This window comes from Schistocerca cancellata, chromosome 5 (assembly GCF_023864275.1).
Source record: "Schistocerca cancellata isolate TAMUIC-IGC-003103 chromosome 5, iqSchCanc2.1, whole genome shotgun sequence".
Taxonomy (NCBI): Eukaryota; Metazoa; Arthropoda; class Insecta; order Orthoptera; family Acrididae; genus Schistocerca; species Schistocerca cancellata.
The window spans coordinates 45518668-45590756 of NC_064630.1; the positions used below are offsets into that span (position 1 = coordinate 45518668).

At 43.5% G+C, this 72089-nt stretch overlaps 2 non-coding genes across 2 annotated transcripts; one reads left to right on the forward strand and one right to left on the reverse strand.

The window, feature by feature from the left end:
- Positions 1 to 23698: 23698 nt before the first annotated feature.
- Positions 23699 to 23773, reverse strand: Trnai-uau (transfer RNA isoleucine (anticodon UAU)). The gene has a single exon. It is a non-coding gene; the product is annotated as a tRNA-Ile (tRNA).
- Positions 23774 to 24157: 384 nt separating this feature from the next.
- Trnat-ugu (transfer RNA threonine (anticodon UGU)) lies at positions 24158 to 24232 on the forward strand. The gene has a single exon. It is a non-coding gene; the product is annotated as a tRNA-Thr (tRNA).
- Positions 24233 to 72089: the final 47857 nt, after the last annotated feature.

Here is a 72089-nt window from a genome sequence, read left to right on the forward strand (position 1 = left end):
CAATAGTGCGAGATGACACAAAATATTTTAGGGGCTCCATTACTTGCTCTCGGCCGGCAGGTGCAGAAGTGTTGCGGTTTACAATGCGTTTGGTGCACCATATGGCGATCCGTGCCTCCCTTCACTCTCCCCTGCAGTCCAACATCGAACCACCGTCACATACCAGTGTTCCACAGATCTAGATATGGGATGATTCGACCGCCTGACTAAGTGGAGTCTGTATAGAGCCCCTTTCAAATTCCGTCAATAGCTCATAACGCTGTCTCGCAATCGTACACGGCACCTCTCTCTCCTTCACAATGATTAGTCCGCATCCGACGCTGTTAACGCTTCGTATGTACCCAACTAGCTCTGGTAACAACAGCAAACACGAACAACACGAGCCGCGCGCTGTCGCCGTGTGGTCTGAGGCGCATTCCCGCGGTTCGCGCGCTCCCCCTGTCAGAGGTTCGAGTACTTGTAACCTCCCCCTCACTTATCGACCTTAATGACAGTGAAAAATTAAACCGCGTGTACCTAATGGAAATTTGGGAGAAGCAATCGTCACCGAAGTTAATCTGTCGGTAAAGAGGGAGGAAAGGGTTAAATCTAAATGAAAGGAAAAATGCCAACGTTAACAATTAACTAGCGGTAATTAGATATTTGAGATTTGGGGGAAATTACGGTCGCCAGTCCTATGGACAATTACTATAGTAACTGAAAAGGAAAGGTTATTACACATATAATCAGCACTAGAAGCGTGGCAACTGAAGGTTGGCACGTGTAGTGTGAAAACTGAATGTCAGAAGTACTAAATTTCGCTACACTCTGACTTAATTTAGCAAAAGAATTAATAAAACCGGAAAATTGAAAGTTAATTTAGTGACTGAAGTTAATAGTCAGCTTTCTTTCTGAAGAACATCGAAATTCAGTAAAATACGGTTAGTCTTGGACTACCTCAACAAATCTTTTCAAAAGCTACTTAAATCTACGCAATTTGGAAATAAGAGATTTAACTTTGAACTTGAATTAAATGATTCTGAACAATTACAATAGTATAATTTAGTACGTACCAAGCTGATCTGCAGTCACAGGTAAGCTAAAATATGGTAACAAAACTCGCACTCTTAATTTGTGCTTGTGTAATCTAAATATTGTAGCCAGCTATGAATACCTTAACCGAACTGTGAAATTAAAGCAGTGATATTGAATGACGCTGGCGTTTGAATTTCAACGACACTCGGTTTCGTTCCGGAAAAGGAAGGGACCCTGCTTGGTAATGCAATTGGAACAATGAGCAACAAGGGTTCATGCTACGTTGCTGTAATTTTGTGATTTGAACAGTTTCAAAGCTGAAGTCTGCCATACAGTTCTAAAACTTTACGTGCTTCCTGTCTTCCTTGTTGACCGATTGAAGGTTTGAAGCCGTCGATCGAGGAGGTGGCGACAGTCACTCATTGTCGGCTGTCGCTGTTGCAGAAGCTGGATGTTGGCGCGCCTTCTTCTCGACACGGTCACCAGACGAAACGGGCTCTTGATGTGCGCCAGCTAATGATTCCCGTCCGCGACACCATGTCAGAAACTATCATCGCAAGTCGAGCGCAATTACATGCTGCCAAACCCCGAAAGCGCGGCAACTCGCGGGAGCGTCACACAACAGAACTGCTCCACTCGCTACTCCAGCCAGACTCCCCTCTCCCCGTGCTCCACGCGACAGCGTTAAAACTACCAAAGATCCTAAACACTTTGGTTCTCCACACGACCTATCGATGTATTCGTTCGATAGCATAGTTTTCCCTAGGCCAGACGCAGCGTAAAAATACAAATAATATTTACAAAACAAACCAATTATACATCGACATAAATGCTTAAATATATACAAATAGTAAAACAGTTACAATATACAAAGACACAGAAATGTTATATCTTCAGATAACAAAATAAGGAAAAAAATTTGCAGTGCAATAGATGTAAATAGGAGGATATGCATTTCCGGCGTTACATACTCCCTCGGGCATCGGTGTGTGTGTGTGTGACGTCCTTAGCCTAAGTAAGGTTAAGTAGTGTGTAAGTCTAGGGATTGATGACCTCCGAAGATTGCTCCCATAGAACTTACAACGAATTTCCAGTTGACAAACAACACTAACGCACTATCTCGGAGAATTGAAACTCTACCATTTATATACCTGCCAATTGTGTGTACATATCAGAAGCTGTATTTACATCCCAGCATGTCGTCTGTGTACCTCACTACTTGCGTCACGCAAGGTGATAAAGTTTTCGTTCCGCTCGCAGCCGATGTGTGTCGTCACGATCAGGTTAAGAGTCAGAATACAGTCTCGTATTCGTTGTGGCATGGAAGGGAACTGCCTGACAGTCACTTCTTGAGGAACTTCTTCCCATGCCTGAGGCACATGTTGTCAGATCATGAATGTTGTTGGCTACAAGCTGATGTCCCAGATACCCTCTATGAGTGGAAAATGAGGGGGATGGGGAGGTCAGTCAAGGATCCATCCATTGCTTGAGGCATCTCTGATGTGAAATGCAAGATAGGGCCTGGCATTATCTTGTTGAAATATGCTATTTGTTATCCTGGTCATGAAGTGTTCGATTTTACATTTTTGGCCAAATAATGGTGAGCAGTCAGACCCCTTTCAACCACTACCATATCAATTCCGATGCCACATCCCATTGCTCTCCATGTTATGAGTGCAGAAGTTTGTAGCGCTATGGGTCTCTAGGATCACTGCTCCTTGTGAACTTCCACCAGATCATTTACTTACATGCTGGCGTCCATCAGACCGCCATAAACAGAAGTAAAGACTGATTTCTGAATACCACAGAATTTACCTCAGTGCCCCAATTGACTCCGTCTCTATGCCATATAAGTCTCTGTTGTTTTTGGTATGATGTCAGTGGTAAACGACGCTTGGAAAGTCAGTATCTCAACCAGACACTCTGTGGTACAGGCCAGCGGTAACCACTGCCCGTATCTCACCTGTTGTCGTTCCTCCATCCCTCACAGCCAGTCGAACAATCCTACAATATTCTCGCGATGTTGTCCTTCTGGAAGCCCCTATGACTTCTCTCCTCGCCATACTTTTGTCCTGAGTCCGTCTACACCAGTCATTGTGCAACCATTGCATTACAATCAGCTAATTGTCTCTACGATGTATTGGTATGACGCTCCAAACTCGTCCATGCCAAGTATTCGACCTTTCTCACAAAGCCCAAAAGATGAATATGAGCTGGAAGTAGACCTACACTTTGTCTGGCTATGTTGTGTTGCATTCACCACAAGGTGATAGGTTTTAGTAACGTTAGCCACAATGTATTCACGTAATTGTTTATCTAAAGGAGTGGCTATTTTCTGTACTAAAAATACTGATTGTAGACTCGCATTATGGTTAAATTTTTATCCTCATACCTCACAACGAAGAAAATAGTGAAGTATCGGTTTGGCGGCCTTCACTCAGGTGTTCGTGCTGCCACATATTCATTTTCCGTCAGTGTATATAGAATCTTGACATTCACTTCAAAGTGTGCATTTTGGAAACTGCTGCCTCAGTCCCTACATGCATATCGTGAAGACAATTCATCGTTTCTGGTGGTTTCTTTAGCAGTTAACGTTTAGGAGTGTGGTGCTGATGTACGAGATGGAAATAGTCCAAGATATTGGAAATTTCATCATGGGAAAATAGACAGTGGCTCTTACTTAGAAAGAAAAATAAAAATAAGGCACTGGAGCACTACGTACAGAAATTTACAATGGTGCAGACGTCAGATTCGTGAGGGGTTGCTAAGACTTACAAGAATAATTTGCCTCCAGTGCTTAAAATGGTACAAAGCTGGAGCGCAGCGAAAATTTTCTGGTGGTGGATTTTCGGGCTCCGATCCTTTCTTGAAGCAATTTAATATAAAAATTTTCATAACTTATAATGTTTTTGTGTGTGTCAAAGAGATTAGAAATGGAAAGAAGGAGATAAGTAACTACAATGTACTGCTGTCTTCTGAATTTATGGGAATGACGTCGAAACTCAGAATACTGAATTATGTATAAAACGATTTAGCAGGTTACTTGTAACATCCCTCTCAGACACCCGACTTTTAAAGAATTGAACAACCGCGGGAAAATCAGATAATTCTTCACGCTTCTTATTATTCAGGAAGTTAGTTTTCTGGAATATGTGACGCAAAAAAATTTTTGGAAATATGTGGTAAGGTCTTATGGGACGAAACAGCAGAGGTCATCGGCCACTAAGCCTACACACTATTTAATCTAACTTTAACTTATACTGTGGACAACACACACACACACGCAGTCTTTGGTTAGCCTTCCCCACAACATTTTCTATGTGTTCCTTCCGGCTTGGGTGGCCGAGCGGTTCTACGCGCTACAGTCTGAAGCCGAGCGTCCGCTACGGTCACAGGTTCGAATCCTGCCTCGGGCACGGATGTGTGTGATGTCCTTAGGTTAGTTAGGTTTAATTAGTTCTAAGTTATAGGCGACTGATCACCTCAAAAGTTAAGTCGCATAGTGCTCAGAGCCATTTGAACCATTTGTAAAACGTGTTGCGAATAGAGTTAGTACTGAAGAAGTAATAAATTAAAACGTTTTATACGGTACTGAAGATTTACAACACGAACAGCGCAAGTGTATCAAACAATAAATATTTTCCCATTCATTGTCTTGTGGGTATGTCAGAGAGAAAAAGTTTCCAAAAAATTTGAAGTTATGTGTAATCTACGTTGGAAGACGCCAAGGGCTCTCATTCCCAAATACTGGATGAATGCTGTCTGGGTGTTCTGCACTCGGAGGGATGCACTGCCTCGAAACTTTAATATGACTGACGTACTTGAAACCTGGTAGTCAAGGGAAGGCAGGATTCGGTTATGATTGGGGACGAGGCCATTATCAGTTACTATTTCTTGCATTTTACAGCTGTACACAATTTATTTTAATACAGTAACTCCAGACTCCACAGTAAATAAAAATACCACACGTTATTAATGAAGGAATAAACGACTGTGTAAATATTAGTGTTTTCAGTGAGTTACAATTTAGCAAATCACCGTCAAATAGAGATACAGCAGATAATGTTTTAAATGCAAACCACTGTGATCTGGGAAGAAGGCCTTACACGCCAGGAATGGCAATAAATTAAGAATTGTTTAAAACTCGCTGCAACTAACAAATATCAGGTATTGAAAGTCACCACAAACACAGCAGAAGGCATCAGACACCAGGAAGGTCAGTAAATAAGGTTTTAAGGCTTACTGCTAAAATACAAATACCAAATTAGAATTTTAAGGCAGCCGGCCGCGCTGGACTAGCGGTTCTAGGCGCGCAGTCCGGAACCGCGCGACTGCTACGGTCGCAGGTTCGAATCCTGCCTCGGGCATGGATGTGTGTGATGTCCTTCGGTTAGTTAGGTTTAAGCAGTTCTAAGTTCTAGGTGACTGATGACCTCAGATGTTAAGTCCCATAGTGCTCAGAGCCATTTGAACCAATTTTAAGGCAAATGACCACAATCACGGCTGAAGGCCTTACACACCAGGAACGGCAACAATATTAAAAAATTAGAAACCTGCTGTAAAACTGCAAATACAATAGCAAAGATTAATTTAAAAAAGGCAACTGATCACCAAACGGGTGAAATAAGATAATGGTAAACTTTGTAACACAACCCTTAACATGCAGTGAACACTACACTACTAGATTTATTCCAGAAGGCGACCATAACTATTAACTACACACATATAACATCTAATGTAAGGATTGCAAGGTATTGTAATAAATAATACATTATTGAAACACTAGGACCAGTACATAAGTTCCTTAAAGGGTACTGAGGCAAATTATAAGAGCAGTATGCGTGGACTGAAGGAGCATTGCACTGAACTACTGTCCATCCGGCCTCCTTTTAGAACACACGTGTCTTACAAGAACCAAGGGTATACTTGAAAAAAGAGACAGCATTGGTCGTATATTTTTTACTATCGCAAAATCGATTTTCTGTCACTGAGTGACCATCTTCAGTGCTATATTGTATAACTTAAATTACGATGCACTGTTCACTAAGCTTACGGCAATCACATAGACTGAGGTCGCTCAATCTATGTGATTGCCGTAAGCTTAGTGAACAGTGCATCGTAATTTAAGTTATACAATATAGCACTGAAGATGGTCACTCAGTGACAGAAAATCGATTTTGCGATAGTAAAAAATATACGACCAATGCTGTCTCTTTTTTCAAGTATACCTGTTATCTGGGCGTGGTGCACAAGACAACATGGAGTCGCCAATCAAGAACCAAGGGGACACAGACGGTGCACCAGGAATCGACCTCTGAGAAGGTCCGGCAACAAACAGTTTCGCGAGCGATGAGATAGGCAGCCAAGAGCTGCATTCACTTCACAAGATGGTAACTTATAATAGTGGCAGTCTAACGAGTGACTAATGATAATCTTGCGGAAGCTACCTGACGTCCGATAAACCAAACGCAACGATGGAACAATACACCAAAGCCAGAACCGGTGGTCTGCACTACTTCCGCAGAATACTTTGCTTGGAGCGCCTGGAACGAGAAAGGAATCACTACCTCCAGAGTAGAAGAATCACCAGCCGGCCCCCAGGGCAGATAACTGGGGCGTTAGCGGCCACCAGGTAAGAAAAATTATCGCTGGTTGAATTTAACAAACTGTAACAAGTTGAACGCAGTAAATAGTAATAAGAAGTCGAGGAAAGCTAATCAGATCCGCCTTCCACAAGCAATCCACTCGCTGCTCTTCGCCTCAGCGACACAACGAGCAGCAACAAAAACCCAAGTCACTGGAGAATCGCGAGATATCACAATGGTGGAGGTCTCTCTACTTGGATTGAAATGCACTCATCTTAAAACTTGGTCGTGCACTCTCGTGACCACAGCCCTTCCACAAGGCTGTCCATGAATGCCGCCAACGGTCCCGGCGTGTTCTGGCACTGCGCGGACCTGGCTCCTCCTGAGTCCCCAACCGAACTTGCCCACTCACACGATCCGGAAAAACAACGACGTCACCCTTATAAGATAGGGCAACAGCTATTACATATCGATAACCACCGCTGCTGCCACAAGCGGACAGACAACGCTTGCGAAACAGAGTGGCGCCATTCAACACGAGAAGAAGACAAACAAACGCAACCCTGCCAACTAAACGACACCGTGTGGCCTCCAACAGAGGGCGGAAACCTACAAACGGCACCAACGCGAGTCGCAGCATGGCTCATTACTGTATTAGAGCTTTAGAGTAATATTATACCACTTAACGGGTAGATTACGACAGAATTTACAATTTTTAAAAGTCGATCAATAATTATTATATGGAATACTGAAAATCTACGTCCTGTTTCCACACTCTGCCTCGTGATGACTGGGGTGTTGCGTGCTGTCCTTAGGTTAGTTAGGTTTAAGTAGTTCTAACTTCTATGGGACTGATTACCATAGATGTTAAGTCCCATAGTGCTCAGAGCCATTTGAACCATTTGAATCCTGTTTTCACTGGATGCCAACAACTGTGTGTGATGACTGCTGTAGCAGTTAAAATAAGCAGACCCTGTTTAAAAAATGCGGAAGCCTTTGAAGACCCCACCGAGAAACGTGGCCCAGAGGTGAGACACTGGACACGAACTTCGAAGCGCGGCATCAAATCATCTTCTGGACATCCACATCTAGTTTTACCATTATTTTCTTAAATAAATTAAGGCGATGGTTACTTTGAGGGGCCACAACCGTCTCCTCGCACATTCTTCCAAATTCGAGTTTCTGTCCATCTCTGACTAGCTCCTCGTGAACGGGACTCTCTTTCGAAGATCGCGACTGCTAGGTCTGTCATGTAAAGAAGGGAAATAAATGAGAAACAATAAAATGTTTTCCTACATAACAAGGAAATAGTTGACCATCGATAATTGAATTAAGAGGAAATGTTTTATTAGCTCCGAATTTGGAATGATTCTTAAATAATCGACATTTCAACACTAACAGAATTTTTTTCCGCTTTTTCAAAAAAACTCACGCAATCTTCGTTCAGACAAAACACTTAAAACTGCTATCAGTCCCCGCCAGGAGTCAAAGAAGAGATACGTAACTGTACAAAGCATAATGGCACTTGAGGATCGAATTTTAGACTTATGTTCCTGATCTACCACTTGATTACGGTTTTTTCATTAAAACTTACTTTACGAAATTATAAACCGTAATACAAATGTATCACGACTGCGAAAAAAAATCCGTTCGTAACACACATTACTTTGTGTGTTGGTCACTCCTGTTCCTGCTGAGTGTTCATTCAAGAGTGTAAGCCCAGTTTCTGCCCTGAAATATATCCATAGCCACTGAATGTCACTCATTAAAACTTCAAACTGAAATCAAAGCCTAATTTCGGATAGGGCAAAAGTTACGCAAAGCGTAATAAAAAATCGTTGGTAAGGGGGGGGGGGGTTCTGCATCGGGCTCTTCCGAGACAACAGAATTTAGTTCTGAACTCCAATACTGATTGCAAACCTGATACTACACTGCCCCAAAATGTATTAAAAAACAATCACTGAAGACACGATTTGTGAAAGACAAACGTGTTTATAATCAATTTTTTACGCTATCTAATAACCTGCCTTTCCTGTTTGCGAAGATATACCGCTCCGACTTCCCCGCCCCCCCCCCCCCCCCCCACGCCATACCCTCCACCCCTCACGCCTCGACAGGAGTGCCTGATAACTGATTGTCCGTGAGTCGACAAGTGACTTACGCATAGTGCGTGGCTGCGCGATGTAAGAAATGACCGCCCTTTCGTTTCCGATTCCAGTGTGGAACTCTGCGCAGCCGAGCCATCCCTTGTCGGCATGATTAACAGCAATTTATTTTCTGCTTATAGACTCAACAGTGTTCTCAGAGAAATACTTCTGTATTTGGCTCATGAAGTCTACCTAAATACGCATTGTGGAAAGTACACTACTGGCCATTAAAATTGTTACACCACGAAGATGACGTGCAACAGACGCGAAAATTTAACCGACAGGAAGAAGATGCTGTGATATGCAAATGATTAGCTTTTCAGAGCATTCACACTAGGTTGGCGCCGGTGGCGACACCTAAACGTGCTGACATGAGGAAAGTTTCCAACCAATTTCTCATACACAAACAGCAGTTGACCGGCGTTTTCTGGTGAAACGTTGTTGTGATGCCTCGTGTAAGGAGGAGAAATGCGTACCATCATGTTTCCGACTTTGATAAAGGTCGGATTGTGGCCTATCGCGTTGGTCGAGATCCAATGACTGTTAGCAGAATATGGAATCGGCTGGTTCTGGAGGGTAATATGGAACGCCTTGCTGGATCCCAAAGGCCTCGAATCACTAGCAGTCGAAATGACACACATCTATATCACATGACTGTAACGGATCGTGCAGCCACGTCTCGATCCCTGAGTCAACAGATGGGGACGTTTGCAAGACAACAACCATCTGCACGACCAGTTCGACGACGTTCGCAGCAGCATCGACTATCAGCTCAGAGACCATGACTGCGGTTGCAAATTCTATTTACCCACTAGTTAACGAAATTCGTTGACCACGTCTATATAAAACTTTTGTTAAGACAAGATAATGTTTCAGAGCGTCTTCTGGAATACAGATAACCTATAAAGTTAAAATTTTAATAATTTGAGCAGTTAGTGCCTTTTTCCTTAGTTATGCATGTTCAGTGAAATCATCAAAAGTAAAGAAAGAAATAGGAGGTCTTCTATGACAGTCTGTGAATTCGACTTGCGGCTATTTGAAGCGTAAGCCAACACTAAGCAATGCTCTGAATCGAACTCCGCGTACGCAGCGCCAAATTGGAAATTTCACTTCAGTTGGTCCGACGCATTCCGAGCTGCAGCGTTGCGTAAGTTTACGGCTAGAGGTACGCAGCGGGGGCTGCATTTTGCAAATTGGTTGATCAGTCATGGAAGAATCTGTGTTACACAACACGTGGTTTCCTGATAAGGACGACTGTCGTGTGGCTGGTATTGTAAACAGTTTCTCCAGTCTGGACGAGGGAACATGCGCGAATAGCACGCAAGCAGGAAAGATATTTCTCTTTGAGGACTAAGGTATCAGAAATTCATATTACAAGCACAAAAATTAAATTGCCTCATAATCTATAATTAAATAATGAATCAAAATTAGCATAAAACAAGATTTTACACAACCAATAACGCAAAGTTTACATATTGAGTTCTATTGTTCAAATGGTTCAAATGGCTCTGAACACTATGGGACTCAACTTCTGAGGTCATCAGTCCCCTAGAACTTAGACCTACTTAAACCTAACTAACCTACGGACATTACACACATCCATGCCCGAGGCAGGATTCGAACCTGCGACCGTAGCGGTCGCGCGGGTCCAGACTGTAGCGCCTAGAACCGCTCGGCTAATACGGCCGGCTCTATTGTTCTGTACTCTCTTTTTTATCTTAGTTCTTGATATCGAATGCTACAAAACAGTTAAATTTCCCTCTGGAGTCACTTGTAGAGACGGTTGCCGCAGCTAGGAGTGGATCAGTTAATAGCTCTACAGCAACATTTACTGCAGTGAGTACTTAAAATAGTGTATGTCTGCAGAATATATTATGTTATGAACAATTCGAAATGAATGAAATTTATATTTGATAACCTAAAAAAATGGGTAAATTTTCGGCTCTATACCGCTATATCACGGCTCACGCAAAGAATGTGTGCGTGCGTAATGGGCCTTATAGCTGAATTTTCAACAATACTGTGTCATTTGAAATTTGAATTTCTTATGCCGACTGCCTGATATGAAAGAAGCAACACAGGCTCGACAGTCTATCGCCGTTATGTCAGCCGGACAAGAAAAAAATGGTTCAAATGGCTCTGAGCCCTATGGGACTCAACATCTTAGGTCATAAGTCCCCTAGAACTTAGAACTACTTAAAACTAACTAACCTAAGGACATCACACACACCCATGCCCGAGGCAGGATTCGAACCTGCGATCGTAGCAGCCTCGCTGTTCCGGACTGCAGCGCCAGAACCGCACGGCCACCGCGGCCAGCGTCGGACAAGAACTGGTAAGTAAATGTACTACTGCCATTTAGATAAAACATATAGTTTTGTATCTGCAATATTTCGAAAGACCAGTGGAATGTTACTGAGAATTTCCGAATGAGATGTGAACACTTTTTGCCCTAACATGGTCCCGTATCTTACCAAAGTTACCGCTGAGTTAGACATGCACACTGGTGAGCCAAAAGATAATGATCATCTCCTTAAAAACGTTTTAGTCTACTTTTGGAACACTATACTGAAGGAGTTCTTCGTGGCATGAATTCGGTAAGTGTCTGTTAGGTTTCCGGAGATACTTGGCAACACGTACCTACGGACAGCCACGTAATTATCGTAAATCGCAACCCAGTGGTTTGTGAGGGCGGAGCTGGTGCCTGCGGGCTTCCTAATAGAATGATGTGATGAAATGGCCCTCAACCACGTTCCCTCCGACTCAGTTGGAATACTAAAAGTTTTGGCTGGTTTCGTTGTCTAGGGGCTGGGATACGTAGTCCCCGCATTACAGGCCAAATACTGCTGAGTCTACAGTATACAATATGAATATACAAATGAATCGAATGGTCGATTGCAGCAATGGCAGCAATTGCGAATTTAGAACGTAACAAAGACGTTTACAAATGAAAGACTGCAATTAAATAAAATCTGCCAGTACTTTCTTAACAACTTTAAATGATGAGTACGATATTAGTACTTTTGAGAATGCGGTATATTTCTGCAAAACAATTATTGATGTCGATGGTCAAGCAATTAAATAAAATACGAGTTGAATAACAGGGAAACAATAGATTCCTACTGCACGTAATTAGTTATGAACAACAGCATAGCTCGCAAGATATTCACTTCTCAACGCACACTACGTCTTCACTGTAGAAAACTCGGAAATCTCACAAGTGCACAAGTCGGCACTCCGAAGTATTTGTATCTCTCGCGACCACGCGCAAACCGCTACACACTCCAAGTCTCTCTTGCGACCGTGCGTCCCTCGCGGCGTACCGTCCCGGCACTTTCCTATCCAGTGCCGTCCTCACCAGAACTCCTCAGCCGAACTCCCTTCCATTCAGTCTCCCTATTCACGAGCGCTGTGAATGGCTAGAGCGCTGGCGCCATGTCTTAATGCCAACGCACCCACACAAACATAATGAAACACATTCGAAGTACTGGATTTACATTTAAATAACTTGAAATTATAAAAATATTCCTACGGCTGTACCATAAACACGCTCTAACACACATTGTTACAGGGTGTTTCAAAAATGACCGGTATATTTGAAACGGCAATAAAAACTAAACGAGCAGCTATAGAAATACACCGTTTGTTGCAATATGCTTGGGACAACAGTACATTTTCAGGCAGACAAACTTTCGAAATTACAGTAGTTACAATTTTCAACAACAGATGGCGCTGCGGTCTGGGAAACTCTATAGTACGATATTTTCCACATATCCACCGTGCGTAGCAATAATATGGCGTAGTCTCTGAATGAAATTATCCGAAACCTTTGACAACGTGTCTGGCGGAATGGCTTCACATGCAATTGAGATGTACTGCTTCAGCTGTTTCTGGATTCTGGCGGTACACCTGGTCTTTCAAGTGTCCCCACAGAAAGAAGTCACAGGGGTTCATGTCTGGCGAATAGGGACGCCAATCCACGCCGCCTCCTGTATGTTTCGGATAGCCCAAAGCAATCACACGATCATCGAAATATTCATTCAGGAAATTAAAGACGTCGGCCGTGCGATGTGGCCGGGCACCACGAGGTGTTCACAGTGTCGTCTAAGGCAGTTTGTACCGCCACAAATTCACGAAGAATGTCCAGATAGCGTGATGCAGTAATCGTTTCGGATCTGAAAAATGGGCCAATGATTCCTTTGGAAGAAATGGCGGCCCAGACCGGTACTTTTTGAGGATGCAGGGACGATGGGACTGCAACATGGCGCTTTTCGGTTCCCCATATGCGCCAGTCTGTTGATTGACGAAGCCGTCCAGGTAAAAATAAGCTTCGGCAGTAAACCAAATGCTGCCCACATGCATATCGCCGTCATCAATCCTGTGCACTATATCGTTAGCGAATGTCTCTCATGCAGCAATCGTAGCGGCGCTGAGGGGTTGCCGCGTTTGAATTTTGTATGGATAGAGGTGTAAACTCTGGCGCATGAGACGATACGTGGACGTTGGCGTCATTTGGACCGCAGCTGCAACACGGTGAACGGAAACCCGAGGCCGCTGTTGGATCATCTGCTGCACTAGCTGCGCGTTGCCCTCTGTGGTTGCCGTACGCGGTCGCCCTACCTTTCCAGCACGTTCATCCGTCAAGTTCCCAGTCGGTTGAAATTTTTCAAACAGATCCTTTATTGTATCGCTTTTCGGTCCTTTGGTTACATTAAACCTCCGTTGAAAACTTCGTCTTGTTGCAACAACACTGTGTTCTAGGCGGTGGAATTCCAACACCAGAAAAATCCTCTGTTCTAAGGAATAAACCATGTTGTCTACAGCACACTTGCACGTTGTGAACAGCACATGCTTACAGCAGAAAGACGACGTACAGAATGGCGCACCCACAGTCTGCGTTGTCTTCTATATCTTTCACATCACTTGCAGCGCCATCTGTTGTTGAAAATTGTAACTACTGTAATTTCTAAAGTTTGTCCGCCTGAAAATGTACTGTTATCCCAAGCATATTGCAACAAACGGTGTATTTCTATCGCTGCTCGTTTAGTTTTTATTGCCGTTTCAAATATACCGGTCATTTTTGAAACACCCTGTAGATACATAAAAAAATAAAATAAACATTCATCAAAGAAAGAGAACAAAAGGTAGGCCAGTAGCTTAATGTTTCTGCGCTTTCTATAACGCAGTAACGCAGGGCTTAACAACTGGCCGGTTTTGAGCGCGAGTACTCGCGTCTGCTCAGGCACGTGCTCGCGAGCAGGTGCAAGGTCGCGGAGTAGGGAGGGAGGGGACGGAGGGGAAATGCGCGCGCACTTATCAATAGGACCGCAGGGTGCCTATTGAATTCGCGCCGACTGTGTAACGTTACATGTACTACGATCAGCTCTAACAGTCCCTTTGCTGGTTAAGAATCACGTCAAGTCGCCGTTGTGTAACCCCAACCATGCTTTCGCAGTTCAACCCCCATTGGGAGGAATTGTATGTGTTTACAGAAAAAGATGGTGTTGCAAAATGTTTAGTATGTCACAAAACGCTGAATTCTTTTAGGAAATTTAATTTGCAGCGACATTATATGTCGTACCACGCGAAAGACTACGGAAGTGGAAAATGTGATGGACCAGATCGTGCACAGGAAGTTACTAAACTTAAAAGGAAGCTATCCGAAGAAGATCTGGATGACGAAGAAAAATCAACTGAGGCAGCTCTCACAGTGAGCTACAAAATTGCTTTGTTTTTAGCAAAATCCCTGCGCCCCTTAACTGATGGCGATTTAATAAAAGATGTTTGGTAGTTGCAGCGGAACATTTGTGTTCATCTCAAGTTGAACAGTTTCGGATTGTGGCATTATCTGACATGACCATTATGCGTCGCATACAGGACATGGCAGACGACCTCCAGAGCCAGCTTGCAAATATCTGTAAAGATTTTATGGCGTATTCGCTATCTCTGGACGAAAGTGTTGATATCATTGGAACAGCGCAGCTTGCCATATTTATTAGAGGTGTTAATAGAGATCTTCAGGTGAGGAAGGAGCTCCTCGATGTAGTAGCCATGAACAACACTAGAACCGTAAGTGATATTTTAAGTAGTGTTCAAGAAAGTGTTGAAAATATAGGATTGTCGTGGAATTCTTTAGTTTCAGTGTCTACAGATGGTGCACCAGCTATGACAGGGAAAAAATTAGGTTTCGTTGTGCTGTTGAAGGAGAAAATGCAAAAACTGACCGTTCCGAATGAAATAAGGGACGTTCACTGTGTGATCCACCAGGAAAACTTATGCGCAAAGAGTATCACTCTAAAAAATGTGATGAGTGTTGTTGTTCGTACAACCAATTATATAAGGAAGCATGGGCTACAACACAGGTAATTTAAAACTTTCTTGAGGATGTAGAAAGCCAGTATGGTAGCCTGCCTTATTACAGCGAGGTCCGCTGGCTTAGTCGTGGCGAATTATTAAATCGAATTTTTGCCTATTACATGAGATAAATAAGTTCATGGAAATAAATAACATGTGTGTTCCTGAATTGAAAGAGCCTTCAGGGAAATGTGATCTCGCGTTCTTAGCAGATTTAACTAGCCATCTGAATGCTTTGAACATTTCACTACAAGGTAAAGATCTGCTAATTACTCATTTCATAGATCGAATACGAGATTTTAAAATGAAATTGATACTTTGGGTGAGTCAGCTGGAAACAGGAAATCTAGCTCATTTTCCTAAATTATCATCCATGCAAGATGTTCACAAAGACTTTGAACGTTATTCACATAGTTTAGTTGCCCTTAAGGAAGAATTTGATCAACGCTTTCAAGATCTGACAGCACTAGACAGTGATTCTGATCTGTTCTCCTCTCCATATTCAGCGAATATTGAAGAGATTCGTCCTGAGCTGCAACTAGAAATTATTGACCTGCAGTGTGACAGAGAATACAGAGACAAATTTCAGAACAAGAAAAACATTTTGGAATTTTACAGACACTTCCCTCAAGATAGATTTCCCCATTTGCACAAACTGGTGGCTACAATAATATCAATGTTCGGTTCCATGTATGTTTGTGAATAACTGTTCTCTGCAAGACGCGCCTGAGAAACGCATTGTCTGATCGAAATTTAAACTGCACGCTGCGCCTACGATGCACAAGAACAATTACTCCGAACATAGACGCAATTGTAAAGGGCAAAAAGTACAAGAAAACAGAGAATCCCACACTTCAGTGACACCTTTTATTGTGTAACAGTTCACAAATTAATACGAATGTAGAGGCATACACTAAGCTAATAAAATTATGTGGCACGTGTACATTCTCCTTTATTTGTTTCATTTGTCACAGTAATAATTCGTGAGTGATATCCCTGCAGGTGGCCGCGGATTTACATTGACTGGCGGCAGCTGTTGTGTGCCCCACGTGACTCTCCCCACTCTCCGCTCTGGTCCGGTAGTGGGGGTAGCGTGCTCGCGCTGCTCCGTGTTCGCGCCTTGCTGCTCGCTCACAGCTTGCTCCACAAGCACGTATGTTGTGAAGCCCTGCAGTAACGGATATAAACTAAGACATAGATGAATAAATATATTTATAAACATGCTGATTCCGTTTTTTCGTGTAACTGTGGATTACTTACGGCCTGACGCGATCGATAGTAATTGGCCACTTTGACCTCCAATAACTCAGGTACTATTCAAGTTACATGCCTGTAATTTATACCAATTTAGGTTTACACTAATAGCTTTCTAAAGCCACGTCGATCAGCGAAAGTGGATGAAGCGTTTAAGTTTTGGAAATTTGTTGCTGGGTGTTACTTGTATAATTTACAGTCGGATACTAAACTTTAAACTGACAAAGATATTGAAAATCTGATTACTCCCTCAGGATTGTCATACAAATAATGGCAATGTACATGTTTCTTTTTGAGGTCTCATGATTTCTCTGGCTATTATTAGTTTCTACATGAACTGAAATGTCTGCCATTATGGAGTCACAAAGTCCGCCATCTAAAGCACTCCGAGCATACAAATCTCCTTCATCGACACAAAGCACCGTCCTCATGACAGTGTCAACAGGGAATTCCCAGCCACACGGCTGCTGCACCCCTCTTGCTTTGGCCAACATCTGGCACCACGTGGCCGGCCTGCCGAGCGGCCTGTGCGGCCGCCCCAACTCCGAACATATAATACGAGGTGCATTCAAGTTCTAAGGCCTCCGATTTTTTTTCTCTGGACTGGAAACAGATAGAAACGTGTGCATTGTTTCAAAATGAGGCCGCATTCATTGTCAATACGTCCCAGATATGGGAGCACCATACGGCAGATGGAATTTTACCGCCAGTGGCGAGAATGAGAACTGTTTTAAATACTTAAAATGGCGATGTTTTCCTTACTTGACCAGCGTGCAATCATTCGTTTTCTGAATTTGCATGGTGTGAAACCAATTGAAATTCATCGATAGTTGAAGGAGACATGTGGTGATGGAGTTATGGATGTGTCGAAAGTGCGTTCGTGGGTGGGACAATTTAATGAAGGCAGAACATCATGTGACAACAAACCGAAACAACCTCGGGCTCGCACAAGCCGGTCTGACGACATGATCGAGAAAGTGGAGAGAATTGTTTTGCGGGATCGCCGAATGACTGTTGAACAGATCGCCTCCAGAGTTGGCATTTCTGTGGGTTCTGTGCACACAATCCTGCATGATGAGCTGAAAATGCGAAAAGTGTCATCCAAGTGGGTGCCACGAATGCTGACGGATGACCACATGGCTGCCCGTGTGGCATGTTGCCAAGCTATGTTGACGTGCAACGACAGCACGAATGGGACTTTCTTTTCGTCGGTTGTGACAATGGATGAGAGGTGGATGCCATTTTTCAATCCAGAAACAAAGCTCAATGGAAGCACACAGATTCACCGCCACCAAATAAATTTCGGGTAACCGCCAGTGCTGAAATAATGATGGTGTCCATGTTCTGGGACAGCGAGGGCGTAATCCTTACCCATTGCGTTCCAAAGGGCACTACGGTAACAGGTGCATCCTACGAAAATGTTTTGAAGAACAAATTCCTTCCTGCACTGCAACAAAAACGTCCGGGAAGGGCTGCGCGTGTGCTGTTTCACCAAGACAACGCACCCGCACATCGAGCTAATGTTACGCAGCAGTTTCTTCGTGACAACAACTTTGAAGTGATTCCTCATGCTCCCTACTCACCTGACCTGGCTCCTAGTGACTTTTGGCTTTTTCCTACACTGAACTACACTCTCTGTGGCCGCACATTCACCAGCCGTGCTGCTATTGCCTCAGCGATTTTCCAGTGGTCAAAACAGACTCCTAAAGAAGCCTTCGCCACTGCCATGGAATAATGGCGTCAGCGTTGTTAAAAATGTGTACGTCTGCATGGCGATTACGTCGAGAAGTAACGCCAGTTTCATCGATTTCTGGTGAGTAGTAAATTAGAAAAAAAATCGGAGGCCTTAGAACTTGAATGCACCTCGTATTTCCAGGTCGCCACAAGTCGCCTGTTAGCTCAAATGCCTGATTGCGTCCCAGATGTGTTCCATATGGATCAGATCAGGCGAACTTTTTGGCCAAGTCTTTTCACTATCACGTTCACGATTATGGCCTTGTTAAATTTATAGATACCCTTGTGGAACATATTTCGGCTTCTGTGAAGACAATATGCATGAAGCGATGCACAGGATCCGCAGTAATTTTAATTTAACCCAAGCTATCATGGTAACTTTCATTCCAATCATAGGCTCGTGGAAGCCCGGTTGAGTGTACCCTTCATCCAACCAGTTTCCCGTTGATCCACAGATCATTCTCTATGATACTGTGCCCGATGTAGTCGCAACTGAATGCCTCGTTTGGTCAACAAGGGAACAAGTGCTAATCGGATGCAGTGGAGTAGTACGTTCAACCATGTGTGCCGTATCGAGATGATAGCTCCTAATCGCCGGACTACAGCATTCCGGCCTGCGTCAAAGTCGCTTATGATAACCGATTCCGCCATTTGCGACCTGTGACGATTGCTCGAACAGAAACTGGTCGCGAAGTCTGACGAGCTTGAATAATATCAGGGACGCAATGATGTTTCACTGTTCGACATTCCGGAGAACTGCTGAGAGAACACGACTTAGTGATGAACCTTGCCCACTAGAAGTCTGGCCTGGAGGTAACGTCAACAGAAGTCGGAGAGTGCGACGTTGGACAGCGGGATCTACAAAATCTTTACCAGTAATAGTGAAGTTCGTTTCGTGCAGGATAAGATGTCGAATCCTCAGAGCGAAGAAAAAACCCGCAAAGTCTGACAACAAGAGAGGCTGTCACCTCTGAAAGATTATACATATTGAACAATGTAATTTAGAGATTTTTGCTACAGAACATCTGCGAAAATAATGGTGGGATAACGGCGAAGACTGAAAATCGGAAAAGATCAGCAGCGTAGCAGCGTAAACTCGCAAGCCTGTGCTTTACAAGCTAAGATCATGTCAACCCTTGTTGCCACTAGTTTGTCTGTTCATGTTGTTATTATAGACTTTAGTTAGCCACAGCTTAAGCAATGTGTTAACTGTTCCATTTCACTTCATTATTAAATCATGTTTTTTTATTGTTTCTCATTTACTTTTTCAATTAGTTCGCCAGCTGTCTTACTTCCATTTTTAGTTCGCTGTTTATTATAATCTTAATGCTCTTCTTGATAATTAGTGCCATTTATTGTAGACATTGATTTTATTCCATTTATCTTGTTTTCAACGCTGTTGCGCCTGATAATTCCAGCTCGCCTTAGCGAGATTTCTTTTTGTCCTGTCACCAATCGGGTGTTCGATCAGTGATGCAATTCCTTCTGGCCTTGACCACGAGAGGCCCCTTTTCCCTGAAGCAGGCTGCCGCTTTCAATTCCTGGAAACTGCGCTACCCCGCGCTAGTGCATGCCTTATGCTTTCTTCTCTCACCAGCGTCGCCCCAGAGTCGGAATTTTCCATCAGTAGCATCCATGCACTTTCTGCACCTGGACGCATCAATCTCCATATCGTACAAGTGAATGCCCAATCTCTGACAGGTCATATCGACAAATTCTGCCACATATTTCTTGAAATAGACAAAAATATAGCACTTCTGTCGGAGACCTGGATGAAACCAAGTGTTTCACAAGTTCGATAAATCTACACTGAAGAGCCAAAGAAACCTGCCTAATAACGTGTAGGGCCCCTGTGAGCACGCAGAAGTGTCGCAACACGACGTGGCATGGACTCGACTAATGTCGGAAGTAGTTCTGGAGGGAACTGACACCATGAATCATCCAGGGCTGTCCATAAATCCGTAAGAGTACGGGGGGTAGAGATCTCTTCCGAACAGCACGTTGCAATGCATTCTATATATGCTCAATAATGTTCATGTCTGAGGAAAGTGTTCTGGAGCCACTCTGTAGCAATTCTAGACGTTTGGCGTGTCGCATTGTCCTCTTGGAATTGTCCGTCGGAATGCACAATGGACATGAATGAATGCAGTGGATCAGACAGGATGCTTATATACGTGTCACATCAATGCAACTGCACACGCCCCACACGACTAGCTTGAACAGTCCCCTCCTGACATGCAGGGTTCATGTATTCATAAGTTTTTCTTCTTACCCTTTAACGTCCATCTGCTCGTTACAATTTGAAACGAGACTTGGACGACCAAGCAACATGTTCCCTGTCATCAACAGCTGAATGTCGGTGTTTGATGGGCCCAGGCGAGGAGTAAAGCCTTGTGTCGTGCAGTCATCAAGCGTAAACGAGTGGGCGTTCGGCTCCGAAAGCCCTTATCGATGATATTTCCTTGAATGGTTTACACGCTGGCACTAGTTGACGGCCCAGCATTGAAATCTGCAGCAGTATGCGAAAGGTTAAGCTTCTGTCACGCTGAACAATTCTCTTCAGTTGTCATTGGCCACGTTCTTGCAGGATCCTTTTCTGGCCGCAGTGATGTCGGATTCCCGATATTCACGGTGCACTCGTGAAATGGTAGTATGGGAAAATCCCCACATTATCGCTATCTCGGAAATGTAGTGTCTCATCGCTCGTGCGCCGGGTATAACACCACGTTCAATGTCACTTAAATCCTGATAACCTGCCATTGTAGCAGGAGTAACCGATCTAACAATTGCGCCAGACACTTGTTGTCTTATATAGGCGTTGCCGACTGCAGCGCCGTATTCTGCCTGATTACATATCACTGTATTTGAATACGAATGCCTATACCAGTTTCTTTGGTGTTTCAGTGTAGATGGCTACATCGTTCTAAGACACGATGGAGGTAACGGATGACGGGGTTGAGTAGGGCCGTAGGTGCGCTCTAACACTCTGTTACAAACATCAAAGAATAATGAAAAATAACTTTAATATACGCACCTTGAGATATAATTCTTTAGCAGAAACTGACTAATATGTGTCTTCTGCCAACTTCCTCAAGTATGTGGGCTTGCCTGTTTCGAAGCTGCTCTCACAGGCCTCGAATCAACATACGATTATATAATGACAGCTGCTGACACTAACACAAATTTTCTGTACTCGACTAATGTCTGAAGTAGTTCTGGAGGGAACTGACACCATGAATCATCCAGGGCTGTCCATAAATCCGTAAGAGTACGGGGGGTAGAGATCTCTTTCGAACAGCACGTTGCAATGCATTCCTTATGTCCTAGTGTGACATTCTGAGCCGATGCTTTCTACTCGCTGCTTCAACTCACGTCTACGCACCACATGTCCAGTAGTCACACTAAAATATCTGCGTCCGGAATGTCTGCCCATGACTCAATCTTCATGACATACTCACCAGAATTTCCCAGAAAGAAATCACAAATGACTACGCACCGACACTTCAAGGCATTAATTTATCTGATCTTGCAACTAAGGCGCAATAAACAGTTTAGGGAGGGCGACTCCTGTTCCCTTCTCGGTCATAAACGAATAACTCCATGGTTTTAGTACAAATTTAGTCAACTATATACCAATAATATGATAAATATAGACCGGGAAGGTAAGAAGGAAACCTGCACCTTGGCTAGCTGATGAAGTAAAAATCTCAGAGGCATGTGGGCTACACGCTGCACCTGAAAATCATACTGCTCGCGAACAGAAGCGGAACAGAGTCAGTCAAGCTCTGAGAAATGCTACACTCAAGCATTCCCATTCATTAAATGGCAGCTGTCCTACGGAATAACATGCGTGGTCTCGGTATAGGCAAAGTAAAACATGCCGCTTATTCCAGTGTCCCAGCCGATCGGTACATCACATTAGCTAAAACCACAACTGAAAAATGGTCCAAATGGCTCTGAGCACTATGGGACTCAACTGCTGAGGTCATTAGTCCCCTAGAACTTAGAAGTAGTTAAACCTAACTAACCTAAGGACATCACACACATCCATGCCCGAGGCAGGATTCGAACCTGCGACCGTAGCGGTCTCGCGGTACCAGACTGCAGCGCCAGAACCGCGCGGCCACTTCGGCCGGCCCACAACTGAACCGCAAACTAAACAGAGACTCATTGATTACTTCATGGGGATAAATGACGGCAGCCACCACGAATTCTAGAGAACGTTACTTACAATACCGTCAAAAAAGCCACGATGCGTATCTGCTCAGTATCTACCGGACACAATGGTGTCATAGTCCAAATGATGAGACTTAGTGTTTACCCACTACTGCCCACTATAACAGAAATCTTGACCCACTCGTTAACCACGTTCTCCCTGTAGCCTGGAGACAAGGACTAAAAAGGACGTTGCTACAGCACCTTCTGATTACCGATTTATCTGCATTCTTCATGCACTGCCCAAGCTAACGAACTACTTAACTACGAACAATCTACTGGACGAATACCGATGAGGTTACCGTAAATCATGTACCTCAAGAAAGGTAACAGCTCAGCTGAAACTTGTGGATGGACAAAAGGCGAGTACATGTGCCTCTTAGACTTGAGCAAAGCCTTTGACACCGTCGACTTCGACATATTACTTGCAAAACTTAGCAGCCTAAATTTCTCGCCAAGTTCAGTGCATTGGTTTAGCTCATACCTGACGACCTTACAGCAGTGCGTCTTGTCCGGCACCACAAATTCGCTGGCCGGGGTGGCCGTGCGGTTCTAGGCCCTACAGTCTGGAACCGCGCGACCGCTACGGTCGCAGGTTCGAATCCTGCCTCGGGCATGGATGTACGTGATGTCCTTAGGTTAGTTAGGTTTAAGTAGTTCTAAGTTCTAGGGGACTGATGACCTCAGAAGTTAAGTCCCATAGTGCTCAGAGCCATTTGAACCATTTTGAACCACAAATTCACAATCGAGGCAGGCAGTATCGGGCTTCCTCGTGGCTCAGCATTATACTCTTTGCATTGTACGTAAGTAATTTGTCATCAGTTTTGTCCCATTGTAGATACCACATCTACGCTGACGACCTCCGATTGTATCTAAGCGTAAAACCAATAAACCTGAAGACAGCTATGGAGACTCTCAATACCGACCTGCGTGCGCTATTAAAATGGGCGCAGGATATAGCGTTAAAGCTCAACCCATCCAAAATCTAAGCAGTGCTAGTTGGCCGCAATATCAAGTATCCCCACCATCTTTAAAACTAAATGCGACAAGTATCAACTTCTCTCTTTCAATAATTAGTGTAGGAGGAGTAACAGATAAAAATCTAAATTGTACTGAGCACGTAATTGTAATCTTCCAGGAATCATCAGTTTCTCTCCATGATCTATAAAAGTGTGAAACCCTATTCCATCGCGAGCTGAAAAAAACTGTTGCAAACACCTATAAAATGGTTCAAATGGCTCCAAGCCCTATGTGACTTAACATCTGAGGTCATCAGTCCTATAGTCTTAGAACTACTTAAAACTAACTATCCTAAGGACTGAAATGATAATTAAATGGACACCCTAGCTGCAAACAGTCGTTGATGTACTTCATTGGGGACATGTTGAAAATGTGTGCCCCGACCGGGACTCGAACCCGCGTTCTCCTGCTTATATGGCAGACGCTCTATCCATCTGAGCCACCGCGGGCACAGAGGATAGTGCGACTGCAGGGACTTATCCCTTGCATGCTCCCCGTGAGATCCACATTCTCAACATGTCCACACCACTACATTCGTAGTGCTCCTAATAGAGGTTTGCCCATCATACTCATTACTCGTGGCAGATTAATCTACCAAGTCCCGTACGAGTTCGGGCATAGCGTGCGCGTTCGCACAAGAATGTCAATGGCCGGGAAGCTGTATTTTAACTATATATGACGGTAGTATCTGTTCCCGAAAGAACAGTTTCCGTGGATGACCATGCAGCTTTGCTAGAAGGCGCACTGCGAATGCAGTGGTGTGGACATGCTGGGAATATGGAGCTCACGGGGAGCGTGCAAGGGATAAGTCCCTGCAGTCGCACTATCCTCCGTGCCCTCGGTGGCTCAGATGGATAGAGCGTTTGCCATGTAAGCAGGAGATCCCGGGTTCGAGTCCCGGTCGGGGCACACATTTTCAACACGTCCCGAATGAAGTACATCAACGCCTGTTTGCAGCTAGGGTGTCCATTTAATTATCATTTCATTTCTAGCAAAGCTGCATGGTCATCCACGGTAACTGTTCTTTCGGGAACAGGTACTACCGTCATATATAACCTAAGGACATCACACACACCCATGTCCGAGGCAGGCCGGCCGCAAAGACATACACTTCCAGTTATTGATCACAGGAGTATTACACCAGAGGCCAATCTCGGGGAAGCTCACCGCGCCTGGAACTGGCTATAAATGCCCGTGTTCGTTATATCTGTTTTGTTCAACTCTTTGATCATATTTCATCACCATATCCATAACTGTCCTGGCTGCGCAGAGATTTCCGTATCCTCTGTCTTCTCTACTGCCTTATCAATGAACTCTTCCCCTCACATCTCTCTTCGTCTTTCACCCTCTTGTGTGAGCAACATGGCAGAAACATCCACTCCCATGCAAAGAAAATAGCTTCCGTCCCACGCCATCGTTCACCCGCTTTCTCGAAGTCCTCTTCAGTGGCACAAACCGAACTTAGCAGTAACCTCCCACATTATAAACGGAGTTCCACATAAAAGCAGTACGCCTCACTTGAGGGTTAATCATCTGTAGTTGAATTCCTTGTGAAGTAGCATGGATGGCTAAGTCTGCCATTCCAGGATTTCTTATAAACAGGTATTTACAAGTTTTTTAACATTACTATTAATCATTCTTCTTAAATTAATCCATTGTTACTCGAAAATCAGGCGATATACGTGCTTGTTTATGTGCGACACCCTGTATTAGAAACTAAATAACATCTCCAGCTTCAGAAGACAGTTAATGACATATCTACTGAAGAAACAATAATGATTACCATTGTCATTGTACACACGCATTACTCCTGTACCTCCTTCTTACCAACCACATTTTCCTCATTTACCTATTTTTGATCTAGTGCTGTCTCCTTAAATTTCCCTTCCCCAGATCTCGCTATATTAGAAAATCTTTTGTGCACCTATAAATCCTTTAATAGTGTCTGTTACTATCATTTCCATTATTAATGTCGTCATTATTTTTATTACTATTATTAGCACTATTAATGACAGGAGCTGCAGTAGTAGACGTACTGCAAGTATTTATTTTATAGCTTTTAGTCGGAAATATTTATTCACCTTGTCGCTACAAACACTCAAATTATTTATTACTATTTATCGTATTAAATTTAACATTTATTAGGTAATTAGGACACAAAAAATTATACCGTGTGTGTAAAAGCCTGGTCCGATGTAAGACAGAGCCTAACGGTCGTAATCTGATGAAGTTAAATGAATAAATTGTAAGGCTATTTGGAAAATCCGATGAGGTTTTGCACAAGTGTGTTGTGTGGTGTTTCAAGGTTGCTTGTCGATCGCGTCGCGTCGCTCTTTTCAGTTCTGAACACACAGTGGGGACATAAAGATACCTACTACAATAGTGCTTCCCGCTAAGTATGGGTGCCCGTTGCGAGATTTCGCCAGATTTCACGCTACCCCACATAACGAACCTGTTACGCATTTCCTTCTTCATGACAGTTTTCAGCCGCACACTGCAGGGTCCATGAGTACGCCGCTGCGGTGTTCTCGATGGGAACTGTTTGATCATCCACCATACAGCCCGGAATTTGCCCCCTCTGATGTGCACCTCCGCTCACATGAACCGGTGGCTATGAAGACAACAAGTTGACACACAAAACGTGCTGCAGACCAGCGAAAAGGAGCAGCGGAATACACAGGTGGCTGCCTTCTACGATGATGGTATTGGAAAATTGGTACAGCGATACGACAAACGTAACTACCTTCAGAAGTAGCTGGAAGGTGTAGCAAACTGTAGCAAATAAAACAATGTTGATTTTCACTGTGGTTTCCATTACGCGAGCGATTGGATCTTACTTTCAGAACAGCCCTCGTTTCTTTCATGAGCTGGCTGATGTCACATTCAACTTCATGTTAGTCTTCTTCAATTGAAACATGTTGCGAGACAAATGCAGAAGGGGGTTAATACCCAGAGGAAGTAAAGACTGCATGTATATTATCCTAGTACTAAGGAAATCTTCCCTTACTGTGTCCATCATTCAGCTGAGTTCGTTGCAAATGGTCTGAATCACGTTGTAAAATGTTTTGACACGTGGTAGTAAGAGTAGACAATATCTATTTGTTTTGCGCCTCGGGTAATTTAGCATCGTAATACCAGCTACAAAAATTTCTCTGGAAACAGAAAGTTTGCTATTTTAATATCATTAGAAAGAAAGCTGAATGGAGTTACTTTATAGGGCACAAGCATGGTAGTACGTAAATGTGATGGCTATAATATTCAGTGCATTCGGTCATGCGAAACAAACGTTGTTCTGAGACACAGTTAATCCGTTATTTTTCTGGTTATAGTAGATATGGTACAAGGCAGGCAACTGCGAATTAACCTTGGGTAACAATAAAAAATACTTCAATTGTTCGTCGAAAGACAGAAGTACAAAAATGTCTAGGAAAAATCAGAAATACAGCAATATATGGCTATTAGGAATGAAATAAATGGGAAGCGCATGGCAGCCAAGGCGTAGTGGCTGCAGTAAGAAAGTAAAGAAATTTAAACAGAGATGGTCTTCTGCATGATTGAGAACTCATAGAAAGGTCAAAACAACCTCTGATTAAATTAAAAGGATAGGCTGTAAGTTTAACGGTGCAATGGAAATGCTAATGATAACGCACGAGGAGGGAGGTAGGTGGAAACAGTACACTGAAGGCCATTGCAAGGGTGAGAAATTGCCTCATGACGTGACAGAAGAAGAAATTGAACTCTATATGGAAGATATAGGTGGTCCGGTATTCTAGTCAGAATTTTACAGAGCTCTGTAAGAGATGAGATTAAATAAGGCAGATGGGTTACACATCACTCCATCAAAATTTTTAAAACCGTACCAAGCGACTAAAAAATTTGGTGGGTAGAGTTTATGATACTGGTGACGTACCACCACAACAATATCATCCACACGATTCCGAAGATAGCAAGAGCCAATAAGAGCGAGAACTGTCGCACAATCAGCTAAAGGCCTCATGCATTTATATCTACATCTACATCTACATGGTAACTCTGCAATTCACACTTAAGTGGCTGGCAGAGGGTTCATCGAACCATTTTCATACTGCTTCTCTACCATTCCACTCTCGAATGGCGCGAAAACCTAAATCTTTCCGTTCGAGATCTGATAGAGTAATCTGATGACAAGTATAACATACGGAAGAATGGAAATGAAAACAGAGAATCTATTAAATGATTATCAGTTCGGCTCCAGGAAAGGTAAAAGTACCAAAGAGGCAGTTCTGATGTTGCGCGTGATACTGGAAGCAACACAGAAGGGTAAACACGATCACACGATTTGTCAATCTAGAAAAACCGTTTGACAATGTAAAATGGTGCAATGTGTTCAAAATTCTGAGGAAAATAGAAGTAAACTATAAGTGAAGACAAAAAAAGTGGTTGAAATGGCTCTGAGCACTATGGGACTTAACTTCTGAGGCCATCAGTCCCCTAGAACTTAGAACTACTTAAACCTAACTAACCTAAGGACATCACACACATATATGCCCGAGGCAGGATTCGAACCTTCGACTTTCCTCTACATCAGACAGAAACAGACAGTCCGTAGATGGCTGCCTACTGCAATAGCATCCATTATAATGATAAACATGTGCTCATAATACACATTTGTTATTATTCAACCGTCATTTACGAGTACTGTACTGATTTCAGCTGGTTGTTCACGTTCGCTTCATCCGCAAATATCGGTATATTCGATAGACATCATAACAAGCAAAACACAGGTCAAACTTATAGTTTGCCGATAATGTAAGAACCATTAGCTGAAAAGGTACATCGCGAAACCTCTTTGTTACACGGCGATTATACACACATCAAAAAAAGGTTTGCATCACCCCGGTTCCCAGAACTTCATTGTGGATATTGCATCATATACACAGTCCCTTTGATTGTTCAGAGATGTCACTAAATCCTCCCAAAGATGTAAACAACCATGCATCAGCAGCGCCTATTGGACGGAGAGTGTCCGACAGCCGATCAGTTCCAGTCATTCCTCCAGGGAGGAGGTACACGGCTCGTCTTGTCTGTAGTTCAACCATGCCTAGGCGGCCAATACCGCGGTTCCATCTCGTCCGCGTTATTACTTTGTGCCAGTAAAGGCTCTCAACAAGGGAAGTGTCCAGGCGTTTCAGAGTGAACCAAAGCAATGTTGTTCGGACATGAAGCAGATACAGAGAGACAGCAACTGTCGATGACGTACCTCGCTCAGGCCGCCCAAGGGCTACTACGGCAGTGGATCACCGCTACCTACGGATTATGGCTCGGAGGAACCCTGACCGCAACGCCACCATGTTGAATAATGCTTTTTGTGCAGCCAGAGGACGTCGTGTTACGACTCAAACTGTGCGCAATAGGCTGCATGATGCGCAACTTCATTCCCGACGTTTAGGACGAGGTCCATCTTTGCAAGCACGACACCGTTCAGCACGGTACAGATGGGCCCATCAACGAGCCGAATGGACCGCTCAGGATTGGCATCACGTTCTCTTCGCCGATGAGTGTCGCATATGCCTTCAAGCAGACGATCGCCAGATACGTGTTAGGGGGCAATCCGGTCAGGCTGAACGGCTGATACACACTGACCAGTGGCTGCAGCAAGGTGGAGGTTCCCTGCTGTTTACGGTGACATTATGTGGGGCCGACGTCGCTGGTGGTCATGGAAGACGCCGTAACGGCTGTACGATATGTGAGTGCCTTCCTCTGACCGATAGCGCCACCATATCGGCAGCATATTAGCGAGGCATTCGTCTTCATGGAGAACAATTCGTGCCGCCATCGTGCACATCTTGTGAATAACTTCCTTCAGGATAACGACGTCGCTCGACAAGTGTGGCCAGCATCTTCTCCAGACATGGGATAGATCGAAAAGGCCTGTTGGTGGACGACGTAACCCACCAACCACTCTGAGGGATCTATGCCGAATCGCCGTTGAGGACAGTGAGACAGTCTGGACCAACAGTGCCCTGATGAACTTGTGGATAGCATGCCACGACGAATACGAGGCATGCATCAATGCAAAAGGACGTGCTACTGGGTATTAGAGGTACCGCTGTGTGCAGAAATCTGGACCACCACTTCTGAAGGTCTCGCTGTGTGGTGGTGGAACATGCAAATGTGTGGTTTTCACGAGCAATAAAAAGGGTGGAAATAATGGTTATGCTGATCTCTATTCCAATTTTCTGTACAGGTTCTGGAACTCTCGGAACCTATGTGATGCAAATTTTTTTTTTGATGTGTGTAATTAAACATTCACTGATTGTGCCAGTGTGGACGGAATACTGTTTACCGTATGGGTACCAAACGTTATGGGAATGATGTTCAGAAAGTAATGAATGATTGGCGTTGTTATTAGTGTTATTGTTATGACTTCCCGTTAGGTTCCGGTACTGGTACGGTGGCCTAGGACATCACTGTGCATTACTGTTGCAGACAGTCAATGTCGATCTGGACAAGGTGGACAGGGATTTACTCGTGAAGCTGTTTTGTCAAAACAATAGCAATGGTGCTGTTGCTCTTCGTGAGTATTGACACATTAAAGGAATACCGAGAAGCCCTCTTTCCACACCGGGATTGAAGTAAATGATTCGGACGTTCGAATTAACTGACCATTTGGGAACTGCTCTAGGAAGAGGCCGACGGCCTATTGCGCAACAAATTGTTGAAGAAGTTACTGTTGCCATGGCTGAGAAAGCTGGATGCAACGGGTGAGTTTCAAGCAGTGGACGAGCTGTATCATAACAAATGAACATTCCATGGTCCACCTGAGATGTTTCAGGCAGCAGCAGAGCAATCTCTAGAGCGGTTCCAGGCAGTCGTGAATGCATATGGTCGTCAGACTGAGCAACGTTTGTAGTCTGAAACTTAAGCATTGTACGCAATTAAGAAATGTTACCCTGTTATGTGGAAACAAAAATGTGTTTCTTTCGATCGTTTATTCATTATATCTCTTCCGCGTGTCCTTACACATGTCTCCACAAACTTTCATTGTCCAACCATCATTAGTTTGTCATATGAGGCCCTTAAGAGGGCAAAGTTGAATTATAACAGCCCTACACGTAGAACAGTAATGCAAATAACTAAAATGTCGTGAAGTATTATTCGTCCTTTACTCTGTGAGAAGGTGTATCTTAGACAGTACTTTTAGATGCCAGAAAATGCAGTGGTTTTTCACGCCACTTTCCATGGCCGTCTTTTCGGCCGAAACCGATTCGTTATCAACCAAAATCAACCAAATTCAGAGGAACAGGCATGAACGTATACGCTGGTGGGAGGCTGCTTGTTCAGTAATGCTTCCCACATAGAGCTAGACTCAACACTCCGTTCTTCTGCTAGGTGAACCTCCCACTATGTTTACCCGTGTGACAACTGCACGATACTGAAGTCCTGCGACGAAACTCGCAGGCACCTACAATCAGTTAGCTGCCTAGTGATGTAACCTGACACGAAACTGCAAGCCGTCCAAGCCCGTAAGATACCTGCAGTAGAATGCGTTATTGACTTAGCAGTAAGTACTCGCGAGGGCGGTAGCAAAGGCTGTCTGACCCCATGACAATGCACACTCGTACGCTTTACAAAGCCATATCGTTGTCTAGTTGTCACGTTTGAATAGGAACAGGTAGTAACTGAACTCGTCTGATACCTAATCGATCATTACCCTTACTTGTAAGCCGTTCTCTTCCAGGTAGAATGCTTTTTTTTTCTTACACTCATTTCTGGTAAATATTGAGCACCTGTAACAAAAAGACTGGGAACCTTTAATAAAAAAGCAACGCTACATGTTGCTGGAAACTGCAAGTATCTACGAATGCTTATTGTAAACTACTGTCTCGGGACCTTTTGTTCCGGCGTAAAGACAAGCCCGGCATGAAAATGAAGAATGCAGGAGCAAAGAAGGCTGTGACACGACGTCAGTCATTAGTTCACTGACTACGACTGCACCATAACAGGAGTGGCCTCTGGCCGAAGAGAATTCGAGGGTTGGAACTTGCATAGTGGCAACTACTCATTTACAGCTCGTACAAAATACACTCCTGGAAACTGAAATAAGAACACCGTGAATTCATTGTCCCAAGAAGGGGAAACTTTATTGACACATTCCTGGGGTCAGATACATCACATGATCACACTGACAGAACCACAGGCACATAGACACAGGCAACAGAGCATGCACAATGTCGGCACTAGTACAGTGTATATCCACCTTTCGCAGCAATGCAGGCTGCTATTCTCCCATGGAGACGATCGTAGAGATGCTGGATGTAGTCCTGTGGAACGGCTTGCCATGCCATTTCCACCTGGCGCCTCAGTTGGACCAGCGTTCGTGCTGGACGTGCAGACCGCTTGAGACGACGCTTCATCCAGTCCCAAACATGCTCAATGGGGGACAGATCCGGAGATCTTGCTGGCCAGGGTAGTTGACTTACACCTTCTAGAGCACGTTGGGTGGCACGGGATACATGCGGACGTGCATTGTCCTGTTGGAACAGCAAGTTCCCATGCCGGTCTAGGAATGGTAGAACGATGGGTTCGATGACGGTTTGGATGTACCGTGCACTATTCAGTGTCCCCTCGACGATCACCAGTGGTGTACGGCCAGTGTAGGAGATCGCTCCCCACGCCATGATGCCGGGTGTTGGCCCTGTGTGCCTCGGTCGTATGCAGTCCTGATTGTGGCGCTCACCTGCACGGCGCCAAACACGCATACGACCATCATTGGCACCAAGGCAGAAGCGACTCTCATCGCTGAAGACGACACGTCTCCATTCGTCCCTCCATTCACGCCTGTCGCGACACCACTGGAGGCGGGTTGCACGATGTTGGGGCGTGAGCGGAAGACGGCCTAACGGTGTGCGGGACCGTAGCCCAGCTTCATGGAGACGGTTGCGAATGGTCCTCGCCGATACCCCAGGAGCAACAGTGTCCCTAATTTGCTGGGAAGTGGCGGTGCGGTCCCCTACGGCACTGCGTAGGATCCTACGGTCTTGGCGTGCATCCGTGCGTCGCCGCGGTCCGGTCCCAGGTCGACGGGCACGTGCACCTTCCGCCGACCACAGGCGACAACATCGATGTACTGTGGAGACCTCACGCCCCACGTGTTGAGCAATTCGGCGGTACGTCCACCCGGCCTCCCGCATGCCCACTATACGCCCTCGCTCAAAGTCCGTCAACTGCACATACGGTTCACGTCCACGCTGTCGCGGCATGCTACCAGTGTTAAAGACTGCGATGGAGCTCCGTATGCCACGGCAAACTGGCAGACACTGACGGCGGCGGTGCACAAATGCTGCGCAGCTAGCGCCATTCGACGGCCAACACCGCGGTTCCTGGTGTGTCCGCTGTGCCGTGCGTGTGATCATTGCTTGTACAGCCCTCTCGCAGTGTCCGGAGCAAGTATGGTGGGTCTGACACACCGGTGTCAATGTGTTCTTTTTTCCGTTTCCAGGAGTGTAGATATGTGTTTCAAAGCTTTATTGACCTTCAAAGTAGTTCAAAAATGGTTCAAATGGCTCTGAGGACTATGGGACTTAACTTCTGAGGTCATAAGTGCCCTAGAAGTTAGAACTACTTAAACCTAACTAACCTAACGACATCACACACATCCATGCCCGAGGCGGGATTCGATCCTGCGACCGTAGCGGTCACTCAGTTCCGGACTGTAGCGCCTAGAACCACTCGGCCACTCCGGCCGGCCTTAAAAGTAGTCACCAGCATTGTGTGTAACTCGTTGCCATCGATGTGGAAGTCGCAGGATACTCTTAGCAGTGCCAGTTGTGTTGACAGTTGAAGCGGCGCAGTGTATCAGTAACAGCTAGCACTGTACGTGCTTGAGCATTGTCCTGCAAAATGATGGTCAGGTCGTGTAGAAAGAGTCATCACTTCTATGCTGTTCTTCTTTGGAACACAGCTTACGACCAGCTTAGAGACAGAAGTGATAACACTTTCTGCAGGACGTGACCATCATTTTTCAGGACAATGCTCAAGCACGTACAGTTCAATGTGTTACTGATTTGTTAGACTGATGGGGCTGCTAAATGCTATACCACCTACTGCACTTCCCTGACTTAAGCCCTTTTGAGTTCAATTCGATTTCTAAACTGGAGGAAACACTTCACGGCATTCGCTTCAGAACTGCTACAAATTCGTCGGGCAATAGACCGCACAGCTCGAACTGTCAACACAACTGGCACTGCTAAGAGTATCCTACGACTTCCACATCGCTGGTAACGAGTTATACACAATGCTGGTGACTACTTTGAAGATCTGCAATTCTTTGAAACACGTATCTATGTTGTACGAGCTTTAAATACATAGTTGCCACTATTAAAGTTCCAACCCTCGTATAAACGCCGCGCCTACATGCCTCGGCCGGACAGTAGAAGACGCACGCTGGTACACCAGGACACTAGAAGAGAGCACTAGAAGAGCCGTCATCCTACCTGTTATACTGAGACTTTGCCTAATATTAATTGCTTGTATGGGCATTGTACGAGGGCAGTTCAATAAGTAATGCAACACATTTTTGTTTCTGAAACAGGGGTTGTTTTATTCAGCATTGAAATACACCAGGTTATTCCCCAATCTTTTAGCTACACAACACTATTTTTCAACGTAATCTCCATTCAATGCTACGGCCTTACGCCACCTTGAAATGAGGGCCTGTATGCCTGCACGGTACCATTCCACTGGTCGATGTCGGAGCCAACGTCGTACTGCATCAATAACTTCTTCATCATCCGCGTAGTGCCTCCCACGGATTGCGTCCTTCATTGGGCCAAACATATGGAAATCCGACGGTGCGAGATCGGGGCTGCAGGGTGCATGAGGAAGAACAGTCCACTGAAGTTTTGTGAGCTCCTCTCGGGTGCGAAGACTTGTGTGAGGTCTTGCGTTGTCATGAAGAAGGAGAAGTTCGTTCAGATTTTTGTGCCTACGAATACGTTGAAGTCGTTTCTTCAAATTCTGAAGAATAGCACAATACACTTCAGAACACATCTCGAACGAGTGTGTTCGCACGCTCCGCCATTGCAGGAGTCACAGCTGTGCACGGCCGGCCCGCACGCGGGAGATTAGACAGTCTTGCTTGACCTTGCGGCGATGATGACACACGCTTTGCCCAACGACTCACCGTGCTTTTGTCCACTGCCAGATCACCGTAGACATTCTGCAAGCGCCTATGAATATCTGAGATGCCCTGGTTTTCCGCCAAAAGAAACTCGATCACTGCCCGTTGTTTGCAACGCACATCCGTTACAGACGCCATTTTAACAGCTCCGTACAGCGCTGCCACCTGTCGGAAGTCAATGAAACTATACGAGACGAAGCGGGAATGATTGAAAATATTCCACAAGAAATTTCCGGTTTTTTCAACCAAAATTGGCCGAGAAAAAAATATGTTGCATTACTTATTGAACTGCCCTCGTATGTAGGGAAGGACACTGATTGTCAATCTACTTTATTGTAATTAACGTGATTTGCTTGAATTGTTGTACAGCTATCCGATAAAGCATCATTTAGGCACCCTATAAGCAACGAATGAGCAGGACTCCACACGTTTTATGTGAAAACTCTTAAAGATCTTTACGTAAAGCAAACGGTATTAAAATTTTACATCTTTATTATTTGTGTGGACCAATTAGCAGTCCTCTGCCGCTGGAGGGCTCCGAAACGTAACGTGTAATACAACAGAGTGTTTCGCAATTACGTCGGTGCGTAATACGCAGCGAGCTGTAATCGAGTTTCGAGTCTGAACAGTTCGTCCACACATGGAACTGAGTCTTTTTCACCATGAGAATCCCAGACGACACACGAGCACTGTTGAATCAGCAACAATCCGAGGCCTTGGCTTCACTGTCGTCGTTCGTTCTCCGTAAAGTCACGCCTTGCCCCATCCAATTTTCTTCTGTTTCCAAAACTTAAGGAACAGCTTCAAGAACTTTGACAGTAATAAAGTACTGCAATTTGAGGGGATCTTGTGGCTCCGTCAACAAAGTCAAACTGTCTACAGTGAAGGTATCAACCACCTCGTTTCTCGCTCGAAGGAGTGTGTTCTTCGCCAGGGTGGTTACGTTCAGAAAATAAATACACTACTGGCCATTAAAATTACTACACCAAGAAGAAATGCAGATGATAAACGGGTATTCATTGGACGAATATACTATACTACAACGACATGTGATTACATTTTCACGCAATTTGGGTGCATAGATCCTGAGAAATCAATACCCAGAACAACCACCTCTGGCCCTAATAACGGCCTTGATACGCCTGGGCATTGAGCCAAACAAAGCTCGGATAGCGTGTACAGGTACAGCTGCCCATGCAGTTGCAACACGATACCACAGTTCATCAAGAGTAGTGACTGGCGTATTGCGACGAGCCAGTTGCTCGGCCACCATTGACCAGTCGTTTTCAGTTGGTGAGAGATCTGGAGAATGTGCTGGTGAGGGCAGCAGTCGAACATTTTCTTTATCCAGAAAGGCCCGTACAGGACCTGCCACATGCGGTCGTGCATTATCCTGCTGAAATGTAGGGTTTCGCAGGGATCAAATGAAGGGTAGAGCCACGGGTCGTAACACTAATGAAATGTAATGTCAACTGTTCAAAGTGCCGTCAATGCGAACAGGAGGTGACCGAGACGTGTAACCAATGGCACCCCATACCATCACACCAGCATGGCGATGACGAATACACGCTTCCAGTGTCCGTTCACCGCAATGTCGCCAAACACAGATGCTGCCAGCATGATGCTGTAATCAGAAACTGGATTCATCCGAGAAAATGACGTTTTTCCAATCGTGCACCCAGGTTCGTCGTTGAGTACACCATCGCAGGCCCTTCTGTCTGTGATGCAGCGTCAAGGGTAACCGCAGCCACGGTCTCCGAGCTGATAGTCCATGCTGCTGCAAACGTCGTCGTACTGTTCGTGCGGATGATTGTTGTCTTGCAAACGTCCCCATCTGTTGACTCAGGGATCGAGACGTGGCTGCACGATCCGTTACAACCATGCGGATAGGATGCCTGTCATCTCGACTGATAGTGATACGAGGCCATTGGGATTCAGCACGGCTTTCCGTATTATCCACCTGAACACACCGATTACATATTCTGCTAACAGTCATTGGATCTCGACCAACGCGAGCAGCAATCTCGCGATACGATAAACGGCAATCGCGATAGGCTACAATCTGACATTTGCCAAAGTCGTAAACGTGATGGTACGCATTTCTCCTCCTTACACGAGGCATCACAACAACGTTTCACCAGGCAACGCCGGTCAACTGCTGTTTGTGTATGAGAAATCTGTTGGAAACTTTCCTCATGTCAGGACGTTGTAGGTGTCGTCACTGGCGCCAAACTTGTGTGAATGCTCTGGAAAGCTAATCATTTGCATATCACAGCATCTTCTTCCTGTCGGTTAAATTTCGCGTCTGTAGCATGTCATGTTCGTGGTGTAGAAATTTTAATTGCGAGTAGTGTATGTGGAGAAGAATAATGAAGACGTAGAACGTTAATAACCTTTCTTTTATTTATAAGGCATTAAGAGGTTTCACACGTAAAATTCGGAGGTATTACTTACCAGCACACCGTCATACGTTTCAGTTTATTTATTGATCAGTTCTGAAAGTCAAGGGGGTTTCATGTACACAACGTGTACAGTTAAAAGTGTGTGAACGGACTACAGCCTCTAAGGTGGTGGGCTCAGGTGGTACCATTTTTACGAGTCTTCGTCAGATTTTGCAGGTGGAATTGTGCTACGGTGCCTGCCGGGACTGGGGACCCAAATCTGTGGCGGCCAGGGCGAAGCGGCCATTTCCCGGAACACAGGACACCTCCTAGAGTGGTGGGATTTTAATTTCCGGACAGTCGGCACTTCTCGCCGCTCTCGGGTAGTTCGCGGCCACTGTAGCGAGCCGCTGCAGACGGCGCGGCCGTCACGTGACAAACGCCGCTCGCTCCGACAGAGGTACACGAGGCGTGGCGTGACGCTTCGCTGCGTAGCCGATGCTTTTCCGGTACACTACGGGAGTCTCACGCAGCCACACTACTGTACAAGGAGCTGACACGAATTATGTGTGTAATATGCAGCGATTTGTGAAGCAGCTGATGGTAAATGCACAGTAGCACTCGGTGTCTCAAAATTCTTCCGATTTCAGGATACTATATTTTGTATAAGCATTAAGATTGAAATTTGGGTTGGAGTCTCACTTACGCATCGAAAGTAAAGCTGCTAGTAGGGGTTCCCCTGGTGCAAGTTCACCGGACAATAAATTATTGACTTCAGTGCACATGTACAGATGAGTTAATAACTCTAGAGATGGCGCAGCGAACGAGACACGCGCTCGCTGGATACGCATTGCCTCTAGGAGAGTGTGACAGTAGCACACTTGGTCACGAAACACGACTCTGCCGTGCTGCGGCTCGTGTTGGTGCCGTGTGTAGCTTTCTGCCAGGCCGTATCGTTTAGGTGGCATGGTTGCGTTGTATGTCTTCTTCTCATGTTCACCGGCGCCACTCGGTTTCGTAAGCATTGCCTGTCCGCTAGTGGCAGCAGCGGCGCTTCAGATGGGTCTGAGCACTATGGGACTCAACATCTGAGGTCATCAGTCTCCTAGAACTTAGAACTACTTAAACCTAACTAACCTAACGACATCACACACATCCATGCCCGAGGCAGGATTCGAACCTGCGACCGTAGCGGTCACGCGGTTCCAAACAGCGGCGCTTATCGATATATAGTTCTGCTGCCCTGTCTTTGGGGCGACCTCCTCCTTCTTCGGTGTGGTGTGAGTGTGCAGTTCGGTTAGGGACGCAGGAGCAGCGAGGTCCGCGCAGAACGACAGCACGCCGGAGCCGCTGGCGGCGTGTATGGACTGTCAGATCGAAGGGCACTTGTCACGAGGCTGCAAGACGTCGTCGAAACCGGATCCTGCACATTTAAGTTCAGTGCATTGCAGTTCGCCTAGAGAAACCTCCACCATTGTGATATCTCGCGATTCCCCAGTGACTTGGGTTAGTATTGTTGCTGTTAGTATCGCCTAGGCGAAAAGCAGCGAGTTGAGTACCTGGGGAAGGCGCATATCGCCGGCCGAAGTGGCCGTGCGGTTAAAGGCGCTGCAGTCTGGAACCGCAAGACCGCTACGGTCGCAGGTTCGAATCCTGCCTTGGGCATGGATGTTTGTGATGTCCTTAGGTTAGTTAGGTTTAAGTAGTTCTAAGTTCTAGGGGACTAATGACCTCAGCAGTTGAGTCCCATAGTGCTCAGAGCCATTTGAACCATTTTGAAGGCGCATATCTGATTAGCCTTCCTGAGCTTCCAACTACTATTTACTACTTTCAGCTTCTTCTATTGTTAAGTTCAACCAGCGGTATTTTTCTGTCTTGGTGCCGCAGCCGGCTGGTGTGGCCGAGCGGTTCTAGGCGCTTCAGTCTGGAACCGCGCGACCGCTGCGGTCGTAGGTTCGAATCCAGCCTCGGGCATGGATGTGTGTGATGTCGTTAGGTTAGTTAGGTTTAAGTAGTTCTAAGTTCTAGGAGACTGATGACATGTTAAGTCCCATAGTGCTCAGAGCCATTTGAACCATTTTTTTGATGCCGTTAACGCCCCAGTTACCTGCCCTGGGGGTTAGTGTATGCAACCGCAGTGCACATTTTCTCGCCTTGCCGCCGCTGTCCGGTGAGGCGTGTAAATTTGTCAGCTTCCTGATTGTAGGTAGAGTGACGTTCTTCTACCTTAGTGGTAGTCATTCCTTCTGGTTCCGGGCGCTCTAAGCACAATATTCTGCGGGCGGAGCCCAGACCGCCGATTCCGGCTTTGGCGTAATTTTACATCTTGCATTTTTTTTGTTGGATGTCAGGTAACATCACCAAGAGTATAATTATTTGCTCGTCAGACTGCCACTAGTCCCAGTTACCAACTTGTGATCTGAATGCAACTCTTGGCTACCTTTCTCTTTGCTCGCAAAAGTGTTCTTGATGTAACCTACTCAGAGGTCGATTCCTGGAGCACCGTCTGTCACTGGCCCTTGTGTTTTATTTTATTATTCTATTATTAAGTTACCATCATTGGCTCACCTGTTTGGTGATCTGTTGTTGGTTACTTTATTAACTTTTGCTATGCCATTCGCCGTTTGCCAGAATATTTGTTAAAAAATTATAATTGCCGTTTTGGCGTTAAGTTATTTGCTTTAAAATTATGGCTGCTACCATATTGGGTTGTTTTCCAAAATTATTTGCTGTCTGTATTTCATGTATGTTTGTTTAATTTTTTATAGTTGCCATTCTGGCATTAAAGACCTTCAGCCACGATTGCGGATACTTGCCTTAAAATTCTGATTGCTACCACATTGGCTTGTCTTCGAAATTATTGGCTGTCAGTGTTTTACGTAGTAGTTAAATTTTAAATAGTTGCCACTTTTCGCGTTAAAGGCATTCAGCCTCGATTGTGGTTACATGCATTAAAAATCTGATTGCGAAATTATTGGCTTGTTTTCATAAACTATTTGTTAAAATATACAACTGAAATTGCAAAGCAAACCAACAGTAACTGATCCGGTCCGCGTCCACAGTCATAACCCAGTCCTGCCTTCCTTAATTACCAGGATTTCAACGACGTCAGAATTGTTGTTGGGATGGCTTATGAATCAAACTTGCTTCCTCACACAACAGGAATTTCTGCAGGCAGTGAATATAGGATCATCCCCACCAGTCGGCGAGAGATCTGCGATGGCAACTGCGTTTGACTGGGAGTCGGTCGCGTCGCAAGAGGGCATAGTTCACATACACAAAAATACGGCAACAGCGAAGTTCATCGAGCTGGAAGAATACGTGGGTGGTTTTCTGGAAGCTCCCTCACCCTGTTACAACTTGACTAAACTGTAAAATCACCTGAATTGAACCAAATAGAAAATTTGTGGGACAAGTTGGAAGAGCGGCTAACACGCTTACATCAGCATCCCTGTAATTTGGCGGAATTGCGGGATCAAATCTTCTGCCAGTAGCCATTTATGCGACATACAGTCATACTCAAAAGTATCCGAACGACCTGAATTGCATTTCGCCTGATTCGCATGCAACCCACATAACGCAGCTGTCTAGCAGGTCCTCTAATCGCTCCTTGGTTGGTTGGTTTGGGGAAGGAGACCAGACAGCGTGGTCATCGGTCGCATCGGATTAGGGAAGCATTGGGAAGGAAGTCGGCCGTGCCCTTTCGGAGCAACCATCCCGGCATTTGCCTGGAGTGATTTAGGGAAATTACGGAAAACCTAAATCAGGATGGCCGGACGCGAGATTGAACCGTCGTCCTCCAGAACGCGAGTCCAGTGTCTAACCACTGCGCCACCCCGCTCGGTAATCGCTCCTTGGTACAGTCGTTTGACTATTGAAAATGGCTCCAACAAGTCACCACTAGAAAACTCGGCTCTGTAGCGCATTAACTCGAGATGTAAAGTAATACCACGGTACTACAAATATCAGGGAACACCTTATCACACATAAGACTGTCCTTGAGGCTTGTAAGCTCACATTTATTACAATAAATGACATACCTGAAATGTTACCACTCTCATTATTACGTCAGATAGGTAATGCACGTAGTACGTTCGTCGTATTCATGAATTCCTCTTCAAAGTAACTTACCGTACTTGTTATTTAACACAAAATGATATTAAAATTTTAAGTTATTCACGAGCAGCTAGTTGACAATATGTATGAACTTCAAATGACACGACGAACCGTCTCGTTCTGCATTTGGATTCAAACTCAGATCATGCAGACTAAGATTTCGTGACTGACGGAAACTAACAGTCATTCCTGACTAGGCATACAGAGAGTGATATACCTCGAGTTTAGACAGTATCAGTTAGCAAATATAAACTTTAAATTACATAACGTAAGCATTTTTAACGGATGCGAATTCCTACCCAGCATCTATTGTCCCTGTTAACGAACTACGAGAGATGTTAAATATTGCTCGTTCACAAGCAACTCACGTGAAATGCCGTGATGTACAGCTTTGTGTTGGACAGCATTCGAACCCAGAACCTAATCGGATTGTTATCGAAATGCAATCAACTGTGACACATCGGATTTTCTCGGCGGTAGCTAGATGTTTTCACTGAAATGACGAGACGAAACATTAATTTTTACCTTCCCAGCACTACAACCCTGAAACTATCGCTGTTATTTATTAGAGAATGGAGGTATATCAGACATCTTTCGTGGTTAGTTAACAGGGATGAAAGGGTCTTGATCGCAGTCCCGGTTTATTACTAAAACTGTCGTCTTTTATTTTCAAGTTTAGATTTGGTTACTGATATTGGCGAAAATTTCGGTAATTCATGACTCTTCACGGCTAGTCAGCAATATGATTGATTAGATTAGATTGGATTAATACTTGTTCCATAGATCATGAATGCGACACTTCGTAATCATGTGGAACGTGTTATTCTAATAAAGATTTATTTACATACCGGTATTCAATTTCTTTACAACAATTTTTTACCCTCTTATTTATCTTTATCTCTCTCTCTCTCTCTCTTTCTCTCTCTCTCTTTCTCTCTCTCTCACTCCCTCTCTCACTCTCCTCTCTCTCTCTCTCTCTCTCTCTCTCTCACACACACACACACACACACACACACACACACACACACACACACACTCACACACACACACACACTCACACACACACACACAAACACACGCACATTCTTCTTTTTTATTTTTATTTGTTTGGTGTGCTCGACTATCGGCGAGGCACGAAAACGTCCGTGAATGAGTTTCTTAGGTTTGAGTACAGTTACGAAAGAAATATAAAAACAACTATGAGAGTTACTGATTTATGATGCTTAGTTTGCAGTCAGTTCTGAGTATTAGTAATAACTACGCTCCAGTCCCTAAACCTGGTTACAGAAATGCGAATCAGGTGCATTACGTATTCCAGGCCGTCGCAGCCGCGTCTTTGAAACGCTATTTGTCGTCACTTCCCAGGCCGCTGTAGGATCAGATCGGTTCGTCCTCTTCCTGCTGGTACTGTAACTGAGATTTGGCAACAAGGCAAGGTATATTTGGCAACTCTGTGATCGACGAGTTACTTCCTGGTGTGCACGAAATTAAGCCTCAAAGTTCACTTGATTTTTCCTCTCATTTCCATCGAACAATCTGAGTTATTATCGCTTCAGGTCTTACAAAAGATTGTAAATGTACGGTTTTCAGCCCAAGAAAGTCGACGCATGTGTAAATCGCAACTAAACTCGTCCTTTAAGTAGCGGTTTAGGAGTTCTAGACACGATTGGTCTCGTAAAAGTAATGGGCAACACATACCTCTTCGCTAGCTCTCAGGTGACGTGCTGAACTCTGAAAAAGGGTCTGTTACGGTTCGCGGTTCCAGTCTCGAGGAATGTAACGGTCTTATCCCTTCTGTGAAACAGCTACAAGCAGTCAGATCAAACATCGATAAGGAAATCGCAAGAAAATACTTTCAGCTCATAGTGCAATGGTGAAAAACTTACAATGCTGCACAACAGGTAATGCTCGATCCGCTGCTGACAAGCGAATTTTGGGTCTCTAGGAATACATAACTTTATTTATGAAATGCCACATTTGCATACCTGTTGAGTATGACACAGCATACCAATTAAACACAGACCCAATCGAAATGTAAGTGAACAGTATTTTACTGCCCGCATCTCGTGGTCGTGCGGTAGCGTTCTCGCTTCCCACGCCCGGGTTCCCGGGTTCGATTCCCGGCGGGGTCAGGGATTTTCTCTGCCTCGTGATGGCTGGGTGTTGTGTGCTGTCCTTAGGTTAGTTAGGTTTAAGTAGTTCTAAGTTCTAGGGGACTGATGACCATAGATGTTAAGTCCCATAGTGCTCAGAGCCATTTGAACCATTTTTTAGTGTTTTACTAATTCGTGCCGATAGAGGCCCGCTTGTGTACAGATACTAAGTTTTATCAAAACAGACTTTCATCGTAAGGTTATCGTGGGTAGTTTTATTTCATTTCTTTTAATACAGTGCACAATTTTCGTAAGGTTTCTTTTAGTGTTGTTAAAACAATACTAAACATGAGAGAGAAATTAATCATCAACGATATATGCGAATTCTCTGATGTGATCTATAACAGTCTGACATTGCACATGCAGTTTATTGATTACATGCATGTAGAAAACTTGTTCTGAGTTAAAGCTGTCAAACAAGATTTGAAGAAGAATAAAATGCCACTACCAGACGACATCTAATGTAGAAAATACTTTTCTGACTATTTTGGCACGATGCGCTCTCCGCATACATAATACAAAAGCTTCGAGATGCATCTGCTGCCTGGCCGTCTATTAAACCTGAAAAGAACAAAATGTCGCAGTAGTTAGCCATTTTTCCACATGCGGCTATTTTGTGTTGAGAAGTGAAGGTAATTATGTTCAAAGTTCCATTAAATTGGTAACTTCAGCAGACAGCAGAATTGCTGTTCAAGGATGTTATTCCGAGCTGCTGGTGGACAAAAATTCTCTAGCTGCCGTCTCTTTGTGTGTAGTCAACAACGGTATGTGTGTGGTTCGATTCCCAGTCAGCATTGAACTCTTCGTCATATTATTTCTACTTCAAACATGCTCACAGGTCACTGCTGATGTAACAAATCCATAATTAACGTTCGTTTTCTCTAATAAATAACAGCGATAGGTTCCGGGTTGTAGTCCTGGGAAGGAAAAAATTTATGTTTCGTCTCGTCATTTCAGTTAAAACATCTAGCTACTGCCGAGAAAATCCGATGAGTCACAGTTGATTGTATTTCGATAACAATCCGATTAGGTTCTGGGTTCGAATCCCTGTCCAACACAAAGCTTTACATCACAGCATTTCAGGTGAGTTGCTTCTGAACAAGCAATATTTAACATCTCTCGTAGTTCGTTAACAGGGACAATAGATGCTGGGTAGGAATTTGCGTCCGTTAAAAATGCTTACGTTATGTAATTTAAAGTTGATATTTGCTAACTGATACTGTCTAAACTCGAGGTATATCACTCTCTGTATGCCTAGTCAGGAATGACTGTTAGTTTCCGTCAGTCACGAAATCTTAGTCTGCATGATCTGAGTTTGAATCCAAATGCAGAACGAGACGGTTCGTCGTGTCATTTGAAGTTCATACATATTCTCAACTAGCTGCTCGTGAATAACTTAAAATTTTAATATCATTTTGTGTTAAATAACAAGCACGGTATGTTACTTTGAAGAGGAAATCATGAATACGATGAACTTACTACGTGCATTACCTATCTGACGTAATAATGAGAGTGGTAACATTTCAGGTATGTCATTTATTGTAATAAATGTGAGATTGCAAGCCTTAAGGACAGTCTTATGTGTGATACGGTGTTCCCTGATATTTGTAGTACCGTGGTATTACTTTACATCTCGAGTTAATGCGATACAGAGCCGAGTTTTCTAGTGGTGACTTGTTGGAGCCATTTTCAATAGTTAAACGACAGTACCAAGGAGCGATTAGAGGACCTGCTACACAGCTGCGTTATGTGGGTTGCATGCGAATCAGGCGAAATGCAATTCAAGTCGTTCGGATACCTTTGAGCGTGACTGTACCTCCACAAATTTGTGGTCTCACTTCCTAGCCGAATCCAGGTGGCTATGAAGTCCACGGTATTAAATCACTCTACGGGTGGCTAACTTTTTTGTTCGATGACCACATTTAGCTGGGTCGCTCTGTTACAAGAATCACGTGCTTGCATACGTTGGAGACCAGACTTTTTCATGGTTACGAGAAAATTCGGGAAATATCGTTTCTCAACGGGACGGAGCACTTCTGTACTGGCTCTGCACTTTGGAGCATTTTGTAACAATGAAACTCCTCAACGATTGACAAGTTCACGTGAATTGCGACGACGCCTATGAAGAGATGCCCGGGCGTTAACCTCATAGATGATCGCAACAATACCCAACGGGTTTGACTATCGTCTAGATTCTACATGTGCGAAGTGTGATCGTTACAGGCCGGCAGGAGAGGCCGAACGGTTCTAGGCGATACTGTCTGGAACCGTGCGACCGCTGCTGTCGCAGGTTCGAATCCTGCCTGGGGCATGGATTTGTGTGATGGCCTCAGGTTAGTTAGGTTTAAGTAGTTCTAAGTTAAAGGGGACTGATGACCTCAGCAGTCGAGTCCCATAGTGCTCAGCGCCATTTGTGACCGTTACAGGACAAAGTGAATATTTGTGAATTGTAAATGGAAACCTTGATCCTGAAAGTGAGTGTAAAAAGGTACCCTACTATTATAAAAGATACATCCTTGTCTTCCGAAAATAAAAACGTTGTAGTCCTACCTTAAGTTAAATTTCACTATAAAATATTTATACTCATTCACGTAGAAATTAGTCTTACGAAATGGGATGAATCCCTTGGAAGGCTACTGCATTACATTAATTCCACTACACTACATCAGAGTCAATAATAATTTTGCTCCTCGGTCTATGTAGAACTATGATACTAGTAAAGTGCGATCCATTGCCCAGGAAAACATTTTTCACAGTAAGTAGATTTAACTGAGACTATCAAAGATCAAAGATCATACTGCTATCTTGGTCTGCTTCGCGCATATGGCGAGCCATTAATTTGTCAAACAATAAATTTTCTGGTAAATGAGGAAGCAAACACACTCAGAAGAAAAATACGAAACAAAATACTACGCTCTTAAGAGGGATCTAATAAAAAGTTCGAGGCACGATCGTCACTTCACAACTGAGAGCAATTTGGCGCAGCTGGCGAGTGCATGCAATAACTGCGACCGTTGGCTATTTAATGCAAGAATTTGATCAGATTGTTTAGTTCTAATTAGCAATGTACCTGCGGTGGTCCCGAAAAATATTATAAAAGTGAGTAATAACAGTTGTACTACAGCTATAGTGGGTACACGTATTTTGGCACTGTTTAAGTTGGTTCAATTTAATAACGTTTTTAAATTGACCAAAGATTCTATTATTCTCACCATCCTGAATGCTTACAGAACATTAAAAATTATATATGAAGAACGAGGACAAATACATACTAATTTCGTGAATATTTCAACACAACGAATAACATTTTACAGTTTTGCATCAATTCTGTGATAAATGAAAGATGTTGTGATCAGTGACGAATACAGCTACACTCCTGGAAATGGAAAAAAGAACACATTGACACCGGTGTGTCAGACCCACCATACTTGCTCCGGACACTGCGAGAGGGCTGTACAAGCAATGATCACACGCACGGCACAGCGGACACACCAGGAACCGCGGTGTTGGCCGTCGAATGGCGCTAGCTGCGCAGCATTTGTGCACCGCCGCCGTCAGTGTCAGCCAGTTTGCCGTGGCATACGGAGCTCCATCGCAGTCTTTAACACTGGTAGCATGCCGCGACAGCGTGGACGTGAACCGTATGTGCAGTTGACGGACCTGAAGCGAGGGCGTATAGTGGGCATGTGGGAGGCCGGGTGGACGTACCACCGAATTGCTCAACACGTGGGGCGTGAGGTCTCCACAGTACATCGATGTTGTCGCCAGTGGTCGGCGGAAGGTGCACGTGCCCGTCGACCTGGGACCGGACCGCAGCGACGCACGGATGCATGCCAAGACCGTAGGATCCTACGCAGTGCCGTAGGGGACCGCACCGCCACTTCCCAGCAAATTAGGGACACTGTTGCTCCTGGGGTATCAGCGAGGACCATTCGCAACCGTCTCCATGAAGCTGGGCTACGGTCCCGCACACCGTTAGGCCATCTTCCGCTCACGTCCCAACATCGTGCAGCCCGCCTCCAGTGGTGTCGCGACAGGCGTGAATGGAGGGACGAATGGAGACGTGTCGTCTTCAGCAATGAGAGTCGCTTCTGCCTTGGTGCCAATGATGGTCGTATGCTTGTTTGGCGCCGTGCAGGTGAGCGCCACAATCAGGACTGCATACGACCGAGGCACACAGGGCCAACACCCGGCATCATGGTGTGGGGAGCGATCTCCTACACTGGCCGTACACCACTGGTGATCGTCGAGGGGACACTGAATAGTGCACGGTACATCCAAACCGTCATCGAACCCATCGTTCTACCATTCCTAGACCGGCAAGGGAACTTGCTGTTCCAACAGGACAATGCACGTCCGCATGTATCCCGTGCCACCCAACGTGCTCTAGAAGGTGTAAGTCAACTACCCTGGCCAGCAAGATCTCCGGATCTGTCCCCCATTGAGCATGTTTGGGACTGGATGAAGCGTCGTCTCACGCGGTCTGCACGTCCAGCACGAACGCTGGTCCAACTGAGGCGCCAGGTGGAAATGGCATGGCAAGCCGTTCCACAGGACTACATCCAGCATCTCTACGATCGTCTCCATGGGAGAATAGCAGCCTGCATTGCTGCGAAAGGTGGATATACACTGTACTAGTGCCGACATTGTGCATGCTCTGTTGCCTGTGTCTATGTGCCTGTGGTTCTGTCAGTGTGATCATGTGATGTATCTGACCCCAGGAATGTGTCAATAAAGTTTCCCCTTCCTGGGACAATGAATTCACGGTGTTCTTATTTCAATTTCCAGGAGTGTATATTCCTGGAGGGGTGGGGAGGGATATTTAGGTACGAGTAAGGGGGGAGGGAGCGTTATAAGCTTCAGACATTAATGATACGTTACCAAAAACATAACAATGCTACTAATAATTAGAAACTTCCATCAATCGGTTATATTTACTGTAATTACCTGTAAATACTAAGTAGGTATAACTCAATTAATTATCTTAAGAATTAAAATTTTGAGAATCAATAAAATAATATTATTGCATGCAATAACACATTTACAGTGCTGAGGCTTTTTTCACAGCATGTCTGTTGATGACATTATCAGTAAGAGTTTCTGTGGGTTCCTCATCCCTTTGTGCTGAGACCTGACCAATCCTTGCCCATCCTTGATCTTAATTTTTTCGTCATGTTGTTCATTGCCGCTATAAGACCTTCCTACACTGGAAGTGATTGTTATTGCAAAACTTTACGTGGGTTTAAGACAGCATTTGATGTAACGTCCAAATTTACTAAAGTTCCAAGGAAACTGTATCTCATTATTTCTAACAAGATTTCTCTTGCCAAACATACTAAATCAGCACCATCCTTGTGTTCATTTTGACATGCCATCGTAATGGACTTGTAACATAAGAGTATGGCATGAACTGTGCTATAGGTATTCAACAGCTTGGGGTAGCATTAAATCAGTTGGTTCTGCAGTACACTGAATTTCATGCAATACATGTTGCCGTTTAGGAGAAGAATGAATTTTAAAGTGTTCTTTACAATGAGTAATGTGCTTTTTACTATGCGGTGTCTATTCATACAGTTTATGGGAGTAATTGTCAGAAGACGTATTCTGCAGTGAATGCCCAGCAATGCATGCTCCTTCTGCTCTCATAACAGAGAGCGGACCCAGTGACTGAGTCACTAAAATTAAGCAGCACCATCGAAAGAGGTAGTTACTACAGCAGAGTCCCGCTATTCCGAACTAATTGCGACTGAACACTGTTCGGTTTAGAGGGAATTCGGAAAAGTCGGATTTCCTGAATAATATCAACTTACTGACTTGTTAACGCCCAAACTAGTGCAGACGCCCCACCGATTCCTCTCCCTCCCGCGTTCGAAACAGCTTATTGCAAATTTATTGTTAAGCTTTGTTGCATGAGCGCTGAGTTACTTTGTCGAATCTGTGTGCTTTTTTCCTTTATGTTCGTAGTCCTGACGTCAACTGTGAAACATTAAACACGGCAAATAAGCGAAGTCGTTCTTCGTGTAATTAAAAAAATCTTGAACTGTTAAAAAGACCGGACAAATGAGAAAATGCTACCAAATCATCACTCGGAAAAGCTACTGTTACTACCTGGAAAAATATCGCATTAAAATTGAGCACTTTTATTCTACTTCAAGTGAAATAACTCTCTCTTCATATAAAAAAAAAAAAAAAAAAAAAAAAAAAAAAAAAAAAAAAATTTGGGCCGGCCGAAGTGGCCGTGCGGTTAAAGGCGCTGCAGTCTGGAACCGCAAGACCGCTACGGTCGCAGGTTCGAATCCTGCCTCGGGCATGGATGTTTGTGATGTCCTTAGGTTAGTTAGGTTTAACTAGTTCTAAGTTCTAGGGGACTAATGACCTCAGCAGTTGAGTCCCATAGTGCTCAGAGCCATTTGAGCCATAAAAAATTTGGCGAGGCCTTATTCTTGTGGTTCTCTCAAGAAAGACAGGAAGGATCCCCATTTCTTGTCCTTTGGTAAAAGAAAAGGAGCTTTCACTGAACAAGCTTATGGATGGTAACCCACCATTTTCAGCTAGCTGTGGTATTGTTTTTGGGGGGAGGGGGGTAGGTTGTGCTGAGGAGAAGCTGTCAGCTGATAACGAAGCAGCTGCCATTTATCTAAAAGAATTTTAAGAGATTCTTTCTTCTCAAAACTACTCACCTGCAGAAGTTTACACCACAGATGAAACCGGACAAACTATCAAGGCTTTACCCACCAAACGTCTTGATTCGCAAGAAGAGAACCCTGCCCTAAGGTTTAAAATGGACAAACGTGGTCTAACTGTCTTAGTTTGCAGCAACGCCTCGACAACAAACAAACCTTCGCTAATGCAAATCGGCGGAACCAAGAACGTTCAAAAACATTAACATCAGCTCACTTCCTGTGTATTATAAGAACCAAAAAAATGCTTGCAAGGAGCGCGACTTGCTTAAATTGTCAGTTTAGTTGAGAAAATCGTGCTCTGCTGTTTATAGACAATGCTCCGGCCAACCCAGAGGAAACGTAACTTGTTTGTGGAGACATCAAAGCAGTTTTTCTGCAACCGAAGGTAACTTCAATTCTTCAGCCTACGGACCAGTGCGTGCTGCATACCGCTGAACAAAAGTACAGAAAACTGCTTCTTCGCACCTTGCTTGAAGAGGAGAAAAATGAAACCACAAACCTGCAAAAAACTTGAGAAAATTGCAGTAAAAGATGTGATATACTGGTTGAAGCATGGAGTAACACTATTGAAAGCGCATTACGAGAATCATGGAAAAATTTCTGGCCTACAATTGTATTTGTTGAAACAACTTTTACACCAAAGGCTCTGACCTTCTGCCACTAGTCATGAAAATACCCTGCTGTGAAGACACAGAAGAAAAGTATGTTGAGCAGTGGACTGTTGTTGACGACGATGCCCACCATGAGTATGAAGACGAAGACATCGTAGCAGTGGTGCGGGACTCATCAGCTCTTGTCGACGCGGAGGGAAGCGAGGAGGAGAACTCACAGTATCACACACAGACGCGGAAAATGCTCTTGACCTCGACTTACACTACGTTGAACAGCATGTTTCATCAGCAGCAAATGACGGCACGCTCATGCAGAGATGGCGGTACATTGTGTACTCAAGAAATTACTTACTTTACTTCTTAAGTGTGTGTAAATTGGTTACTTTTTGTGTTTAGCAGTAGTTAAAAATTATTATACAAAATTGTATAAATTGAGCCGACATGTACTCTATGTACTGTACTGCAAGCAAGCAATTTTTATCCCAATAAAGTTTCAGGCGTTTCCATCAAGCTTCGGCTTTGTTGTGACTTACAATTCGCAATTTTTCACAAACACATCTTTTACTGATGTAAGTTCACAAGGTTGATGACTGAACATACAAACGAAAGGCAATGATAACGATGCCAGTAAAAGTCTCCTAATTGAGGCAAACAAAAGTTCACTTCTAATTTTCCACAGAGGTTCGTGGTAACACACTCACACACTAGCAACAGTCCAATTCTGAGACGAAGACGTAATCTTAAATAGTCGCAGTACACGAGGTCGGCATCTGGTGTGAACTGAACATCAGCGCTGGTTCCAGCCCCTATATAGCTGTCTCCAGCCAATCAGGTTTTGGCGTAGTGATACTTCCTGCAGTCCGTTGCTCGAGATACCCCTGCAGGAAGTAGTACTCGGAATGTTTGTTTCCATTATCTTGTATGTAAATAGCCGGTGTTTACTATGGCGCTTTAGGCACGCCTTTGAGCATAGACGACCTTGTCCTCTGTGGTGTAATATAGGTTGCCGGCCCTCAGGGGCTACCTTGGCTCCGGTATAACAGGCTCTAAGTATGTCTGTATTTAGCTTCTTTGTACAACAATAAATGCACCTTTTTCACGAAAGTCTTTTTAATTTCTCCTGCTTTTAAGTCAAAAAAATCGGTATTTTTTTCTGACTGTTCGGTACAGACGGATTTTCGAATTAGCTAGGCTCTACTTTAATTTGCCGTAAGAAAGTTTTCTTTTCTTCGCTTCAATGGTGATTGCTCTAAATATGGACTCAGCTGTAACACTCCTCAATTCCACCAGACGCAAAAACCTTTCATTCACTTCAAAATCAAGAGACGGCGCAACATAATGAACAAATAAAGACAGTTCACTTATGTTAGAAATCCTTGTAGATTCGTCTGCCACTAAAGGAAAGTATTGATCATGGAAAACTGTTTGATCATGACTGTCTAGAACCACACCAACCCAATTTGATAATTCGGAACTAGTATATTTGCCAACATATGTGGACCTTTCACCCTTTCATGTATCCCTCTTCTCAGTATTAATGTCGCTTTTTAGTACTACCTTAAGAATCAGACGATATTTTCCTGTTTTCTCCTTTACGAAGAATTTACTGGTTTAGCACTTTTCAGTCTCATTTTGTTTGATTATCTGCGAATGAATTCGGACGTGAAATACCTGTAATTCACAGTTATCAAGTGCTACGACTTTTGCATGTTTTACTGATTTCATGTGCTGCCAGTACCTTTTCTAAATTTAGTAAAAGGTACAGAAATGAATACACCCTCTATTTCCCGCAGAGCTTCGACATCATTGGTTAAATGTATTTCACACAATTTGCAAGAAACCTCACCGTTTGGTGGTCAAAGTACGACGAGTTGTACTTGAACTCCTATTTTTCGCTAGTACTTAATCTCTCGTTATCGCATTATTTAGAATAACGTCTTAAGAATGGGGAAGATATAGTACATTTTCGTTCGAAGACTGCGGAAGGGTTGTAACGCCGGAAATGTATATCCTCCTATTTCCATCCATTGTACTATAATTTTTTCTCCTTGTTTGTTACCTCAAGATATGACATTTCTGTCTCTATATATTGTAATTGTTTTACTGTTTGTATATATATACATATATATATTTATGCATTTATGTTTGTTTGTTTTGTGAATCTTATTTGTATTTATACGCTGGGTCTGGCCTGGGGAAAACTATGCTATCGAACGGATACATCGATAGGTCGTGTGGAGAACCAAAGTGTTGAGGATCTTTAGTAGTGAACTCTGTCGCGTGGAGCGCGGGCTGAGCAGAGAGAGAGCCTGGCTGGATAGCGGGTGGAGCAGGTGTGTTGTGTGAAGCTCCCGCGAGTTGCCGCGCTTTCGGGGTTTTGCAGCATGTAATTGCGCTCGACTTGCGATGATAGTTTCTGACATGGTGTCGCGGACGGGAAGCATTAGCTGGCGCACATCAAGAGCCCGTTTCGTCTGGTGGCCGTGTCGAGAAGAAGGCGCGCCAACATCCAGCTTCTGCAACAGCGACGGCAGACAACAAGTGACTGTCGACACCTCCTCGATCGACGGCTTCAAACCTTCATTCAACCAACAAGGAAGACTCTAAGCACGTAAAGTTTTAGAACTGTATGGCACACCTCAGCTTTTCAAACTTTTAAAATTGTTGCATCACAAAATTACAGCTCCTTAGCATGAACCATTGTTGCTCATTGTCCCAATTGCATTACCAAGCAGGGTCCCTTCCTTTCCCGGAATGAACCCGAGTGTCGATCAAATTCAGACGCCAGCATTAAAATACAATCATTCCATTTCACTACTTTAATTTCAAAGTTCAGTTAAAGTATTCATAGCTGGCTACAATACTTAGATTACACAAGCACAAATTAAGAGTGCTAGTTTTGTTATCATATTTTAGCTTACCTGTGACTGCAGCTCAGCTTGGTACGTACTAAATTTTACTGTTGTTAATTGTTCAGAATCATTTAATTCAAGTTCAAAGTTAAATCTCTTATTTCTAAATTGCGTAGATTCAAGTAGCTTTTGAAATGATTGTTGAGGTAGCTTAAGACTAACCGTATTTTACTGAATTTCGATGTGCTTCAGAAAGAAAGCTCACTATTAACTTGAGTCACTAAATTAACTTTCGATTTTCATGTTTTATTAATTCTTTTGCTAAATTAAGTCAGAGTGTAGCGAAATTTATTACTTCTGACAAACTTTCAGTTTTCACACTACACTTGTCAACCTTCAGTTGCCACACTTCTAGTGCTAATTATATGTGTAATAATCTTTCTTTTTCAGTTACTATAGTAATTGTCCTTAGGACTGGCGACCGCAATTTCCCCCAAATCTCAAATATCTAATTACCGCTAGTTGATTGTTAACGTAACGGCCGCACATTTACTCTCTTTATTAACTTTACCCCTATTTCAAAATTAATTTCCACCAGTTTCATTAGCATTTTTCCTTTCATTTAGATGTAACCCTTCCCTCCCTCTTTACCGACAAATTAACCTCGGTGACGATTGCTTTTCCCAAATTTCCATTAGGTACACGCGGTTTAATTTTTAACTGTCATTAAGGTCGATAAATGAGGGTGAGGTTACAGGGTGACTGAAGATTCAGTAAGCAGTTCACCATCACGTTAACAAGTACACTACTGGAAATTGAAATAAGAACACCGTGAATTCATTGTCCCAGGAAGGGGAAACTTTATTGACACATTCCTGGGGTCAGATACATCACATGATCACACTGACAGAACCACAGGCACATAGACACAGGCAACAGAGCATGCACAATGTCGGCACTAGTACAGTGTATATCCACCTTTCGCAGCAATGCAGGCTGCTATTCTCCCATGGAGACGATCGTAGAGATGCTGGGTGTAGACCTGTGGAACGGCTTGCCATGCCATTTCCACCTGGCGCCTCAGTTGGACCAGCGTTCGTGCTGGACGTGCAGACCGTGTGAGACGACGCTTCATCCAGTCCCAAACATGCTCAATGGGGGACAGATCCGGAGATCTTGCTGGCCAGGGTAGTTGACTTACACCTTCTAGAGCACGTTGGGTGGCACGGGATACTTGCGGACGTGGATTGTCCTGTTGGAACAGCAAGTTCCCTTGCCGGTCTAGGAATGGTAGAACGATGGGTTCTATGACGGTTTGGATGTACCGTGCACTATTCAGTGTCCCCTCGACGATCACCAGTGGTGTACGGCCAGTGTAGGAGATCGCTCCCCACACCATGATGCCGGGTGTTGGCCCTGTGTGCCTCGGTCGTATGCAGTCCTGATTGTGGCGCTCACCTGCACGGCGCCAAACACGCATACGACCATTATTGGCACCAAGGCAGAAGCGACTCTCATCGCTGAAGACGACACGTCTCCATTCGTCCCTCCATTCACGCCTGTCGCGACACCACTGGAGGCGGGCTGCACGATGTTGGGACGTGAGCGGAAGACGGCCTAACGGTGTACGCGACCGTAGCCCAGCTTCATGGAGACGGTTGCGAATGGTCCTCGCCGATACCCCAGGAGCAACAGTGTCCCTAATTTGCTGGGAAGTGGCGGTGCGGTCCCCTACGGCACTGCGTAGGATCCTACGGTCTTGGCGTGCATCCGTGCGTCGCTGCGGTCCGGTCCCAGGTCGACGGGCACGTGCACCTTCCGCCGACCACTGGCGACAACATCGATGTACTGTGGAGACCTCACGCCCCACGTGTTGAGCAATTCGGCGGTACGTCCACCCGGCCTCCCGCATGCCCACTATACGCCCTCGCTCAAAGTCCGTCAACTGCACATACGGTTCACGTCCACGCTGTCGCGGCATGCTACCAGTGTTAAAGACTGCGATGGAGCTCCGTATGCCACGGCAAACTGGCTGACACTGACGGCGGCGGTGCACAAATGCTGCGCAGCTAGCGCCATTCGACGGCCAACACCGCGGTTCCTGGTGTGTCTGCTGTGCCGTGCGTGTGATCATTGCTTGTACAGCCCTCTCGCAGTGTCCGGAGCAAGTATGGTGGGTCTGACACACCGGTGTCAATGTGTTCTTTTTTCCATTTCCAGGAGTGTATGTCTTCTGCAAAACGCTACCTTTTATTAGGAAAGAAAACAAATGAGGTTTGCTGCTTCGACATTGTATTTCGGCACTCACACATCTGTTTATACGATGTATTGGTGTAGACCGCATGCACGTTTCATAATCACATGACTTTTTTTATAATAAGCTATTAACTGAGTAATCGTTAAAACAGCTTATTACAAAAAGTTAGTACGTTACACCAGCCCGGACGATAATATAAATTCATACATTATTTTCATTTTGATGTTGTATACAAATATATCGGTTGTATACAATTAGTGACGGCGTACAGTGCTGGCTGCATACAACAAACGACTCTGAAACGTCGTAGGTATCTTCGTTAATTGCTGCACTCACAGAGTAAACCGAAAAAATTAAAGTTCTAAGTAATCCGTAACAGCTTGTGATAAATGATATTGCAGACCTCATTTGGAGAAACAACACTCTCGCTAATCGATTATATTATATAATTTTAGTGTCTACTTCTACGTACTGAAGGTATGTGTACCTACATGTCAGTTTTCCGTACTTTAATTATGTCGTAATCGCAAAAGGAACTCATATGCTGGCGCTTGATGTTAGTCTTTAGAAACAGTATCTTTTTGTCGGAGAATTGGTTAACAAAATGAGGTAAACGGTATAGATCGAACTGTAGTTATTATAGACTGTTCAATATAAGCTGTCATACACTTGTCTTCATTTTACACTAAAAGCATGTCTCATCCAGCCTCTTCTTGTTTAGAGAAAAAAATAGCTTTTGATTATACTACAAAATTGACACTTGTTTATAACAAGTGTGATCAGAGAAGCGGAGGGCGCTTTATGTTCACCTTTTCAAAATGTTACTTTATATTTTAAAATTTTGAAAAAGAATATTTATCATTGTTCATGTAGTCTTCAACCGTATTCCATAGGTGTTTTAAATTTTTCATTTACACTTACACCAAAGTTTAGACATTAGTAGTAGATGTGACTTTCCATAGTGAATGTCCCATTCAACATTTTCAGGTTCAGGACCCTACTTAGACGTCAATATCTCTTTAACATCTCTTACGTTGTTAATATGAGGCAAAAACAATGAATGAATTTTGCTTTTTTTATTTTTTCATGGAGGGTATCAGGTACCACCCCCCCCCCCCCCCATCTCCATCCCTTGGTAATACAAGTCAAGAAAAATGCGTTGCTAAGGCTACGAATAAACAACTTACACAATAACATCTATTGGTACGCAGCTACAAGCAGTTGATAAAATATGTACAATACGTCTAGTTCTTCATCAACTGTAATGTGCTAACAATGCATCAAATACTAATAAAGAATTCTATTTTCGTTCTTGATATTTAATCATTGTTTCCAAACTACATCAATATCTCTCTGATTTAGTCTAATTAAATACTTGCACTGTTAGAAAACTTTATCCATGCTGTAACGACTGGAAAAAGTATACGACAACATCATGATTAACAAGAGCAAGTTGCTCGGATTAGCCACGTGGTCTTAGGCGTCTTGCCACGGTTCAAGCGGCTATCCCCGTCGGAGGTTCGAGTCCTCCTTCGGGCATGGGTGTGTATGTTGTCCGTAGCGTAAGTTCGTTTAAGTCTCATTAAGTATTGTGTGAGCCTAGGGACCAATGACATCAGCAGTTTGGTCTCATAGGAACTTACGACAAATTTACAAATTTCCAACAAGCAGTAAACAGTGATAATATGAACGTCAGTAAGTAGTGTAATAACATTTCGATTATTTTATAGTAAATGGCTTACAAACAAAACATCCTAATATATACGTAAATATAAACATCAACAGAGCTTAAAAGAGTGACATTCTCTGTAAAATAGGTAGGACAAGAATAAGGTTTTCTTAAGATCACGTATTCTTTCACATTTACAACATTATTTTACTCTTATTTGGCGAGTATAAATTTGCCTGGATATTGTATTGTGTATTTAAACCGGGGACCTAGAAACGACGGAGACGCTTCGTCTCGTCGTAGCCCTCAGTGATTCACAACCCCGCAACAGGACACGACAGTCCACCCCCACCGCCGCCCCACACCGAATCCAGGGTTATTGCGCCTGGATATAATCTGTTATGTACATTGACGTCTTTCTCATTCGCTTGCTGGAGGCTGGGAAACACAACCGAAAAACCTATCGCAGCGTGAATCTCTTAGCGAAGACATCATATATAATCCATATTTTCGCACCAGGGTCCTGACTTCTGGTACATGGGTGCTTGACTTTTTCGCTTATGGCCTTGGCTGAGTTAAGTACTTAATGATTCCTGAGAGATCGTACTTGCAAAACGAAACCATCGATAAAGTGCTCCTCTTGAAGCACAACAAGGGCTAATACGTTCCTCTTTAGAAGTCTCTGACTGAAAGGTGCGGAAACCTGCCTGAATTCTCATCTTCTTTCCTGACCAAAAATCTTAGCATAGGAACATATTCGCGCTCCTTTAACGCAGAAGGCTCTCTTGTAGGTGAGCCTTCAGACTCAGAATTCCGTTTCGCTTTCACTGTCTCTTTATGTGCTTCACCCACTGTCTCCTTCTTCTCCGATTGACTTACAGTATATCCCACTGCCACTATCTCATATCTAACTTACACTGACTACTTTTGTCTTTCTTTACCAATGCCACTGTCTCCACCAGAACTCGGCAGCTCAAAAATTCTGAAAGGTCGGACTTATTTTCCTCCTGTACTCACGTGTCTAAAATTTCGGTCGATAATGCGCTCTCCCTTACTACAACGTGTTAAAGTTGCCGGTCTGGGAGTGTCCAGGCCCCTAGCATATACACTGTTTCCACTCGTCTGTCGCTTTTCCATCTTCACAGTCTCCTCTCTCTTTTGCTCTCACTGCTTTTGTCTCTGTCCATATCTCTTTCTCGTTTATGGGCACTATATGTCACTGACAATCAATATCCCCTTTCTTCTTGGCTTCTACTGCTACTGTCTTCATCCACCTCTCTTTCACTTTCACTGCCACTTTCTCTCTACCACAATCACTGTGTCCGCTTCATTTCTCTCCCACTGACGCTATTTTCTATCTCTTCCACCGCCACTGTCTCAATGCTATTCCCTTCCAGTACAAAAAACACACATCTATTCGCACGCCAGGATTTTTGGTACGGTAGAGGAATGAGGATTGATGTTGCTGGTTCGCCTTTTTTTCTGTCGGAGTCTTTTAAAGAGAAACACATTCGCCTTTCTTATGTTCCGACACAACCATATTTACACCGATTCCCTTCTTTTCCCTGCTACAGCAGGCCGTGCCGTATAACTATACACTTTGACATAGTTGGACACTTTGGCACATATAAACAACAAATAAGTATGCGTAATATTATCTTCAACGATCGTACTTCATCGAAAACTCGTGGCTTATCAGTTGTACCTTAAAAGAGTAAAAATCTTGTTAGGAACATTTTACTTTCCAGTTTTACACGATTTTTAGCAATTATTTTAAGTTCTTTTCAGACATGTTACGGCCCATTTTACCTCATTTTTTTGTCACTGTCGTACGGCTTTGGGCATATCTGAAGTGCCCATTATCCAGAGACAGCGCATCATAAAGTTTTGTTGGTGAAAACAACACTAACTAAATCATAGTTTGGTGACCTCAGAACCCTCGCGTTGATTATGGACCCCTTGGCATGTATTCAATACGCCAATTAAAACTACGTTTACATGCAAATTTTTCGAGAATAAATACGGTATTTTTGAACATCTGAATCTAGGTAGCGGATAAAGATATCGACAAAAACTTCGGCAATCCCAGAGAACACCAGGTTAAGAACATGTGGCAAATATTTCGTCTATCTGTCACGAACAGAAGTTATGGTAGTGGCCGTCCCCACAACTGGTACTTTTCGTACACAGAAATGGTGGTTTTTCGGTGTTTTCTCAGTCGCCGACCATGAAAATATCGTACTTTTATTAGCCGCGTCATAAGAAACACCTAGAGTCCACCCTTTAACACTCCTAACGCGAAACAACCAACCGATTTGCTCAATTTACCTTACATCGAGGAAGTGTGTAATGTTAAATCTTTACCTTGTACTGTGGGATAGCTATAGCTACGGCACGCCAGTAGTCCCGAAAGGTGTAAAAACGGTCGCTAGATCAAGTGCTATCCAGAAGAGCTGATCCCTTATCTCTGTGATCAGTAGAATCCGAGATATTGCAACTAAAGAAAAAAAAATCCCATTTTCCGGGCGCCTTATTTCCGTCATTGCTAATGGTTACAGACAACGAAAATTTATGTCGGGCACTCCAGGTGCTTACTCTACGTACACGAGCTTCTCTTAAACTAAACTACTAACACTTACTCTTCTGTAAAACAAAATTTTATAAAACATTAGAAATTGGAAACTTGCTTGAATTTATCTGATGCTTCTCTTCACAAAATTTGGGTATCGCTCTTCTTCCAAGACATTAACACTTTTACCTTCGATGTTTTCCTACTCGTCACGTTATCAGTTCTTGTTCCGGTGAAAAGGAAACACAAATGTCACAAAAAATGTTAATACACCTTACTACTAATGCCATACTGGGCTTCAGTTCCTTTATACAGGTTGTCAAATTTATCTTGACCACCCTAAATAACTGTTTGTCCAGATGCAAGTTACAAAATGTTTCAAGCAAATGTTCTTTAAGCGTCAGGGGGACATCAATCTGACTGCCTTCGTTGTAGCTTTGTTTTTTACAAAGATATGAACAGCAGTATGACTTTTTTATGGCACCCTGTATTTTTTATTCAGTAATTCATTTCCTCTCCCAAAGACCAATTCTAAAATGTATCACAGTGTAACATTCACTGAAACACAACGTTATTAATTACGTAACACAACTTTGACGTTGACGCTCCCACCGCTTAGTGCAGGTACTCGGGGTAATGGAACACATGCACGTGCTGACGTTGACAGAGGACAAATGTAAACATAAGTATAATGCACACCCGCCATTCTGTCAACCATAGTCAGTTGAAGAGTTGTCTTATATAATGTACATCAACGAAGAGAAGGTAGAAGTGCTACTCATCTATGGGGAATGTAAGTTAGTAGAACTGTAATTGAAATACTGTTTTCTTATTTACGGGTACATTCAGTACAGTAGTTTACTCCTTTTGAATACTGTTGTGTAGAGTAGGCATGCAGTAAAGGCTGTCCTTCCTACGAACTACAGCGACATAACGTTTCTTTTATTGTTGTTGTCGAAGGTAGACGAAATGCTACGCAGGCAGCGGAACTGTACAGAGAGCGATATCCTAACAAGAATCCACCTTCCCGACGGATGTTTCCTCGTCTTGTTGCGACGCTTCAGGAAACGGGAAGCTTCAGCCCACGACAACGCACTCGTCGCAGCATTGGCACAGACGAAGCTGCCGAAGTTACTGTTCTCGTTTCCGTTGCTATGAATCCACATGTAGGCACACAACAGCTTGAGACTGGTATTCCTAAAACCAGTGTACATCGTATTCTTACAAGTCACCAGTTCCATCCCTACCATGTACATCTACATCAAGAATTGCATGGGAATGAATTCCAGAATCTAGTAGAGTTCTGTCAGTGGGCGCAGCAGCAACTTCTAGCCAACCCGAACTTCTTCTCCAATGTTCTGTTTACCAATGAATCTTCATTCTCAAACAAAAGACATGTAAATACAAGGAGCATGCATTATTGGTCCAGTGACAACCCACGGTGACTTAGACAGGTGGAACATCAGCGTCAATGTAGAGTTAACATCTGGTGTGGGATGCTTAGTACTACAGATATCGGCCCTTATTTCATCAGTGGTAGTCTAAACGGCACAGCGTATGCCAACTTCCTCATGCGAATTCTTCATCCACTTCTGGATGAAGTGCCGCTAGAAACATGAATGCCTGTGTGGTATCAACACGATGGCTCTTCAGCATACAATGCCTTGTGTGCACGTCGTGTTCTGAATCGAAGGTATCCGGCCTGATGGTTTGGTCGAGGAGACACAGTTACTTGGCCTGCTAGGTCTCCAGAATTATATCCTCTGGACTTTTTTTTGGGGGGGGTGCATTAAAGACGTTGTCTATCGCTATATTCCAACAACTCCAGAGGACATGCAGTAACGTATCTTGTTTGCTTGTAATTCTCTTCAGCAGGCAACACTGGAAGCAGTAAATAATTATTTCACTCAAAGAGTGCACCAGTGTATCGGTGTCCAGGGCCACCACTTTCAGCTCATTTGAATGTTATACTCCTGCGCAGTGGTTCAGGAGAGTCAAAGTCTATTTTGTGTTACGTTTTTACTTGGTTTTCATTTGTTTACTGGAGACCCCAGCAAGTGGACGAGTTTGTGATCCAGGGCTCAAAGTCAATGTCGTGTTATGTAATCAATAACGTTGTGGTTTAATGAATGGTACACTGTGATACATTTTTGAATAGCTCTGTAGGGGAGGAAATGAACAACTGAATACAAAATAGAGGGTGCCATTTAAAAAAGTCATACCGCTGTTCATATCTTTGTAAGAAACAAAGGTACAACGAACGTAGTCATGCTGATTGATGTCCTCTTGACAGCTAAAAAACAATTGCTTGAAACCTTTTGTAATTTGCATCTGGACAAACAGTTATTTAGGGTGGTCAAGATAAATGGGACACATTGTATAGTATAATCTACAAGTACTATCAGAACTCACGACGTGCTGTGCCTCATGAAATAACACTTGCCGGCACAGTGATGAGTTCTCAGATTACTTACAGAAGAAGCCGAGTTGGTACTGTTGTTGTTGTGGTCTTTAGTCGTGAGACTGGTCTGATGCAGCTCTCCATGCTACTCTATCCTGTGCAAGCTTCTTCATCTCCCAGTACCTACTGCAACCTACATCCTTCTGAATCTGCTTGGTGTATTCATCTCTTGATCCCCCTCTACGATTTTTACCCTCCACGCTGCCCTCCAATACTAATTTTGTGGTCCCTTGATGCCTCAGAACATGTCCTACCAACCGATCCCTTCTTCTAGTCAAATTGTGCCACAAACTGCTCTTCTCCCCAATCCTCTTCAACACCTCCTCATTAGTTATGTGATCTACCCATCTAATCTTCAGCATTCTTCTGTAGCGCCACATTTCGAAAGCTTCAATTCTCTTCTTGTCTAAACTATTTATCGTCCATGTTTCACATCCTTACATGGCTACACTCCATACAAATACTTTCAAAAACGACTTCCTGACACTTAAATCAATACTCGATGTTAAAAAATTTCTCTTGTTTAGAAACGCTTTCCTTCCCATTACCAGTCCACATTTTATATCCTCTTTACTTCGACCATCATCAGTTATTTTGCTCCCTAAATAGCAAAACTCCATTACTACTTTAAGTGTCTCATTTCCTAATCTAACACCCTCAGCATCACCCGACTTAATTCGACTACACTCCATTATCCTCGTTTTGCTTTTGTTGATGTTCACCTTATATCCTCCTTTCAAGATACTATCCATTCCATTCAACTGCTCTTCAAAGTCCTTTGCTGTCTCTGACAGAATTACAACGTCATCGGCGAACCTCAAAGTTTTTATTTCTTCTCCATGGATTCTAATACCTACTACGAATTTTTCTTTCGTTTCCTTCACTGCTTGCTCAATATACAAATTGAATAAAATCGGGGAGAGGCTACAACCCTGTCTCAATCCCTTCCCAACCACTGCTTCCCTTTCATACTCCTCAACTCTTATAACTGCCATTTGGTTTCTATACAAATTGTAAATAGCCTTTCGCTCCCAATATTTTACCTTTGCCACCTTCAGAATTTGAAGGAGAGTATTCCAGACAACATTGTCAAAAGCTTTCTCTAAGTCTACAAATGCTAGAAACGTAGGTTTGGCTTTCCTTAATCTAGCTACTAAGATCAGTCGTAGGGTCAGTATTGCCTCACGTGTTCCAATATTTCTACGGAATCCAAACTGATCTTCCCCTAGGTCGGCTTCTACTAGTTTTTCCATTCGTCTGTAAAGAATTCGCGTTAGTATTTTGCAGCCATGACTTATTAAACTGATAGTTGGTACTGAGTTGGTAGTATGAGCATACAAAATATTACGTCACACCATTATAACTAGAACGATATGGTAACAATCCGTGGCCACGGGAATGACACGCATATTTGTTACTCTCGCTGAACCCTAACATACCACTTGATACAGTACAAAATAATAGTCTTTTCTTCCAATATACATTTGACTAAAGCCTTTTCTACATACACAGGGGCTAATTAAATTTGTACACCTGGAAGACGACGTCGATTTTGTCCTTTTGTTTTTTGGTCATCAGTCTACTGACTGGTTTGATGCGGCCCGCCACGAATTCCTTTCCTGTGCTAACCTCTTCATCTCAGAGTACCACGTGCAACCTACGTCCTCAATTATTTGCTTGACGTATTCCAATCTCTGTCTTCCTCTACAGTTTTTGCCCTCTAGAGCTCCCTGTAGTACCATGGAAGTCATTCCGTCATGTCTTAGCAGATGTCTTATCATCCTGTCCCTTCCCCTTATCAGTGTTTTTCACATATTCCTTTCCTCTCCGATTCTGCGTAGAACCTCCTCATTCCTTACCTTATCAGTCCACCTAATTTTCAACATTCGTCTATAGCACCACATCTCAAATGCTTCGATTCTCTTCTGTTCCGGTTTTCCCACAGTCCATGTTTCACTACCATACAATGCTGTACTCCAGTCGTACATCCTCAGAAATTTCTTCCTCAAATTAAGGCCGGTATTTGATATTAGTAGACTTCTCTTGACCAGAAATGCCTTTTTTGCCATAGCGAATCTGCTTTTGATGTCCTCCTTGCTCCGTCCGTCATTGGTCATTTTACTGCCTAGGTAGCAGAATTCCTTAACTTCAATGACTTCGTGACCATCAATCCTGATGTTAAGTGTCTCGCTGTTCTCATTTCTACTACTTCTCATTACCTTCGTCTTTATCCTATGGCGGTATATTCCACCTGAGAGATAGATGATGTATTGATAATGGCTTCAGCGTCGTCCGGCAAAAGATAGCATTGTGGAATGGGTGCCAGAGCACCATCTGTGTCTACCCTGAAACAGGGAACGCTGACAGCCAGATGGTTGAGTGCGGTGCGAACGTGTGAAGGAAGTAAGGAAACATGCCACGGAGACGCATCCGTCCTTGCTACAACCAACTCAGCGCGTTTGGGCGCGCTGCGACGGTTGTGCAATGATGCTGGTATCAGTGGCCACGTGAACATTCTCACATCCTAGACGAGGTCCTGGACGTCCGCGCAGCACAAACGTCCTCCAGGATCGTCGTACTGAAAGGGCAGCAGTGGCAGATCATACAGCTACCACAGCACGGATAAGTGGGTTTGTGAGCCCAGAGATGGTAATAAGAAACGCTGCAAACAGATGATAGGACTTAGCCCAGACTTATCAACACGAACTGTTGTGAACCGGTTATTAGAAGTGAGACTACAGGCACAGCATCGACTTGCAAGCATCGACTGGTGCTGTCAGAGGGTCGCTTGGAAGATGCTATGGCATCCGTTGTCTTCAGCGATGAAAGCAGATTACGTCTGCATGCAACTGACGGTCGTATGTGCGTACAACATAGACTTGGTGGGTGGTCGTCCAAGACACACTGTACACACCCCCTGGCCTTGTGGCCTGAGATGCGATAAGCTGCAACACTCACTCACCTTTGGTGTTTCTGTAAGGGACCCTAAACAGCTCGCTGTACGTGTTGAATATTGTTAAATCCGTTCTTATGCCGTTCTTGCAACAGCAACGTGATGTTTTGTTCCAGTAGGACAATGCTCGCCCACACACTGTCCGTGAAACTCAACGTGATCTGCGAGACGTGCAGCAACTTCCCTAGCCAGCACGATCTCTGAACTTGTCTCCAATTGAGCACCTGTGACATATGATGGGACGAGAAGTGACTCAGCCCGCCGCTGTGGCCGAGCTGTTCTAGACGCTTCAGTCCGGAAAAGCGCTGCTGCTACGGTCGCAGGCTCGAATCCACCCTCGGTCATGGATGTGTGTGACGTCCTTAGGTTAGTTAGGTTTAAGTAATTCCAAGTCTAGAGGACTGATGACCTCAGATGTTAAGTCCCACAGTGCTTAGAGCAATTCGAACCAATGTTTCGACTATTCAAACAACAACTCTTGCAGAACCACACGAATAGGTTGGGCAGGCGTGGCATAAAGTGTGCCAGGACAGTATTTGCCACCTGTATGACCGATTGGATGCCATGCTCAGCGTCTCCATTGCCACCTAAGGAAGCTACACCGCGTACTAATTTGGGTGTTTCAGCAAGGATCGATACCTGGTACCTCAGAATTGCTTGCGCTACTGATCAGTATACGTAATCATTTCATGTGCTCTGTATGCACTGTTGCAACAGTAAATCTTGAGTGAATTGGAAACCCTAAAACGGTGTATTAATTTTTTTCTGGCTGTATATTTGTTGTCTAGTATAAATCTCGAACTGCTGGCTGCAGCGAAACGACGCTGTCGTCTTCGGCGATGACTGCAGACTGGAGTTAGAAGCACTCCGCTCAGACGCAAGTAATAATTCTCCAGCGGTGGCGTATGGGACTCTTGAAGGCGTGCCTACGCCGACGTCTCTCATTCGTCGTTGCGTCTGGCAGCCATTGTGCTCACTTGTCATTCCATAGTGAGGAACCAGTTCTGCCTAGGAACCTTGTTCTTCAGATGACACCTTACCATACGCTTTTGGTTTCTAATCTGTTCTGCGTTAATAGTAATACAGTATTACAAGTAATTCGAATAACCCATACTTGTTACTCCTCTATTTTTTCGCTTAGTTCAGCGTCATATACATCAAAAGAGGGGAGCCAAGGTAAGCAGTTTCTCTGCCTTGTGACTCGCTGCTAATGCAAGACAATTTTTATGGACTAACTGTAATGTTTATTGGTATATTGCAATTTAAAAAGCAGTCCCTTTAATGCTAAACGGTGTAGTGGGTGTTGGTTGTCAAACTCTGTTAAAAACGGTGACGGGGAAACAACAGTAGTTCAAAGCCTTACTGAAGTCCAGGCAGCCACCTGAAGAAGACGTCTGACTCGGTCGTCATAAATCGTGCAGAGCCCATGGAAGCACACTATCAGTCAATCACATCAAGAAAACCTGAAAGATTTGTTTTTGCCTTTTGTCTTTTCCTGATGATACTTTTGTACTCTAGAACTAAATTTGTATTTCTTTCTACTCATCCTGAAGCTTGCTGCATACTGTAGACTCTTTTTAATACATAGATGTGAAACCTGCTATTTTTCGGCAGATAGTTTTCGCCTTTCCTGATGATACGCTCTTTCGGTCGCGTTGTGAAAGAAAATGACGAAAGTTAGAGTTTCACTACAGTTGTACATCCATTTGATCGTCTGAAGTAGTAGTTGGACAAGGATGGTGAATGGAGTCCCTAGTGACCTGGTGGAATAAATCGTGGAAGTAGTGTACGAAAAGGTTTAGAACGAGCAACTGAACTTAGTTCCTTCCGAATACAACACCAGTGGCCTTAATTTCTCCACATTTCACTCGACTTTTCCGATATTTGTGACCAGCCGTGGTACCATTAATCACCCCTGATTGACTTTCATTCGTGTGTTTCAGCGTGTTCGGTGTTTGTGACGTGTCGTAGTGGCATTAATAAACCACATTACTTTCTCTTTTATTTTGCCTGTATATGCTGTTAGTTGTAAGTTGCGTTGGGATCAACACAGAAACGTGTTCCCGATAAATTTGCACCACACTAAATACTCGTAGCATTTCTGGTCCTTACGGATTTCAGAACTAAATTAAATGTAGTAAAACTCTGTAACAATTATCTAACTTTGAATACAAAATAACAGTTGTGGGGCGGCGGGTGGAATTATTGTTATTACATGTGTTCCTATTATTTATTTTATGCTGTTGTTTGCCGTTCTCAACACTGGCTCTCTAACTACATTATTGGCAACCAGAAAGTGATTAGCAATACGTGAAGCCTGTAATTATAATTTCTAGAGTCCACTTCATCTGAGAAATACATTTATAGCTACAGCTTATAGCTCTGAGGAATTAGGAGATTGTCTAGGATTCATAATCAAAAATGATTCTCTCTAAAATGTTCACTATATTCTGAAAGTCAAAGACCAAAAAGGATCCACACAATCCAACTACCAGAGCATTTCAGAGTCTAATGCGCTGATGCAACTATAACTTTTCAAATTAAATGTTTAAGTGAATGCTCGCCATAATTTGATGATAATGTTCATCAAACGCCACACTAAATAATGGTAGAATGTCTGTCCTGCGGCGGCACGTGAAAATACGACATACGCAAACTGAAGATAGATCATTAAAGTCATCCCAGAATTAACACTTCACTCGAAAACGATTTCATGGTTACGCATATCCCGAGTAACTTATTACGGCATCTGAGGCTGCTTGTAGCAATGATACCGACGCGACGCGACTCCCGGCACAGGTGGTGCGCTAATCAGCGTCTGGAGAGAACTGGAACCTGTTTCTCTCGCGCAGCATTCTTACATATAAAGCCACGGTATGGACGGCTAAGGGAACGCCTGATCAAATCCGCTCTCCCGACTAGCCGCTCGGCTAGTTATGAACCACTTTAAGTTATTGAATAAATCATTGCTTCCTTTGCTGATGGCCAATGAAGCTCTCAATGTAAATGTGCAATCAGCACACAGGTAAGTAATCACAATAAAAGTCTGACATGGCTAAATCAAATATTTTTGGCGAGAGAATTAATTTAATTACACTACACACAGTAGACGAGCTCTGAACTTGTTCTTTGGAGATACGCTATCGCTATAGTTTTATAGTTATTCAGTTGAAACTTCTCACATATTTATGATTATAGCGGATCTCCCTTCTATGTAAATTTAAACATCCTAGCCTTATTTATTCGCCTACTTAATCTATCTTGTTTCCTTAATTTTTAAGACAAAAACCAGAAAATCATGAATTTCAACTAAAATTTTAATTTATGAGATCCAGAATACTGATTCTACTAAATTATTATGCAAAAGGAATCTATATATAAATTTTTAAGTTTCTAGCTCTTTCCTGTTCCGCCATTGATTTTTACAGAAAAACGTCCAAATTTCGAAAATGGTTAAAGTTATTGAACTGATATTCGACACATATTGATTTAGTATTACTCCTGACATGCTAGAAACGTTTCAGGTTATTTACTTGATTTTCAAAGTATTGCACAACATGTATGACGTCAGAGCTAGTTACAGGGGACTGGCTGGCACACAATGTAAAGACTATTGTGAATTTTATACGGCATGAGTAGGCTGCTTACCTACATCACCCTCTACTTAATTTTTTTTAATGTAAATGGAAAAAACATTAATTACAAAAAGGGAAGCAAGAGTACAGCTTAACTCCCTATGAAAATTAAAATTTAAATGTAAACATTTAGAAATATTAAAAGAAAACTTATTGTCTACTTCAATAATTTAAACTGCTGGGACGTTCACTGCCTCTTAAGCAACATAATCACTCAAAATTTAAGCAAAATCAATGAAACACTTTGGCATACTTATTGCCTGAGACAGACAAACACATAAAATATGTAAAATTATGAAAATTCTAAATCCATTAAATACATTTTTATATACACAAATTCAAAGAAAATAACACAGTTATTCATGATACATAAAAAGATAATTATATCTTAGCAGTCTTTTCTAAACCTGAAAGAAAATTTCACAAATCATGACAATTTCATTTTTACACTCGTGGTTGTAGCCGCTTTGGCTGGCGTTCTACACTTCCATTCACAAGGGTAGAGGAGGGGCATTTGCTATGGTGTGCGTCCTTCACGTTCACTCTAAATTACATGTGGAAATGGGAGGGGTCACTGTGAGTTGTGTCCAACTTACTCTACGCTTTCACGCAGCTACCAGGCTGCCATTATCTGGTTTGTTCTGTAGAACAAACAAAAAGAGTGCCTCAGACTCTGTTCACTTGATATCTAAGTTTGGGTCACAATGAAATGGGGATATATACATCTTATCTTTCAATATGTTACTGGAACAAAGTTAACAGAACTTTTACAATTTTACTCTCACGATTACTTAACTGTCATAAAATCGGTAAACAAATGGCTCAAAACGCCGTTAGTCACGTACTAGAGAAAATTTATGCTCCAGGCATACAATCATAAATCCTATTTAATTTCAATTTATTATGTCTGGGCCGGAACACTGAACCAATGCTCGGTGAATTCCTGACAAATCTGTATTTTATTTACTTAGCTGACTCATCTTCGATTACCTTATTCTTATAGTATGAGTATATTTGATTAGTAGTTGTCTTCTCAGCTTCTTTGTACATGTGAGTAACTCGTGGTAATAGTATAGTTCTGAGTGTTCAAAACACACTATGTTTAGTTGACTACCAAATCTACTTATTGGTCCTCTGCTTCTGTGTCAGTTCCACATCTGCAATTATGTACTTAGTTCATCGAAGTGTATTTATGCTGAGCTATAAATAATGTTTCACGTCTGCCATTATGTTACTCAATTATGTTGCTAGTGTATGTACTTATTTAACACTCACTCCATTAAAATCTAAAGCATAGGATAGCACATTTATTTCATATCTATAGTGTATTGGAGCTGATCAGTTTGCTCACGTTGCAATCCGTTTCCACCCGATTGGACGCTGAAACCTCAGGTAGTCTCTCTCGACCTACCACTAAAGTGCATTAAGTAATTATGGACGAGTGTAATGCTAAATTCCTTAAACCTATAGGATACCATGAGCTGCTCTGTCTCATCTAACATAAGGGTACCTATGGTCGCATTCACGCCTCCAACTCATAACCTCAATACGTGTAGGTGTGTCCTGTCACACACTACACCAAATAACGGCCAGCTCCAACCTTATAAATATTTCAAGGACGTGTCCTTCACGTCTCAACCACAAACACTGTTCAATTCTATTACACTGCCATTCCTTGCTACAGAAGATGAGTTCATTTTTACCACTTATCTGCATATTTTTCATAACACTTAGCAATCTCTTTTACTATTAATTAATTAGCTCTACAGCATACAATAGGTTTCACTACCACTTCAAATTCTGCTTGTACACGAATTTGTATATCTTTTTAAATTACTGTTGGTGGACCATTTCCAATAATACAACAACTTTGTACTTATAATATTACCAGGGTTCTATGCATACTTGTTACTCAAATACCTATGTATCTTAATTACATCATACTTCTCTGTTGTTTATGTCACTGTTAGGTTTGTCACATTAGGTTTTTTTTCACTAATCGGTGATAGGATGGTTACAGAACTTATGTCTTGATAGCCATGACGGAAAATTTAATGTGTTGGAAAGAAGAGGTCGAAATTTTAGGTGGATAGAAAAGATGAAGAGAGAGTGAAATCTGAAATGGGAAAGAAGATCTCACACAGTTGGGACTGCACAGCTTCCACACTGTGTAGAGGTTACAGAACAACCTCCTCCCTACAGAATTCATTCACTACCTATGAAATTCTTTAGCTCGATCACGTTACTGAGACCTAATAGCTTTTTACTCTTAGGGTACTCTAGCCTATATGCATTGGTATGTGGTTTTCCTATGATCCTGATAGGTCCTTGGTATACGAACCTGAATTTCTTGGTTTCTGCATTTATTTTCTTTGATTTTTCCTTGGTTTTGACAAGGACTAACTGACCTATTTCAAAACTGGTGGGTATAGCTTTTGCGTCATGGCGCTTCTTTCTTTCTAATGTGTTTAGCTTACTTTTACTAAGATTAACACTTTCGTCCCAATACCTCCTATTTTTCAGAACTCGTATAGGCAGCTCCCAAGTTTCATCATTAGTTGCTACATGTTTATCAATAAAAGGTACTGTAATTACTCCGGTTATCGGCAAGACCATTTTTAACTGGCTTCTACTAAATAATGGTAGAATGTGTGTCCTGTGGTGGCACATTAAAATACAACATACACAAACTGAAGATAGATTATTAAAGTCATCCCAGAATTAACAGTTCACTTGAAAAAGATTTCATGGTTACGCATATCCCGAGTAACTTATTATGGCATCCAAGGCTGTTTATAGCAATGATACCGACGCGACGTGACTCCCGGCACAAGTGGTGCACTAATCAGCGTCTGGAGAGAACTGGGGCCTTTTTCTCTTGCACAGCATTCTTACATATAATGCCGTGGTGCGGACGGCTAAGGGAACGCCTGATCAAATCCGCTCTCCCGACTAGCCGCTGGGCTAGTAATGCACCACTTTAAGTTATCGAATAAATCATTGCTTCCTTCGCTGATGGCCGATGAAGCTCTCAATTTAAATGTGCAATCAGCACACAGGTAAGTAATCATAATAAAAGTCTGACGTGGCTAAGACAAATATTTTGGGCGAGAGAATTAATTTAATTACACTACACACAGTAGACGAGCTCTGAACTTGCTCTTTGGAGATACACTATCGCTATAGTTTTATAGTTATTCAGTAGAAACTTCTCACATCGTTTGATTATAGCGGATCTCCCTTCTACTTAAATTTAAACGTTCTA